The sequence below is a fragment of the Xenopus laevis genome, chromosome 7S (assembly GCF_017654675.1).
Source record: "Xenopus laevis strain J_2021 chromosome 7S, Xenopus_laevis_v10.1, whole genome shotgun sequence".
In the NCBI taxonomy this organism is placed as follows: domain Eukaryota; kingdom Metazoa; phylum Chordata; class Amphibia; order Anura; family Pipidae; genus Xenopus; species Xenopus laevis.
Window position 1 is genome coordinate 16,861,175 of NC_054384.1, and position 60,948 is coordinate 16,922,122.

Consider the following 60,948-nt stretch of genomic DNA (forward strand, 5'->3'; position numbering starts at 1 on the left):
ATTTGCGTAGTTACGTCCGTAGCGAAAATTCGCCAGGCGTAAGGGTGCGAAGTAACACTAGCGAATTTACGCCAGCGTTTGTTAGTGAATTTGCGATGTAACGAAAATGCCCAACGCTAGCGAATTGACGCTAGCGTTAGGCACTTCGGCACTTAGTGAATTTGCTCCTTGCAAGTGTTAAGCGGAGGTGTGTGCAACACCCAACACCAATCACATGTGGAGCCGACTGTTACTTAGGTGCCAGGCTGACAATCCAGACAATAAGGCTACTGTTACAGGTGTAAATGTCACCCTCCTGATCACTATTCTTCCCCATGAAACTCAACTTTGTGACTGATACTTATCAATTCATACACTTAATGCAATTCTAAGGCAACTGGCATTTGACTGTTTATTATATTACCTACTTTTATACCATGGGAGCTTTAGGGACATTTACCTACCTGCAGAGTGATGCCACCGAACCATTATTTATAAAGTGACAATATCTTATATTTGCAATGTATGAATGATTTACCAACTGTGATAAAAGACCAGTTGGTCTGAAACGTTGCTGTAATGCCCTTGGTCCAATAAAGGCCGTTTTATTCATGAAACAGTGGGTGCTGGACTAACTTTCTTCGCTAATATTGCCAGTGGAAGGTGGCCACTGGAGGACGTGCACCCAGCCAAAGAAGTGAGTTGCAGTTGTGCTGACTACTAATCTGCTATGATTTACCAACTGTGACTGCCTGAGTGCCACAAGTACACAAATGCATGTTTATACCCACTGTTACTTTTATTAGAAACCTTTTAGGGCAGAGTCGGAAGCTGTTATTTCGGGAGATTAGTCGCCCAGCGACAAATCGCTTCTTCTTCCGGCGACTAATCTCTCGTACTGCCTTCCCGCCGGCTAGAATGTAAATAGCCAGCATGATGGCTCTCGGATCGCTTAGTTTTCCGAAGTCGACCGAAGTTGCCTCACAAGGAAACTTTGGGCGACTTTGGAAAGAAAAAGTGATCCAAGTGCCACCCCACCGGCGATTTACATTCTAGCCGATGGGAAGGCAGTTCGGGGAGACTAGTCGCCTGAAGAAGAAGAAGCGATTTGTTGCTGGGTGACTCATCTCCCGAAATAACAGCGTGTGTCTCTGCCCTTAAGGTTCTGTTTTAGTTAGCATTGTAGGAGAGAACGCAGATAAACCATTCTGGTTAGGATGAGTAAGAGAGATTACAGACAATCCAATAACAATTGCAATAACAAATGTAGGGGGGCGGGCAGTTGCACATGCCCCAGACATTCATATTAGGGGAGGTTGCAGAAACTGTCCAAAGTTGTACAGTACAGGCTGGCACAAGACTGGATCAATAGAACCAATGTGGTGCAGTTAAAAAGTGTTTATGTAGAGAAAAAGCAGGAAAAGCCTAACTAAGTTTGTGCCAAAAGAGTCACCTAATCATAGGCAATGCCCATACCTAGCCTGTGATTAAGTTCCCCTTTTGGCACAGATTCAATAAGGCTGTTCCTGTTGAGAAGCTTTTTATTTAAATAAAGACTTTTTAACTGTACCACCTTGGTTCTATTGGTCCAGTCTTCTACCAGGCTATAAACTTCTGAATAGGAGAGAACTGGAAGCTCACAAAAGTGGGTTGGAAGACAGTTGGCCACACACAAGGGCCCATAACAATGGTTCCTATTTTACCTTGTTTACATCAAGCAAATGTTATAAGCAATGCAAGGACATCTGTACAGTCGTCCACAACAGGAAGATGTTTGTGTCTGAGTTGGAGATGGTGGCTAACACAGTTTGCTTGTGTTTCTCAATTACCCCTAGACTTTGCCTTCATAACAAACTGGTTTTGTTAGGGTAAGGCCACACTGGGCGTTTTGGGGAGATTTGGTCGCCCGGCGACTAATCGCCTCGTCTTTGCGGCGACCAATGTCCCCAAACGCCATCCCTGACTCTGCGCCGGTTAAAATGAAAAAAAAAAACTCCGGCGTTAATCACATGCGGCAATTCGTTTTCCGAAGTCGCCCAAAGTTGCCTCACGAGGAAACTTCTTCGGGCGACTTCGGAAAACAAATCGCCGCGTGTGATTAGCGCCGACGTTTTTTCATTTTAGCCAGCGCAGAGTCAGGACAGTCGTTTGGGGAGAAACGCCCAGTGTGGCCTAACCCTTAGGGTAAGGCCAGACGAGGAGATTCAGGGAGATTTTGTTGCCTGGCGACTTATCGCCAGGTCTTTTGCGCGACTATCTCGCCGAACTGCCTCAGCGTTTTTTCCCCATAGGCTAGAATGAAAAGTCGCCTGCGCTAATGCACACGCGGCGATGCGTTTTCAATAGTCGCCCAAAGTTGCCTCACTGAGGCAACTTTGGGCGACTATTGAAATTACATCGCCGCGTGTGCATTAGCGCAGGCGATTTTACGCTGTAGCCTATGGGGAAAAGACACTGAGGCAGTTCAGGGAGATAGTAGCGCAAAAGACCTGGCGATAAGTCGCCAGGCAACAAAATCTCCCTGAATCTCCTCGTCTGGCTTTACCCTTAAAGCAGTCTCCACATAGGGCATTAGCATTCAGGGGAGGTTTATTTCACATTTAGAGCACTGATATCCAAAGACAATATGACAGCTTCAGTTTTAGTTTGTGGTCCTTATTAATGAAATGTGTTGACATTCAATAACGTTTGTCAGTTTGGTCTTTATCATGGAGTTGAATAGCTAGTTGCTGTGGTGCCTGCTTATCTAGACTGCCTGTTACCATATTTAATGAAGTGTTTGCTGGGGGAGGAGACGTACAATGCAGATCCTTCCAATGCTGATCTACCTGGCAAGGAAACAGTTAGGGAAGTGCACCTTTCCAATCTCATACAAATGCCCCCCACCTCAGAGACTGTGGACTCTACCTGTTACAATGCATTTCCAATCAGGCTTTTGATCTGCTTCATAAAAACATCAGGGCCTTTGACTTTAAAATGAGGCTCAGCAAGTTTTACACGCATTTGCTATTATACTTCATGACAATTCCCTCATTTCCTAAAGTCCTTCTTCCTTAATAAAACACTTTAACATTTTTCCTCCTTGGCAAAAATACATAGTACGGATCAGATAAAGCCGACTCCACCTTCAACTGAATTGAGGGCTTTCGTCTGCATTGCTTTCCCGGGATCTCATGATGAGTTATTATAATTTAGAACGAATATCCTGTATTTTCATTTGTCCTGTATCCTGTATTCTCATCTCTTTGTATTGTCAGAAAGAGATGAGACTGCCTGTGGAGGCCAGACGTGATATGATCATAGATTCTGTCTCATTGTAGCCTTGAATGAATCTGAAAGCCATTGAATTGATTCCACCAGGTATACCTTCTCCTGAAAGAACTAGGTTGTAACCCAAAAAGACAATAATATATGACTATCTAATCCTAAATGGGTCTGATTCAATTAACAGCAAGGCAGATATATTATTGATGGCCAGTCTTGAAGAGATGAACTTGGTGCCAAGTGAAAGAGTCAAGTGTAGACAAATTAGGGATTAGTCAAATATGACAGCCCTTTGACAATGCAGATTAGTGTAACGCCCAGGCAGGCCCATTGTCACCAGTATCATAACAAGTGTTGACTCATTACACCCCTCCCTAGTTTAAGGGTTTAAATATGTGTGCAACCTCAAAGGGACATTTAGTTTGTGGCAGTTTGTGAAAGAGGAAACACAAAGTTGAAGGACTATGGAGAAGAGACCCTACTCAGTAGAATGGCTTTCAGAGAGCAGTCAGAGGAAAGCTGTTTATTCCAATGCGGATCTATTAGGATATAAAAGTGGAAATCCAGACAAGGAATCCAATATCTCATTGCCATCAAGAGCTACTGGACCAACATTGCCATCGGTGGACTACAGAGAGAAGGAAAATTATTGCGTGCGGAATGTCCAAAATGAAGAAAGAAGCCCACCTGTTAAAGACCAACTGCACTCCCAGCCAGCACCACAAGGTAAATGATATTCTAATTTCATAAACTAAAATATAGAGTACATTTAGTATACAGTATTTATTCTAAATCCATTGCCCAAAGAATCACAGCATGGACAGGGACGTTTGACAGCCACTGTTCTTTACTGGAGGGGCGGTCACAGTCAAAACATTCACATGTAACATTCGCTTTAATGTCTATAACATGGTTATGATAATATGTTTAAAGACGTCTTTAATTTCATACAGATATGTAGTAACCTATATATACAGTATATTCATATATTTAATTACACTTACTCTTTTGCCTCTTTGTGGCATTCAGTGGTTGCCAATGACCCCCTTCCCCCCTTAGCCAAAAACCATGTTCTCCCAGGTTACATTTTTATTGTTAGTGTTTTTTATTACTTATCTTTGCATTCAGACCCTCTCTCCTATTCATATTCTAGTCTCTGATTCATACCGCAGCCTTGTTGCTAATACAATAACCACATTAAGTAAAAGTAAGGGGAAATAAGGGTAAATTCTTCACAAAGATTACAAAGACATATTTAAAACATCTTTAATGAATAGGCTTGTGGAATATTCATTTTGTGAACTAAAGCACCATCATATGTAGACAAGCAGCCCTAAATCTGTTCAGATGGATCATTAGAAATATAACATGTCTATGTTTTTCATGTGCTTAGTCTACCCTGTAGGACAGTGATCCCCAACCAGTAGCTTGTGAGCATCATGTTTCTCTCCAATCCCTTGGATGTTGCTCCCAGTGGCCTCAAAGCAAGTACTTATTTTTGAATTCCAGGCTTGGATGCAAGTTTTGGTTGTATAAAAACCAGGTGTACTGCCAAACAGACCCTCAATGTAGGTTGACAATCCACATAGAGGCTACCAAATGGCCAATCACAATACTTATTTGGCAGCCCAAGAACATTTTTCATGCTAGTGTTGCTCCCCAACTCCTTTTACTTCTGAATGTTGCTCACGGGTTCAAAGGGTTGGGGATCCCTGCTGTAGGGTTGGAGGCTGTAATTTAGAGGATTACCCCCCTCCCCCACCCTTTGTGTTATATCACCTGTACTGGACCCACTTACCAACAAGATCACGTCTCCTGAATACAGTTCTATGGAACCCCAGTACATAGTCTAGAAATTTTATCACATACAAGACTATGGGGTTGCATTGAGCGGCATTGATCTGGTTATGGGACAGAGGTGGCCCAGTGTGGTGGTGGTGGTGCACATTTTTTTCAAAGTAGGGTGGGGGTTTAGTTCACCTTTGATGCAGCCTCTGTAGGTACAGTATAAATGCTCCCAATATGAAGCAGAGCTGTAAATTATTATAAAGATCTATCAAATCAACTTGTCAACCCATTTTATGAATTGGACACTGGATTTGTAGCTTACTTATAATCAACAATAATCACAATGCTTCCTCTGCCTCAATTGTTTTACAGAGCTTGATACATCTAGAAGAGCCTTAATGGTGGTTCCTGCTTGTGAGCGAAGCACTGATCAAGGAAATAAGGTCACTGGCACAACTGACACCAACAAGAAGGCCAAACCTGTGTGTGATGAAGATGCTGCTGCCAGAGCCCGCACCAAATTCTCCCCTGAGCAGCTGGAGGAGCTTGAAAGGAGCTTCAAGGAGAACAGATACATTGGATCCAGTGAGAAAAGACGGCTGTCCAAGGTGCTGAAACTCTCTGAGACTCAGGTAAGCAGCAGCAATGCACCAAAATGCTTATTTGTTATTTGGTTTTACAGAGGACAAGATAAAAATAAATCAACTGTTGTTGAAATTTCATTTTAGCTTAAAAGGCATTCCGCATCCAAAATCAAAAATACAAAAAGCCATTCTACGCAAGGTTATTTGTAAAATGTGTTATCTTATTGTGACCCTTTGAAACAAAGCAACAGAAGTCATATCTTTACCCAGGCCCGGATTTGCGGCAAGGCCGCATAGGCCCGGGCCTAGGGTGGCAAAGAAATAGGGGCAGCCGCCGTTCAACTGCACCAGCTGGGAAGGCGGGCGCTAGGACCGCACGGCCGCCTGGTCGGACCGCGCGGCCTAGGGGCGCGCAAAAGTTAAATCCGGCGCTGTATTTACCAGCACTGTTAATCAGCTTGCTTACAGTAAATTGTTGAGGAGTCAGGACCAGCAGTGCATGTAATATAAACAACCAGAGAGATACTGCTTTCAGTCCAGTGATATTTGTTTTGGGGTGGAAATTCCCTCTAACTGATTTCTTTATATTATATATTTGTGACATTTTATTCTTTAGTCTTTTAGACTACATCCACTATTGTAACTTATAGAGAGTATAGAGGAGTCCCCTGAGGTATGGAACAGCATCATCTATTGAGATGGCCAAGGCCATAAAACTTATATGTGTGTGCTGCAAATTGAACTTCTGTCTCGTGTCCCCAAGTGTCTGGTTCTGGTATGAAAACCAGAAGAAGCCACGGTCATATTGTTTGTCACTCTGTTATATAAGATATGTACAACTTGTGCCTGGGAATTATCCTGATATTAATAAGTATAACTCATTTTCTTTTTCTTTAGATTAAAACCTGGTTTCAGAATCGAAGGATGAAGTTCAAGCGTCAAACGCAGGATGCAAGGGTTGATGCTTTCTTTTCGGGACTTTATGTGCCTTATTATGGTTACCCTGACCTTCCAACTCCTGGATATTCAGTCCAGCCGGAGTTTTCTGTTCTGGCCCCTCATACAATGGCAGCTCCATCTCTTCCATTTGGTCCTCTACAATCTACTGTTATTTCACCTGGACTCCACCCAACAGCTATTCCTTCTGCAAACCTTGGCTCTTATCCCTACTCTTCCATGCTTGTACACCCAATGCTGAACGAGCCTAAACGACAAAGATACAGCCCATACTAAAGTTTCACATTGTATACATTGTTGAAGCACCACTGTTATTATTGTTATGGACATTTGCAATTATTTATTATAAGTTATTACATGAAAGCACAGCAGCACATTCAGACAGAGTTTTATTAGTATTGGGTTTTTTAATAATAAAGAAATCTGTTCTGTTGCATCTGACTGGACTGTACATATTTATTATAAACATTGCCTTCTATTATTGAAAGCTATTGATTCGCATTAATATTCAGATATCTTATCTTTTATCCTTTACTTATAATGTGACAAAGGTTCGCTTATGTGGTCAAGAGTTACTGGGGCACGGAAGGCCCAGCATAGCTATAACAGAGGACCCCAATTTTTCATTGTTACCATAACATAAAAGTATGTTCATATATATATATATATTCCACAGCAGGAAGCTCCAAGCTATTGAAAATTGTATCTTTCTAGTGACCCTCTAATATATAAGCAAACATTTAGAGGCATGGGACATAAACTAACTTGTAGACCTAATATGGGGCAAATGGGTTTTTTTTCAGCTGATTGCCTACTACTAGTATATCCACTGGTCCAATATGACAAAATAACAGAGAAAACGCTATTTATGTATTAGCCTTAACTAGTGATGGGTGAATTTCTCCCATTTCGATTCGCCGTAAATTTAGCGAAACTCAAATTTTTCCATCTGCAAAAAATTTGGTGCCTGCGTCAATTCGCAGCGTTAAAGTCAATGGGCATCTGAATAGTGTTGACACGCAACGGTTTTGATGAAAATGACTTTCCAACGTGTGTCCGATTTTTTTTGACGTCGGCGACTCTTCGTCTACGAATCTTCGCGGGAGTTTTGGGAATTTATTCGCCGCTGGCGAAGCGTGGAAATTCACTGTGAATTTGCGCCAGCCGAATTTATTTGCCCATCACTAACCTTAACCTTAGTTAGATTGCTTATCTTATACAACTTTTCAATTTTAATATTGGTTACTTATATTTTACATTTCAAACTCTGCCTTTTTCCAGTATGAAAATAACCAGGGTCTCTTGTTGCCAGGGTCTCTTTCAGGCCAGCTATTGGTTAGGCAAGCCAGTCAGTGGGCCCCATACATGGGCCAGAGAACTTCCAATTGGTCTGAAGGGCTCAAACTGGTAGCATGGATGGGTGGAGATGCAATTCATCCAGGGGTTTACATTGCCTGGTTGGCAGGGAGGTTCCCACTGAGACAGGGATGTCAGGTGGTATTTCACTAGAGGTATGCAGTGCAAGTAAGGGGGATATGGGACCATGTTAGTCTTTAATGTCAGACCATAAACAAGTATAGATGAGGCCAGAAACCCAAGGCAAGGCAGGCACCATGTGTAAGAGACACATCCCAGTGGAAAGTGGGTAAGAGGTGGTCCTATGACCAAGTATTAGCTAGTGGTAGTGTTGCTTTAGAGGTGAAGTCTAGTTTAGGGTCTACCATGAGCTACACATTTTTCATAAATGGAAATGGAATCTGGCTCAAAGTGGGTAATTTGATCAAAACGTGCCGGGTACCATAGGGCTTAAGCTATTATAGGCCAGAAAGTGCAGTCACTTTGTCACATTCAATGTGGTTCCTAAGAGGCCAACTCTGTTTCTGAAACTACATTAGCAGTTGTTTCTTTTTCTTTCTATTTTTAAGAATATCGGTATATTTTAAGTGACATAGCTATTCTCTACTAAGGGTAGAGGCACACTTGGCAATTCGGAGATTTAGTCGCCTGGCGACTAATCACCTCACCTTTGCGGCAATCTATCTCCCTGAACGCCTTCCCTCTGTCTTGCACTGGCTACAATGAAAAGTCACCTGTGGCATGGCATACACGGCGCTTCTTATTTCGAAGTCGCCCGATGTTTCCTCGTGAGGCAACTTCGGGTGACTTTTGGAATACGAAGCGACCTGTGTGCCAAGCCGCAGACGACTTTTTATTAAAGCAGCACAAGACAGAGGAAGGCGTTCAGTGAGATTGATTGCCACAAAGACAAGACGATTAGTCGCCAGGTGACTAAATCTCCCTGATTCGCCCAGTGTGCCCCTACCCTAAAATTCCCCAGTTAGCCTTTGTGTTTAAAAATCAGATTTACATCAGAGGGCAAGAAATGTTTGGCAGACAGAATGGAGTCGGCTGTACTTCTACTAACTATAATGAAACCTAATTCAGTCACCTCTCATACTCCGTTAGATCTTATTGCCCCACATTATCACTCCCTTTGAAGACCAATTAGATGGCAAACAACGCTAAAGTCAGATACAGTATATTGTTTTGATGACCAATTAGATGACAAATAACAATAAAGACAGATACAATATATTGTTATTGCCCTTTGATCCTTGTCTTCCCCGAGCCATTGAGAGGACAGACAGGAGATGTGTGTTTGGCTGCGATATAACCCAGAACAATAAAATGATCTGTTGTATCCACCCAGTACCTTAACTAGTTCCTATCATTACTGCTACAGAATTTTTTTCATATTCATGTATGGGACCTGTTATCCAGAATTCTCAGGATTTTTTCCGTATAATTGATCTTTCTGTAATTTGGATCTTTATACCTTAACTCTACTAGAAAATCATGTAAACATTGAATAAACCCAATAGGCTGGTTTTGCTTCCAATAAGAATTAATTATATTTTAGCTTGGATCAAGTACAAGCTACTGTTTTATTTTTAGAGAGGAAACAGAAATCATTTATACAAATTTGGATTATTTGTGTAAAATGGATTCTATGGAAGTCTGCCTTTCCATTAATTCAGAGCTTTCTGGATAATGTGTTTCCAGATAACGGGTCCTATACCTGTATTTAAATTACATACAAATTACTATTATAATATGAATACTGCTTAACGGGGTGACAATGGAAAGGTGAAAAAAAGTTGTACACAGAAACAGATCTGCCCCTATGGCTTGATGGTAAATTGTGAAACTGTTAAAAACTTCACAAAACAGGGAAAAAAATTGGTGACAAAATGTTTTTACGCACAACACATCGCATGCAACTTTTTTCTCACTCCAAAAGTATTTTAGAATTTTTTTCTGTGGCGACTTTTTTTTCTCTGTGGCTTTTGTCTCAGCGACTATTTGTCCAAATGTCAATGGTAATTTTTTTCATTTTTATACATGGTACTGATTGGTTGCAACCCCTATACATAAAGTGTACAGTGGTGTGCCCATTAGCCTATGAGTAAGTGCCCCAATAGGCATGAAATGCGTTAGGCTTTCACCTGTTATTTCATAATAAATGTTTTTGTATTTTTAACCATTTTCGTTTCGCAAAAAGACGAAAAATTTGCGAAAAATCGTGTAAATCTGACGTTTTCACGCAAAAATCTTGAAAATTCGACGTTTCACTCAAAAATCTTGAAATTTGAAGGTTTCCACTCAAAAATCATGAAATTTAATGGTTTTCACACAAAAAATCTTGAAAATCGGACGTTTCACTCAAAAATCTTGAAATTTGAAGGTTTTCACTCAAAAATCTAGAAATTTCAAGGTTTTCACAAAAAATCCTTAAATTTGAAGGATTTCACTCAAAAATCCTTAAATTTGAAGGATTTCACTCAAAAATCCTTCAATATGAAGGATTTCACAAAAAAATCCTTCCATTTGAAGGTTTTCACAAAAAAATCGTGAAAAGCCGACATTTTCATAAAAATCGGAAATTCGCTGTGAATTTGTGCCAGGCAAATTTATTCGCCCATCACTATTGTTTCATTTTGTTACTGGTAGGGCTTATATTGACATTTTGCACTATGGTCATTTTTCTCAAGTTTTTTCTCACTCCAAATGCATTAAAGTCAATTGTTATCCATAATTTTTCTCTTGGCGGCAATTTTGTTTTGGTGAATTTTTGGTCTGCTGAAACTTTAACAATTTATTGAGGAGAAGTTCACAAATTTCTTCTTGCCAAATTTTTCCAGCAGTTTTGAAAAAAAATTTGCAGATGACTAAATGCAAAATTTCGCTGCAAATCCATGTCTGGCAAAAAAAAAAAATGTGCTCGTCACTATTGGACTAATGAGCAAATCAATCGACAATGAAGCAAATTTAAAAGGCTCAAATCAGGGTATTTAGAAGTTTCCAAAAGAAATGTTTAGGCAGGATCCCCAGTTGTCTATTCAGCAGAGGATCGCATATTTGCAACTATACTCTCATTGTACAAATGCTTTAACCAATATGGCTGATTTGAATCTTCTTCTGATTCGAAGCAGATTCTAATTTGAAATCCACTCGTTTGGGCCCAAGAACAAATTCAGAACATGGATCAATAATTGGGCAAAATTAGCAGCCTCATCTGCCAACTTGTACTCAGCATTTTCCAATTGCTGTTTCATTGACTATATGGATTAATTGATAGGATTGTGCTAGGTGGTTTGTAAGGACAAGACAGGGTATAGTGGGTTTATCATTAGATGAAGTGCCAATATACGGTCTAAGGGTTGGGGCAGACGGGCAGATTCGGAGAGATTTAGTCGCCTGGCATCTGGCGGTGCTTCAATTTCTAAAGTCGCCCGAAGTTTCCTTGTGAGACTTTAAGACATAAAAGGCTGGGCATACATGGCCCATCATGAGCCCATCAATGCAACAATATGGTCTTCAAATAATTATAAAAGAAGGGTGCCATTTCATATTGTAAAATTGTTCCATCCGGTTTATTCAGATAAAACCAGGTCAACCAGGTCAACTTCAGGCTTGGGGCACACAACAATTTTATACAAGCTAAAATCCTCAGTCTCCCCCTCCATGCAGTCTGTTGTCCAGATAAATGGAAACTGCCTGTCCCCGCCAGTAAATATGAGTTTTGTTGTCAAAGAATCTCTGTAATGAGCGGGGATACGCAGATTCATTCATCTGAAGTGTAGACTTCGTAAATGGGTATTGTCCATTTCTATTTCAGGTGAAATATGCCAGCAGAGATACACTACATGTGCCATATGGTTAACAGGAGTTATCAACACAGGATTTTTCTGTGTTCCTTGGGAATAACACAACGACCTATAATTGCCGCATTCCAAACCCCCACTGCATGGTTTGATGGGTGGGTAATTTGTCAGAAAATTGCCTATTTGATGCAGAACTAAAGTTTGCACAAATAAGAATAAAAAGTAGCAATTTACAATTTAATATACTTCTTTATGCTGTTATTGCATTACAAAATTTTAATTGTGCACTTTTAATAATGTACCTAGGTGGGCACTCCTTAGGCTAGGGCCACGCTGCACGAATCTTGCAGATCAAGAATCCCCTGCCCTGATGCTCTGCTTCTGCTGCGTTGCCTGCCCCCGGAATCATTACCTCTCCTCTGGTGCAAGCAGATGCAGCTGACACCGCAACCTAGAATTTGCATTTTGTATTGAAATTTGATGCCCCTCTCTGCACCTGAGCGGAGATAATGTTTCCAGGTGTGTAGGCAGCAGAGGAGCTGTTTCTGGGCAGACTTAAGGTGGCCACTGGCCATAGACGCACAGATAATATCGTTCAAAACAAATTTTCATATGATATTCGGTGCATGTATGTTGGGAAAACGAGCCGACCGATATCAGCAGAAGACTTGGATATCGGTCGGCTCGTTGATCGGGCTGTCCGGAAAACTTTGATTGAATCGTCAGATACAGGTAGAATTCTATTGTTATATACCTGTATATCTGACTATTAAGATCTACATGTGTGCATTGAAACCAATGATCTTTCTTGGAAACATCTTCTCCAAGAAAGATCGTAATTGTTACGTCTGTGGCCACCTTAAGATCTGCTACATGTGGTCCTAGGCTTAGGACTGTGACTCTAATAAATGCGTGGGAAGGCAATAGCCCAGCCTAAAGGTGGCCATAGACACAAAGATCCTATCGTACGAATTGAGGATTCGTACGATTTTCGGACGTGTGTGGAGAGTCCCGACATTTTTCGTCCTGCGAAGATCGGTCGTTTGGTCGATAGGACAGGTTTGATTTTGTCCCGACTGATCCTGCCGGAGCCCATTGCGCTCTCATCGTAATCTGATCGTTCGGCCATAGGGCTGAACGTTCAGATTACCCCCGATATAGCCATGCCCGTTAGTGGCATATCGGGGAAGATCGTCTCGTTTGGTGATGTCGCCAAACGAGCGGATCTTTTCGTCTATGGCCACCTTTAAACTGTGCGTATATTGTAACTCATGATGAGTGAAACTGGCCTGTTTCACCAAAAAGTTGGCATCTTTCCCACTTTTTTTCTGGTGAAATATAACACTTGACAAAATTCTAGCATGGATTGCACAAATAGGTGCCTCTTTTTTTACGCAAAACTGTGCCAGACAAAAAAAGTTTGCTCAATCCTACTTGTAATGCCTTTCCTTTGTTTTTCTTTCTAACAGAGAATTTCCATGATAAGCAGTGTAATTTCCTACTAATTGCAGGGCAATTTCCTTCAGAGAACAGGGTAACTTCTAAGGGTAGGGGCACACTAGGAGATTCGGGGAGATTTAGTCGCCTGTCTCCCCAAATACCTTCCCTCTTGCGCCGGCTAAAATAAAAAATCGCCTTCGTATTCCGAAGTCGCCTGAAGTTTCCTGTGAAGCCTTATGTGCTTTAGCGCAGGCGATTTTTATTTTTTGCCAGCGTTAAACAGAGGGAAGGCATTCGGGGAGATTGGTCGCCACAAAGAGGAGGCGATTTGTCGCCAGGCGACTAAATCTCCCCGAATCAGCCAGTGTGCCCCTACCCTTACTGTTGGTATCTTCCCACTATAGACCCAATATTTTAAAAGTGCTGTGATGTAACACTAAGGTTGCATTTTAAAATCAAAATCTCTTTGGATCCACAGGGAATGTACAGTAAGTGGAGACAGTATTCCCTGGGAAAAAAAGTAAATCATTTATAAAAATTTGGATTATTTGTGTAAAATGGAGTCTATGGAAGTCTGCCTTTATGTTAATTCAGAGGTTTCTGGATAACAGGTTTCCGGATAACGGGTCCTATACCTGTATATAATTTGCATACCAACTGCTATTATAATATGAAGAAGGAAATCCTCAACGGTGTGACAATGGAAAGGTGAAAAGAGATGTACACATAAACACATCTGCCGCCATGGCTTGATGGCTAGTGATGAGTGAATCTGCCCTGTTTCTCTTTGCCAAAAATTTGCAAAATTGTTAAAAAAATTGTGAACATTTTTTGAAAAACACATCAAAGTGAATAGGTGACAAAATATTTTTACACACAACAATTTTTACACGTTCAACTTTTTTCTCACACCAAAAGCATTTAAGTCAATAGGCATTTTTTCTTGTGGCGACTTTTTTTTCTCTGCGACTTTTTTGTCTCTGCAACTTTTTTGTCTCTGCAAAATTTTGTCTCAGCGACTTTTTCTCCAAATGTTAATGGTCGTTTTCTACAGTTTTTTCTCACTCTAAATACATTTCTCACTTTAAATACAATGTTATCACAGAATTTTTGTCTTGGCAACAATTTTGTCTCGGTGACTTTCTTCTGTCGAACTTTGTCACAATTTTTTTTGTGGCAAATTTTAGTTTCGCAAAAACAATTTGCAGCAAATCCATGTCTGTACTATTGTACATTCCACAGGGAATGTAGAGTCAGTGGAGACAGTATTCCTTGGGTTTCCCACCTCTCTTTCTTTCCCTTGTAGCCGGTGCCCTATTGTGATGCTCACGCTCCCAGGTAGCCTGTCATTTAAGGTGTCAGTAGAAAGTAAATGAGGTGTGAAATCCCCTCTCCTGGATCTTTAATCGGCACCCATCTCATTAGGGTGGCTGGACTCTCTCGGCACCAACCAAAGCCAAGATGAAGCTCTTTCAAGGTGTCCCACAGACGTTGCACTCCAGACTCACACTGATACTCAACTGATGCCTTAATTGTTTTGGAAACATTTTAAAAATACCTTTCCATTAAGACTTATATGTATGTACATTAATCTATTAATCATTTAAAGCAGCAAAGGAGTAGTCAACTGGAGAATCCCATTGGTATCAACCAACATTCATCTCTCTTTTAGGGTAAGAACCATACTTTGGTGAAAAGGGTAATGTATTGGAAAGTTTACACTTTGTGGATTAACAATCGTTCGCTTGAACGAAAATTCGCCTGGCGAAACGGTGCAAAAGTAGTCTAGCACTGAGCTTTTTCACTAAAATATACACAATGAATAGATACAGAAAGATATATAGGATGTATAAGCTGTTGGCCTTTGCCTCAATAGATACGTGGCTAGTTTTTATCCTCATATCTTTTCTGTTGACCCAATACACTTTTATCAGCCGCTGTATGACCAGCTTCATGTATGAATCACATTTATTGTGCCTCTTTTTTATTGGTTCATAATGATGTCGTGCCTAATTCAAAGGGAGATTGAGTAACTTAAAGATGGTTTTCACCAAGGCCAAAATTGTCCTCCAACTGGGCCATTCCTGACTGAGTTGACTTATAGGGATCATTATTTTGGGTTCAAAACATCAAATCATTCAAGCACTAGGGTTTGGGCAGACATCTTCATCACCCAATAAGTCTCAACAAGTCCCTAGAAAATCCCACTGGGGCTAATTGATCAAAAGAGCCATTGTCCAGTGCCATCTTCCAGGCAGGTCTAAGCATGTATGGCCAGTGTAATGTCATTAGGAGCTGAATATATCAATTATTGGATTACTTTCTTTGTCTACATGACTGAAATGTTTGCATTTGCTCTGAGATGATTATTTATTTTTGAACGTCTTATTGGGTAATTGCCTTATCACATGTACACGCATACCAGGGTCAGTTTCACTGGGAGCCTATTAACCGGCATTGAAGTTCTTTGGAGTAAGGAGGAAACAAATGTACATGAAAAACAACCAAACATGGGGTGAACATAACACTAAGGGGGCGTATTTATCAAGGGTCGAATTTCGAAATGAAAAAACGTCGAAATTCGAATTCAAAAAGACCAACCGAAATCAAGTCAAAGTTTTTTTTGGGTCAAATAGGTCAGTTTTCGATCGAATAGGTCCGTATTCGGCCCGAATTCGAATCGTTCAAATCGAAGGAATAGCGTATTCGACCGAATTCGATTCAAAGTTTTTCCGAAAACAAACTTCGATTTTTCAAAGTCCACCAATTGACTCCAAATGGGTTCTAGGAGGTCCCCCAAAGGCTAAAACAACAATTCGGCAGGTTTTAGATGGCGAATTGTCGAAGTTGAACATTTAAAGAGACAGTACATGATAAATTTAGATATACAATTTTTTTTCAAATTCGAATCGAATTTGAACTATTCCCTAGTCGAAGTACACAAAAATAGCTCGAAATTTGATTTTTTTTTCAATTCGAAAATTCACCTCGGCCTTTGATAAATCTGCCCCTAATTGCTCTTTCTCTCTTCTATACATCTTCTTGCCCTGACTTTCTTGTGTATTGTGAATGTATTCACCAGAAATGGATTAGAATGCAGAGCAATATGCTTTCAATGAGTTCATGATTAATTTTCCCCTCATTGAATCACTAGGCAGTATCTCTGTTTTTTATTTATATCCTGATATTCTGTTTATTTCAAAGAATCTTAGATCACAGAACGATTCAGAATTCAATCAGAATTACAATTTTTGGCTAAAACTATGTGACAAAAATAACCTTTTTTTATTAGGAAGTCCTTTTCAAACTGGTTCATATTTATTTTTGTATCAAATTATTTTTATACTTGGCTACATTGGCATTGTCTTTCTATTATCTTATCTTAGTGGATCGTAGTCAAAAAACTGGTCAGTAGGGAGACACTCTTCCCCATGAGGGCAATTTGGATTTTAAAAGGATTAAATAAAAGGATAAAGGAAAAGAGGTTGTTCTTATTGGTGTGCTCAATAACAACATCAAGGAATGAAAACAAACCTACATTATCTCTTTCCATTGTGCATTTCTCTGCTGTCTGTCCATGGGATTCTGTGCCGGCCAATGCTAATGCCTCCAACTGAAACCTCCAATATCACAAGGTGAAATCACTAACCTGACAGACTCACTGGAGCCAGGACCAGGGGCATTTGTTACAAGTGAGAACATAAAATGCTTACGTTAATTAGCCCATTCTGATAGCTATTATCCATTTCTGGTTCTCCCTTTGATGTGGATCACACTTGAATATCCATCAAGCTATAAAAACAGAGGCTCAGCAGGCCATAGGCTTTCTGTACACACAACTCCAGCGGCTCCATCCAGAGCAGGCTTCCCTTCAGCATGGTTCAACAGGGATTCTCTATTGACCTCATTCTAGCAAGGAGTAAAGAGGAGGCAACAGATGGAAAGGACTCCATGAGCTCCAGGCCCCACATACCTTGTGCCCCACAACCACTGCCCCCAACCAAATATGCCAAGGAGATGCCAAGGAAGAAGGATGGACAAGATGTACAAGAACATACCACAAGCTTCCAGTGCTCCTTAGGGGAACAAGTGATCAATAGACCTTCTGCAAATCCTTCCTTAGCAGGTACATTGCATAAATAGATTCTTTCTTTCTTTCTTTCTTTCTTTCTTTCTTTCTTTCTTTCTTTCTTTCTTTCTTTCTTTCTTTCTTTCTTTCTTTCTTTCTTTCTTTCTTTCTTTCTTTCTTTCTTTCTTCATTGTTTAGAACTCTGTTTTATAGTGGCTTATAAAAACATAAATTTAGGGTTCTTTTAATATGAAGTTCTCTAAGTAACCATTGGGCTGCTGGCCATTGAAGGCAATGGAAATCACCTGTTTTCCACACCAGATTTTAGCATTTTGGGTTGGGGCAAAATTAATGTCATTTAAGGAAAGCTGTAATCCATAGCAACGATTAAGATGTTGGTAACAAGTAAATGCTAACTGCTGACTGGTTAATGTTACTGCTCCTGGGTAAACTTACTGCTTTTTTACATAACCCCCTAAGGCAGTAAATATTATGGAAGACGTTATTATTTGTAGAGAACACTCCTAATACTGCATATTTGCATTAAGGCACATATCCAGGAGATGCCATAGTCATAGTGCTTGCAATCCCCATAGTGGTATGTGGAGTTCAGGACCCCCTAGTTATAGAAGTGAATAACCGCAGGTTCAAACATTTTATCCCTGGCCACCCACAAAGTTACAAAATGCCTGGGTAAAAAAATTCTTCCTTGTGTCCCATTTTCTGTATGTTGTATTGCCGAAGCTTGAAAGGGAAAACATATCCTGGTTAGAAGTAGTGTTTCTCTTCCATTTATTTTCCAGCAAATGAATGGGTGCATCACTTCCACTGTAATCAGGACTTTCCCTCTAGGTGTAATTGTATTTCTAAATAACAATGGTTGTTGTCATGCATCCAATCGCTATACAAATGTATGGGGACACTTTTTGGCTTTCTGTCGGTTGCCTGTGGAGCCCAAAACAATCAGAATAATTCCTTGTGTCATTGCCCTAAGGGCAGAGACACACGTGGAGATTCGGGGAGAATAGTCACCTGGCGACAAATCGCCTCTTCTTCTGGCGAATGATCTCCCCGAACTGCCTTACTAGAATAGCTAGAATCTAAATCACCAGTGGGGTTGCACTTGGAGCGCTTCATTTTCCGAAGTCGCCCAAAGTTTCCTTGTGAGGCGACTTCAGAAAACGAAGCGCTCTGAGTGCCATCCTGCCGGCGATTTAGATTCTAGCCACCGGTAAGGCCGTTCGGGGAGATAAGTTGCCCGGAAGAAGAGGTGATTTGTGGCCGGGCTACGAATCTCCACCTGTGTCTCTGCCCTAAATATCCACAAATTTTCATGTGTGTCTCTGCCCTAAATCTCCCCAAATTTCCATGTGGGTCTCAGTCCTAAAACAGTTTCTCTAATCTTTATTAAGAGACTTCCAATTAAATGAATTGCTAAAGAATTGTCTCCTGTTTTTGCAGCTATGCACAGAAGCTCGGGGAGCTCGGATGAATTTTCTCCACCAGGCTCAGAAGACGACAGTACTGAGAGCTCAGGCAGGAGTTCACAGGAAAATGACACTGAACAAAGGGAGAAGAGCCCCAAATCTGATCTCCAGCGCCGGCTGAGAACGGCATTCACTCCCCAACAAATAAGCAAACTGGAACAGGCATTCAACAAGCAGAGATATCTGGGGGCACCTGAACGGAAGAAATTGGCAACATCTCTCCAGTTGTCTGAAATACAGGTTGGTATAACCAGGCTGAAGAAAATAAGGTTACAGAAAAGATTTTCTCATTCAGGGTGAGGGCAGACCTGGCGATTCGGGGAGATTTAGTCGCCTGGTGACTAATCGCCTCTTCTTTGGGGTTGACTAATCTCCCCGAACGGCTTCCCCCTGTCTTCCGCATGGTGGAATGCGAAATTGCCTGCGACATGGCACACGCGGCGCTTCGTTTTCCAAAGTTGCCTCACAAGGAGACTTCGGGCGACTTCGGTATACGAAGCGCCGTGTGTACCATGCTGCAGGCGTTTTTTCATTATAACAGGGGGAAGCCATTCGTGGAGATTAGTCGCCCCAAAGAAGAGGCGATTAGTTGCCAGGAATCGCCAGGAGTGCCCTTACCCTTAAGGTGTCCTAGTAATATATAATATATATATATATATATATATATATATATATATATATATATATATATATATATATATATATATATATATATATATATATATGATTATGGAGAAAGGGGTAAAGTTCAAAAACTAGGCACAAAGCCTGTTGCAGCCATAAGTACATTGCTATCTTACACCTTCACCCAACAGCATTGCGTTCAGCACCTTAAGATTTTTAATCCTGTAAAGAATGCAGAACACAATAATTGTCCCTGGATACAAGTGCTCTTTTTATTTCCACCAACTCACTTCGTAGCTGGTTATTTTTTTTTATAGAGCCTCTGCCCTACTTTAAAACAAACCTACTTGAGGCCCAGGAGTCGGAAGAAATCATATTACTTTTCATCTATTCCCTTGTACTAGGAACTTCAGCTCATTTATTTGTTTGACTGCTCCAACGTATTATACTGCTCCTTAGGGCAGTGGCTGATGGGAAGATTTATTGACCATGATAAAAATGCACAACTGCGGTTGACATATCTTTTGAAAATACGTCTCCATCGGAAATAACGGAAATAGCTGGCGCTTTTACCAACTCATCCCATTGTTTTTCCAAAGTTGCCCAAATTTGCCTCAGCTTTGCGATATGTTGGTTTTTTCCACAGGCATAAAAAAAGCATCTTCCAATGGAGATGCATTTTCGGGAGATATTTCAACATCAGCTGTCACTGTGCATACATAATCACGGCCGACAGGGGAGTACCAGTAAAGGAACCATTATGTTATGCTTTGCTAGATTTATTTCTTCATTTGAAATAGAGCTGCCCTAACACATTTCAACAACAACCCTTGAACATAATTACCTATTGTCACTTGATGAGAGGAATTCTAGATCCCCTGTAAGATGAACAGCCAACAGGTCAATCCACAACCCCAACATTCATTTCATAATTTGTATTTGTACATCAGCGTTTATCATCAATTTCTATGCCTTTCTAAATATATTTTTCTTTTGGTTTTTCATTAAGGTCAAAACCTGGTTCCAAAATCGACGGATGAAACTGAAGAGGCAGATACAAGACCAGCAGCACAGCTTGGTTCCTCCTCCCGTCTGTTACCCCCAGACCTTCCCTTATTACCCTGGTGGCTTTCCTGTCCCATTAAACAGTGGAAGCTTTTATCAGCCCCGGGCACTTCCATTCCAGGCCCCACAGCATTCATATATTCCCCAGCCACTCCACCACCATGTTAGAATGAGCTCCCACCAAGAACAATATCCCCCACTCTTTGGGGCTCAGTATATGTAACTCTAGGATATGGATCAGAATTGAGTTTTTACTATGATAATTATATTTTATAAATGTGTAAATAGTTGATAAATATTTATTATATTATTCCTCTTGTAAATATTTCAGCTGTACAGTAAATTAAAATTGTTTTCTGGTAACTATAGTTGTGACTGTCTAATGCCTGTAAGTATATATTTTTTGATAGCAAGCACAACCACAATTGTTTTGATGAAAGTTCAGAATGTAAAAATGTCTTCCTATAGTTTCAAATCCATTTTATTTGAAGGGTGAGCTCTTCTTGCAGTGGCTTCACATTTAATCTATCTATCGATCTATCTATCTATCTATCTATCTATCTATCTATCTATCTATCTATCTATCTATCTATCTATCTATCTATCTATCTATCTATCTAATCTATCTAGGTATCTATCATCTCTCTCTCTCTCTCTCTCTCTCTCTCTCGCTCTCTCTATATGCAGGACCTTTCTGGGCACCATAATACAGCGCCCTCCTAAGGTTGTAACTCATGGTATCACACTGCAGGGTGCTTGTCTCTCAAAACATTTATTATGAGCACAATGTCCACTAGACTATATATTTCTCTGGTCCATATCAGCTGCTCCACTATGCAAATTCCTTCTCTGGGGCAGTTTCACTAAATGGCGAAATGTCGCCAGTGACCGCTTCGCACACATCGCACCATTTCGCCAGGTGAAAATTCATTATCACTACGCTAATTCACTAAAATGCAAAGTTGCGTCCTGGGTGCCGAATGCTGGTGACTTTCAATACTTATCAGTGCGAGGCTTGCAAGGCAGATACGTGGGTGTATGGGAGAATACCCCAAAATTTCAGACACTTAAGTCCTTTATCAAGGGGATTGTAGTGCCTATAGCCCAAAGCACTTTTTATAGCAACATATTAATTATCAATTAAAAACAGGTGAGCAGGGAGTCAGTGCATAACAAGAAGTGACGTCACTTACACCTACGTCACTCTCCAAAAGACCCACCTGATTAGACAAGTATGTTTAATGCACCTTGATTGATCAGAAGTCAATGGACCATGAAGAATCACCAGGTGTTCCCCCATCATTGTGAGCAGTTGTGAGCTGTGACCTTCGGTTCTGTATTTATTCTGTAATCCTTGTTTTTAACTTGTTGCTAGACCTGTTTGGTATTCATTTGTAAGGACCCATAGGTTTACTAATGTCGCTATGGCTTTAAATCCCTACACCTTCTTAAATCCCTAGTTGCTGGGCAGATGCCCATGTATCTATTTTATCATTTACATATCCCAATTATTGGCCAAGAGACTTTATGACTACTTCTTGACACACTTTAATATAGTGCCTGGTTAGGGTGGATCTTCCTCTTTGGCTTCTGGTTGCTGACCCATCTGAGCCTAGGTACACCAAGGTCCAGTAAAGCCTTTTTGCCCTAGAGGGACCAGTACCTCTAGTGCTGAGTAGGGGAGCAGGGACCTCGTGAACGAGGCCAGCTAGAGACAGGATTAGATCTGTTATAGACTCTTTAGGAGAGTGAGACAGTGAGGGAAGATATAAAGAGGAGCTTTGTGCTCCATCAAGGAGGTGTAACAGGGAGTAGCTTCCATAGGCTATAAGATTGCCAACAGTGAAGGGATACAGCGGATAGGGTGTCAGGTTCAAAATGTTCTCCCTGATTACTCCACTGGGTGAGATCCGGATGACTTTTAAAGGTATTTCTGCCTGGAGGTGCTGTGCTAGTTGGACTACATCCACAGGGATCCACATTCAGCTGTCTCATCAACCTGTCCTAGCCTTGTGAATATCTATTCTGCCTATGCCTCTTTGGACTGTAAATAATCCTGTGGATCATTTGTCTTTGACAAATAAACTATTCCTGTTGTTTCACTGCAAGAACCTCCTAGAGTCCTTTTTTTTATCCTTTTTATGCACAGTGGCCTGTGGGAGTTGTAGTTGTATTACAACACAACTTCATTTCGTTCCACTTTGTGAAGGCCCTGCCTTAAGTGTTAGAGTCAAATGTAACCCATGCTCTAATGCCCTAGCTGAACATTAACCCCGTTGGTCTTAATAGCCCAAAATAGTATTACACATTATTGAAAAATGCTGCATAACCTGCTGGTACTATATGAATAAATAATGATGATTGTGATGATGATGATGATGATCACCATCATCTCAATGTAAACATGATAGTTCTGAAATAGAACAGATACTATTATTTTGTATTTAATTGCAAAGAAATGTACATAATTGACAACAAGGCATTAATCAAGTTCCAAAAAAAACTAACATGCTTTGTTTCATATGAAAGTGCCAGGGTGTGATGCCTTGCTTCGTCATAGGCTATTTCTGTTGGCTTTAAGGAATGCGGTGTAATATTTCCACCTAAAATTTCTAGTCTGTACTGTAAATAAGTTGTGGCCTTCAAACAATTCTGTGCTGCACTTTGAAGAATAACTAACAATGCTTTCAAAAATAGCAAATGGTACTCCAAGAACGTGTTAACGTGCGTATGGGTTGTGTCTCTGTCGAGTTGGAGCTCTCAGCATAGAATAAACAGGCATGGAAGAGCACAGATATAAATTGTAGAAGGCATGATTGGCTGGCGGACTCCAGGTGTAAGAGCAGGGTAAATACAACTGAAAGGTGGGACTGAGGTTGCCACTGGGGGAGGCACCAAAGCAGGGAGTTCCGGCTGTACGGAATATGCAGGTGCTGAAAGCTCTGGATAATTGTAGGAAGGCGTATAAAGGCTTGAAAAGAAAGCTTCAACCCTTGTATCTTGGCTTTGTCGCTTGAACTTCATCCTTCGGTTCTGAAACCAGGTTTTAATCTGGAAGTACAACATAAATAGGATTAATGCATACAATTTCATTTTTCAGCAGTAACCAATGAAGCAATACCCTCTTAAAACTTAAATTTCTGTTCCTCTTGCTCTCCACAATAAACACCCCAAGCTTAAATACAGAGACAATCAGGGCCGGCCTTAGGCCTATTGGACCAATTGGGCCCAATAGGGCCCCGCACCTCTGGGGGCCCTGCACAACAGGGCAGCAAAGATAATATTTCCCTCAGCACATGATGCTGCCTTTGAGTGTCCAGCCCATCCCCAACTCTGATAATCCAGCCTATCCCCCAACTCCATAGGTCTAGCCTGCCCGCAACTCTCATAGGCCCAGCTTTCCTCCAACCTTGATAGGCCCTGCCTGCCCCCAATCCATCCAAGCCTGCTCCCAAGCTGAATCGGCCCAGCCTGCCCCAAACTAATTGGCCCAATCCACTCTCCTATTTCTTCCCTCTCTCTCTTACCCTGTGTGCCCCTATTATGTGCCCCTATTTCATCCCTCTCACTCTCTTACCTTGTCTGCCCCTTTCCTTTCTATTTTGTGCCTGTATGCCCTTATTTACCTAAATACTTGGTGTGTCAGTAGCCAGCAACACTTTGTCTAGGGGCCCCGCCAACATGGTCCCAATTGGGCCCCACATTTGATAGGATCAGCCCTGGAGACAATCGAATTATCCAGCGAGAATCACCCCTACTGGCGCTGTATCCATCATCTTGAAATGCTTGTCAATATTACACTGTGATTGAACTTCAGAGGGTGAAAAATATTTAATACCATTGATAATATGAAACCAAGAAAAGGGAGTCATAAAAACTCTGTGAGCTTATTGCTTAAAGGAATACTATACCCCCAAAATGAATACTTAAGCAACAGTTTATATCAAATTGAATGACATATTAAAGAATCTTACCAAACTGGAATATATATTTACATAAATATTGCCCTTTTACAGCTCTTGCCTTGAACCACCATTTCGTGACTCTATCTGTGCTGCCTCAGAGATCACCTGACCAGAAATACTGCAACACTAACTGTAACAGGAAGAAGTGAGGAAGCAAAAGGCAGAACTCTGTCTGTTAATTGGCTCATGTGACCTTACATGTGGTTTGTATGTGTACACAGTGAATCTTATGATCTCAGGGGGCGGCCCTTATTTTTTAAAATGGCAATTTTCTATTTATGATTACCCAATGGCACATACTACTAAAAAAGTATATTATTATGATAATGGTTCATTTACATGAAGCAGGGTTTTACACATGAGCTGTTTTACTCAGTATCTTTTTATAGAGACCTACATTGTTTGGGGGGGTATAGTTTTCCTTTAAATATCTATGAACACGAGACAGCACGAGGGAAGGTTTTGTAAAGCAATGACAATATCCTTGTTGTGTCAGCTATTGTGTTTACACAAAATTTGAGACAATTCTGGCCAAACATCAAATCTTTTTGATTCACATGCGCGTGTAAATCACTAGGTTATAAACCCATGCATCATGAGGATGCCATTACAGGTATGGGATCCGTTATCCAGAATGCTTTGGACCTGGGGTTTTCCACAGATCTTTCCGTAATTTGGATCTATATACTAAGGTTACCATTCGTCCCCGTTTGCCGGGGATCTGCCCCGTTTCAGAGCTGCTGTCCCCGTGCAAATTGTCCCCGTTGGCCGTCCCCGTGTGGTAAAAAAGACCCCGTGAAATCCCTGGATCGCCAGGCATTCAGGCAGCCAGCTTTGCAGGTCCTTCTAGCAGAAGACTGCACTATGCAAATTGGCCAATCCGGAAGCACCACCACCGAGAAAGCTGTGACGAAGGACTGAGGCATGATTATTTTCACTTGCGTGTCTCCTGTGGTGTAATTCAATTCCTCTCTGCCCCCTCCTGCTGCACAGAACTGCTTTCAGCTACGGACGGAGGAAAGGAATGTGGCAAGACACAGCAGCAGCACTGCTCACAAAGCTGGCTGGCATTAGAGAATTCCACGTGAAGTGCAGGGATCAAAGTTATAATCTCTGTGTGAGTTTACTATGAATTCTGGTGGTAGTTATACATGAAATAATCTCTGTGCCAATTTACTATGAGTTCTGGGGTAGTTATACATGAAATAATCTCTGTGCCAATTTACTATGAGTTCTGGGGTAGTTATACATGAAATAATCTCTGTGCCAATTTACTATGAGTTCTGGGGTAGTTATACATGAAATAATCTCTGTGCCAATTTACTATGAGTTCTGGGGTAGTTATACATGAAATAATCTCTGTGCCAATTTACTATGAGTTCTGGGGTAGTTATACATGAAATAATCTCTGTGCCAAACTACTATGAGTTCTGGGGTAGTATACATGAAATAATCTCTGTGCCAATTACTATGAGTTCTGGGTAGTTATACATGAAATAATCTCTGTGCCAATTTACTATGAGTTCTGGGTAGTTATACATGAAATAATCTCTGTGCCAATTTACTATGAGTTCTGGGGTAGTTATACATGAAATAATCTCTGTGCCAATTTACTATGAGTTCTGGGGTAGTTATACATGAAATAATCTCTGTGCCAATTTACTATGAGTTCTGGGGTAGTTATACATGAAATAAATCTCTGTGCCAATTTACTATGAGTTCTGGGGTAGTTATACATGAAATAATCTCTGTGCCAATTTACTATGAGTTCTGGGGTAGTTATACATGAAATAATCTCTGTGCCAATTTACTATGAGTTCTGGGGTAGTTATACATGAAATAATCTCTGTGCCAATTTACTATGAGTTCTGGGGTAGTTATACATGAAATAATCTCTGTGCCAATTACTATGAGTTCTGGGGTAGTTATACATGAAATAATCTCTGTGCCAATTTACTATGAGTTCTGGGGGTAGTTATACATGAAATAATCTCTGTGCCAATTTACTATGAGTTCTGGGGTAGTTATACATGAAATAATCTCTGTGCCAATTTACTATGAGTTCTGGGGTAGTTATACATGAAATAATCTCTGTGCCAATTTACTATGAGTTCTGGGGTAGTTTATACATGAAATAATCTCTGTGCCAATTTACTATGAGTTCTGGGGTAGTTATACATGAAATAATCTCTGTGCCAAACTACTATGAGTTCTGGGGTAGTTATACATGAAATAATCTCTGTGCCAATTTACTATGAGTTCTGGGGTAGTTATACATGAATAATCTCTGTGCCAATTTACTATGAGTTCTGCGGTAGTTATACATGAAATAATCTCTGTGCCAATTTACTATGAGTTCTGGGTAGTTATACATGAAATAATCTCTGTGCCAATTTACTATGAGTTCTGGGGTAGTTATACATGAAATAATCTCTGTGCCAATTTACTATGAGTTCTGGGGGTAGTTATACATGAAATAATCTCTGTGCCAATTTACTACGAGTTCTGGGGTAGTTATACATGAAATAATCTCTGTGCCAATTTACTATGAGTTCTGGGGTAGTTATACATGAAATAATCTCTGTGCCAATTTACTATGAGTTCTGGGGTAGTTATACATGAAATAATCTCTGTGCCAATTTACTATGAGTTCTGGGGTAGTTATACATGAAATAATCTCTGTGCCAAACTACTATGAGTTCTGGGGTAGTTATACATGAAATAATCTCTGTGCCAATTTACTATGAGTTCTGGGGTAGTTATACATGAAATAATCTCTGTGCCAATTTACTATGAGTTCTGGGGTAGTTATACATGAAATAATCTCTGTGCCAATTTACTATGAGTTCTGGGGTAGTTATACATGAAATAATCTCTGTGCCAAACTACTATGAGTTCTGGGGTAGTTATACACAGAATTGCCACTGCGTTCATTTATATATTGACATACGGTGTATTTGTAAGATGGGCGTGGTTAGCGGGGGCGTGTCTTGCACAGTGGGCATGGTCTAAAAAAATTGCCGCCGTGCACTACGTGCGCCGCCATTTTCCGCTATGTCCCCAGATTTCACTCTGAAAATCTGGTCACCTTACTATATACCTTAAGTCTACTAGAAAATCATGCAAACATTAAATAAATCCTGGTTTTGCCACTAAAAAGGATGTTTTTATCTTCGTTTGGATCAAGTACAAGCTACTGTTTTATTATTACAAAAAAAAAACATTTTTAATATTTGGATTATTTGGATAAAATGGAGTCTATGTGGGAGACGGTCTTCCCGTAATTCTGAGCTTTCTGGATAACGGGTTTCCGGATAACGGATCCCATACCTGCCCTAAGGTTATGAATAAAGCTGGAGAACCATTCAGTACTGGGCTTTTTTGATAAAATAACAAAGCAGAACAACATTTGGTCTCACCTGGCGCTCTGAGAGTTTCAGCACCTTGGACAGCTGCCTTCTCTCATTGGATCCAATGTATCGGTTCTCTCTGAAGCTTCTTTCAAGTTCCTCCAGCTGCTCAGGGGCGAATTTGGTGCGGCCTTTGGAAACATGTTCTTCATCAGATAAAGATGACGATTCCTTTCTGCTGTCAGTGATGTTTGTGGCCCGGTCAACCTGGTCAGTGGGCTGCACTTCCTTGAAGACCTTTTGGGGTATCTCAGACTCTGTACAACAAAAACAAACACATTAAATAAATACATAAATGGCTTGCAGTATATTTCAATGTGAATCCAGTTTCCAAGACATTGATCCAGGTTCTGGAGGTCTTTAGTGCCTTCAGTTTCAAAAGAGCTTTTTGTATTTCATTTACATTAAATATGATGTCAGTCTTAACCAAGTGGTATAATCGTTCCACTGCATCATATACATATGGGTATTTATTGAACATCAGTGGTATAGGGTTATAAAAGTATAACATATAAAAAATGTAATGTTATATAGTGAATAAAGTACCCCCAATTGTAAAATATAAGGATAAGTTCCATGACCATATAAAAGCACAAGGCCGAAGGCGCAAGTTTTAGTGCGTCATGTGACAAAAATGACATCACTAAGTTCCGTGTATAACTGATGACATCACTAAGAACCGTTTATAATTTACATACAGGATAAGTATAAAGGTATAAGTACCTTGCAATGATGTCTGTGATTTTATTTGAACAGCAACAGATATTCTTCCATGTTCATTAAGAACATTCCTTAAGCCACAATTTTCCTTTTTATTTGAGTTTGCTGAAGACGTTGTGGACCTTAAGTTCCCAGGCCTTGATGATAATGTGGTCCTGCATTACTTGTTAAAATCTGGATCTCCAAGGTTATATCCTGACAGGTCCATGTTGATATTAAGTGGTTTCCGCTGACTGCTCTTTGAAAGCCATTCTACTAAATAGGGTGTCTTTTCCATAGTAAGTCAACGTTGGGCTTTCCTCTTTCCCAGATTACTGAAACTGAAATTCTCTGTATTGTCCACACATATTTAAACCCCCCTCCCCAGAATCAGGGATTGGTGTAATTAGTCAACAAAAAATGCCTGAAACAATGGAACTAACTGGGCGTTACACTAATCTGCATTGTCAAAGGGCTGTCATATCTGACTAATCCCTCAATGCAGTAACTGCACCAAGTAACTAGCAGGAATATTTCAGCCTAAAGGTGGCCATAGACTCACAGATAATATTGTACGAAACTAATTTCCGTACGATATTGGGAGCGTGTATGGTGGGAAATGAGCCGACTGATATCGGTCGAAGACTTGGATATCGGTTGGCTCGTCGGTCGGGCTGGAAGAAAAATTTTGATTGGGTGCCTTCAAAGGCACCCGATCAAAATTTTTCTTTCAGCCCGACCGACGACCATTGTCCATTCTGCTGAATCGTCACATACAGGTAGAATTCTATTGTTTCTCTCTGTATAGCTGACGATTCAGCTCTACACGAGTGTATTGAAATGAACAATCTTTCTTAGATCATTTCCAAGAAAGATCGTAATTGTTATGTCTATGGCCACCTTAAAGGGGTTGTTCACCTTTGTAACACATTGACAAATCTAACAGTTCACATAAATAGAACAAACTTTTCCATAGAAATAGTTAACAGAAAAAGTACAGTTCAAGAGATATTCACCTCAAAAGTGTCCCTGTACTAATCCTTCAGTTCTTCACAGACCCTGTGCTGGGAGGGGGTCACTGACCCCCAAAAACACTACAGTGTTCACTTCCTCTTCCTTATATGACATCACACATTGTACTGGCAGCGAACTTAACTCCTATTGGCTATGTCTGCTGTCAATCTGCCACTGCTTCCTGTGCTGGGGATTTTGAGCAGCATTCAGGTACTGAAGAGAAACTGTTACAAGTTTGTGAGAGGGAGGGGAAGTGTGGGCTGTTTGCTGTGTGCTGCAGAGACTTCAACTGTGCAGATGGGGGGGGGGGGGTCGAGGTGCTTGGGACCTGGAGTTTTATGGATAATGGATCTTTCCATAATTTGGATCTTCATACCTTAAGTCTACTAGAAAATCATGTAAACATGAAATAAAGCCAATAGGCTGCTTTTGCTTCCAATAACGATTCATTATATCTTAGTTGGGATCAAGTACAAGCGACTGTTTTATTATTACACAGAAAAAAGAAATAATTTTTATAAATTTGAATTATTGAGTCTTTGGGAGACGACACTTGTTCTTTCCAGAAATATATTATTTTGGGGGGGGGTCCATGTATTATTTTGTGTATTTACCTAATAAAAAATCATTATTCGGCAGCTGACGTGACTTCCGGGACTATTTGTATGAGCTTGAGGCTTTCCAAATGAGTTGAATTTTTTGTGCATAAAGTAAAATATTTTTCTGGTATGGATCCCCATATCATGAAAAATATAACTTTTTAATTTTTTTCTATTTAGAGCTCTAAATCTTGTTCCAGAAGTGGAACACTTAAACACTTAAAAAAGGTATCGTTTTCCTCCCCCCCCCCCGGGAGAGCGCACAAAATGTTCAAAAAACCTACCTGCCCTCATCACTGCTCTGCCTGTCACTTAGGGCTGCCACCGTACCCTTTTAAAACCAAACACATATGAAATCCACAGCCTGCATGGCTAATTAGCAATTCATTTAGATGCATGATACATGGCTGCACAGAAATCAGTTCAGTCTGCAGCATCTAAATGAGTTGATAATTAGCCATGCAGCCTGTGGATTTCATATGTGTTTGGTATTAAAAGGGTGAGGTGGCAGCCCTACTGTCCCTGCTAGATGTGTAAGTGACACATACGTTTCTAAGCAAGTCAGTGCTGGTTTTGTTGCAATTTTGTAAATAACTGACATTATGCTTAATGCCAAAGGTATTAAAAGATAAAAATATGAAAAGCCAGTATTTATTCCCAGAAAAGGTTGCACCCCTTTAGCACTCCATTCAGTTTTAGTCTAGGTAGAAGGAGAGTGCCAGAATTGGGAGAACAATGTTGCTCCTTCCTTTTCTGTAGTATTTGTCTGCATGGCTGTGTGATTGTTTGTTACAAGGCAGGTTTGTTTATATGCTGCGTCTGTTAACCTCTGCCATTACAATTGAGTAATCAACCAATGACCATTCAAATTATGTGACCGGTTACAGTTCACAAGCACCCAATAAATTACTAGGAGGAGGGCAGTATCAACATCCAATAGGAAACAAGTAAGGGCAAAGCCTGGACATGATGATGTCATCATATAGGAAGTTCTTGGTGTGTCAGGTTCAAAATAGGCCACTCCCATCACTTCAGAAAACTGGTCAGAGAGACAGGAGAAGGACTGAGTTAATGGGTATAAAAATTAGCTTTTACAATGGCATTTTTTCTTTTCGTTATGGAAAATGGTTTTTCTAACACATTGAGAACATTGTTACTGGTTTCATAAGATTTGTACATTGAAGGTGAACAACCCCTTTAAGGGCAGTGACACACGGGCAGTTTCAGGGAGATTAGTCGGCGATAAATCTCCTCTTCTTCGGGGTGACTAATCTCCCAGAACTGCCTTCCCCTGCCTCCCCGCTGGCTAGAATGAACATCGGCATCCTTTTTCCGAAGTCTCTCAAAGTTGCCTCACGAGGAAACTTCGAACGACTTCGGAAAACAAAGCGATCTGAGTGCAATTAAATTCATGTTTAGGGTAGAAACACATGGGCAGATTCAGGAAGATTAGTCTCTTCTTCTTCATGGCAACTCCCCGAACTGCCCAGAATGAAAATCGCTGGCGGGAAGCAGGGGAAGTCAGTTCGAGGAGATTAGTCGCCGTATAGAAGAGGAGATTTGTCGCCGGGGAACTTATCTTCCCGAATCTGCCCATGTGTTCCTGCCCTAAACATGAATTTAATTAGACCCAAGGTAGATTGGTTTGTTCTATGACTGGTTTTGGCTCATTCTTAGAATTAAAGACATTGTTTATGGACTTTAATTCATAGATCATGAGGCCGCCAAGCAATGAAAGAGAAACAGACTATTATCATATCAGTTTTAGAAAGTTATAAAGCAGATACTGATATGCAACTTATTATCCAGAACCTGGCGTTTTCTGGATAACAGAATTTTTTAATTTGGATCTCCATACATTATGGGGGTTATTTACTAAACTCCAAATGTAAAACTCCCGAAAAATTATGATTTTTTTTAGTATAAAATCTGACTTTTAAAAAATCACGAATTTTTCGAAATTTATTTTACCCCGAGGATGGAAAAGTCTGAATCAGAAAATCTGGCATCTCAGAGGTTGCATATAAGTCAATTGGAGAAATCCCAATTATTTTTTGATGTGCGCTGGTTTTCGCGCAATACTCCAAAGATTTCAGAGTTTTCAGGAAAATAAGCATAAGAAATCTGAGTTTTCGGGGATAAAATCCGAAAAAATAGTGAAAATCTGATTTTTTCCCGCAAAGCAAATTCTCGGGAAAATGTAATAAAAAACCCGAGCAGGTTTGTAGCAGAAAATGTTGAGATAAAATCGGACTTTGATAAATAACCCCCTTAGTTTAGTTAAATTTAATCTAAACATTATAGGGCCGATTCACTAAGGGTCGAATATCAAGGGTTAATTAACCCTCGATATTCGACTAGGAATTAAAATCCTTCGACTTCGAATATCGAAGTCGAAGGATTTAGTACAGATAGTTCGAATCGAACGATAAAATCCTTTGAATCGAACGATTCCAAGGATTTTAATCCAACGATCGAGGGAATATCCTTCGATCAAAAAAAGTTAGGCAAGCCTATAGGGGCCTTCCACCATAGGCTAACATTGACTTCGGTAGCTTTTAGATGGCGAACTAGGGGGTCGAAGTATTTTTTAAAGAGACAGTACTTCGATTATCAAATGGTCGAATAGTCGAACGATTTTTACTACGAATCCTTCGATTCGAAGTCGTAGTCGTAGTCGAAGGTCGAAGTAGCCCATTCGATGGTCGAAGTAGCCCAAAAAAACCTTCGAAATTCAAAGTTTTTTTACTTCGAATCCTTCACTCGAAGTTAGTGAATCGGCCCTTAAATAATAGGACAGGATTGTTTTGCCCCCAATAAGGATTAACTGTATCTTAGTTGGGATCAAGTACAAGGCACTTTTTGTTATTACAGAGAAAAAGAACAGCAATTTTAAAAAAAACTCAATTATTTGATTAAAATTGAGTCTATGGAAGGGATGCGACAATTGCTTCCGTAATGCAATATCGCGTGAAACACAAAGTCACGGGAAACATGTTATGAATGGAACGGCTTTATCTTTTGCCTTTATTTCTTCTATGGGACGGAATGCTAAGCTGTTTTATTAAGGAAGTGAAAAATGTAGGAAATGGGAGAATTGTGTGTAAAGCATGTTTTATTCATTTCAAAGTCGAAGGCCCTGATGTTTTTATGAAGTATGTGAAAAGCTGGTTGCAAATGTAGGAGCAGGAGGAGACGGCGATGTCTGAGGTTGGATCATTTGTATTAGATGAATAGGTCCTTAATGGTTTCCTTGACAAGTTCATCAGCATTGGAAGGATCTGCATTGTACGTCTCCTCCCATAACCAGCACATCGTATAATATAGTAAGAGGCAGTCTACTACATCACAATTGTAAAGGATTTGCACCTCTTCATTTTCTTCTGATCGCTTCCATTTGCCTTTCCAACATGATTGTGAAGATTCTTCTCATTCATCCAGGTCATGGGATATCTATAGAAATAAGTCAAATCAACTGGACTTGCTGGGTTTTCCTTGAAGACGTTTCACCAGTCATCCGATTGGCTTCCTCAATTCAGAATGGTCATTCATCAAGGGACATATTTATCAAGGGTCGAATTTCGAATTTGAAAATCTTCGAAATTCGAACTCAAAAAGACCAACCGAAATTGAGTCAAAGTTTTTTTTGGCCGTATAGGTCCGTTTTCGATCGAATAGGTCCGTATTTGGCTGAAATCGAATCGCACACATCGAATTAATAGCGCATTCGATCGAATTCAATTCATGATTCATTTCGATATTCAAATTTTTTTAATTTTTTGCAAAATCTTTTTTAACCTTTTTTTAATTTTTTTGTCAAATTTTTTTTTAAAGAGACAGTACTTCGACAATCGAATGGTCGAATAGTCAAACAATTTTTAGTTCGAATTGTTCGATTCGAAGCCATAGTCGAAGGTCGAAGTAGCCCATTCGATGGTCCAAGTAGCCCAAAAAAAACTTCGAAATTCAAAGTTTTTTACCTTCGAATCCTTCACTCGAAGTTAGTGAATCGGCCCCTAAATAAACCCAATATGCTGGTTTTGCCTCCAATAAGGAATAATTATATTTTAGTTGGGATCAAGTACAAGCTACTGTTTTATTATTACACAGAAAAAGGAAATTGTTTTTAAAAATTTGGATTATTTGGATACAATTATTTATATATAACATCAGGAAATTCAGGGCAATGATTATAGGTATTGAATCTGTTAATCTGTGAAACCCATTATCCAGAAAACTCCAAATTACAGGAATGCCATCTCCTATAGACTCAATTTAATCCAAAAAAATCTAATTTCTTAAAAAATTATTTTGTTCTCTGTAATAATAAAACAGAATTTTGGACAGGTAAGGGACCTGTTATCCAGATGCGCAGGACCTGGAGTCTTCTGGATAATGGATCTTTCTGTAATTTAGAACCTTCATAGCTTAAGTCTACTAGAAAACCATATAAACATTAAATAAACCCAATAGGCTGGTTTTGCTTCCAATAAGGATTAATTATATCTTAGTTGGGATCAAGTACAAGCTACTGTTTTATTATTACACAGAAAAAGGAAATAATTTGTAAAAATTTGGATAATTTGGATAAAGTTTATGGAAGTTTATGGAGTTTATGGAAGATGGACTTTCTGTAATTCAGAGCTTTTTGGATAATGGATCTCTGGATAAGGGATTCCATGCCTGTACAGTTGAATGGATACACTGACTATAAATAATACACATCTCAGTATGACAGTAACATGTAGTGATACTTTTAGGTGACTGTAAGGGGCCCATTTACTTAGTTCGAGTGAAGGAATAGAATAAAAAAAACGTCGAATTTCGAATGTTTTTTTTGGCTACTTTGACCATCGAATTGGCTACTTCGACCTTCGACTCGAACGATTCGAACTAAAAATCATAGGCTTTCTAAATATTTTTTGGATTAAAATCCTTTGAATCGATTCGAAGGATTTAATTATTCGATCAAAGATTTTTCGTTCAATCGAACTATTCGCGGTAAATCCTTAGACTTCGATATTCGAATTTGAAGGATTTCCATTCGGCAGTCGAATATCGAGGGTTAACTAACCCTCGATATTCGACCATAAGTGAATTTGCCCCTAGGTGTCATTGGAACCAGAGGGGCGTGGCTGAGGGATTTAAAGGGCAGTTAATAAAATAATGGGAGAGGAGCCCCTATTCAATAAGGAGGTGTCATTTGTGGGAAAGACAAACAAATGGAGAAAGGCTGGAACAGGAGTGAGTCGACATATATAATGCAGCCCATTCATACAGAAACACCCCATTCTATTCACACTTTACCCCAGTTACTGGTACAATGCAGCAGCAGTTATACATAACAATAGGAACATGTTACTAACACATACAATGGTTTACAGAAAACAAGATAATCCCTCCAATGGAGTCATGCAGATATTATGGAAACATATATACATATAGCATCAGGCTATTCAGGGCAATGATGTGTATTACAGGTATTGAATCTGTTATCCAGAAACCCATTATCCAGAAAACTCCAATTTACAGGAAGGCCATCTCATATAGACTCAACTTAATCCAAAAAAAATAAATCAATTTTTTTTAAATAAAAAAAAAAATTTGTTTTTCTCTGTAATATTAAAACAGAACTTTGTACAGGTATGGGACCTTTTATCCAGAATGTTCGGAACCTGCAGTCTTCCGGATAACGGATTTTTTTTCGTAACTTGGATCTTCATACCTTGGGGTATATTTATCAAAGAGTGAAGTTAGAGATCCCCACAGTCCTCTAGAGTGAAATTCTGCCACTCTCCATTCATTTCTATGAGATTTCAAAAGGACTTTCACTTTCATCCATTGATAAACTCTTTTAAAAATCCCATATAAATGAATGGAGAGTGATGGAATTTCACTTGAATGGACTGCAGTCATCTTTAACTCTTTGATAAATATACCCATAGGGGCAGATTTATCAAGGGCCGAAGTGAAAATTTCAATTTTTAAATTTGAATTTTGAGGTAATTTTAGGCGCAGATTTACTAAACTCGAGTGAAGAATTCGACTGAAAAAAAAATTTGAATTTCGAAGTATTGTTTTGGGTACTATTGGTCAAATTTGATCGAATTAGATCGAATTGAATGATACAAACAATTTGAAGTAAACATCGTTCGACCATTCGATAGTCGAAGTACTGTTTCTTTAAAAAATACTTCGACTTCATATTTCGCCACTTTAAACCTACCGAGCTGCAATGTTAGCCTATGGGGACCTTCCCCAGCACTTTTCTAACCTTTTTTTGATCTAATAAAAATCCTTCGATCGATCGCTTAAAATCGTTTGAATCGTTCAATTCGAAGGATTTTATTGTTCGAACGAATGATTTTTATTCGATTGTTCGATCAAAGCATTTGCGCTAAATCCTTCGAATTCGAATATCGAACGATTTTAAGCAATCGATCGAAGGATTTTACTTCAAGGGTCAAATTCGAGGGTTTATTAACCCTCGAAATTCAACCCTTGATAAATCTGCCCACCCATTGACTTTAATGGGCGCCAGCATCAACTTTGACGCCGGTGCCCATTCTGACTCCAAATTGTCGCTGCCATCAAAATCAGCTTTTCCCTCATTTTTTGCAAGAATTTTGCGGGAGACGGGACAAATTCGCCCATCACTATTACAGAGAAAAAGGAAATATCTTTTTGAACTTTTGAATTTTTTGATTAAAATTGAGTCTATGGTTGATGGTCTTCCTGTAATTCGAAACTTTCTGGATAATGAGTTTCTGGATAATGGATATATAATATGAGATCTGTTATAGGGAAACCCATTATCCAGAAATCTACCAGAAGGTCATCTTCCATAGATTCCATTGTAATCCTTTAATTAAAATGTTGTTATTCTGTAATAATAATTCTGTAATAATACAGTACCTTGTACTTGATCCAAACTAAAATATCATTAATCCTTATTGGAGGAAAAACAATCTTATTGGGTTCATAAAATGTTTAAATTATCTTTTAGTAGACTTAAGGCTTGGAGATCTAAATTATGGAAAGATCCTTTATCCAGAAAGCCACAGGTCCGGACTATTCTGGATAACAGGTCCCATACCTATACAGTGAACTATAAAAAAAAAATATTTTTGAAATCCATACAATTTCATGAGACATACTTGATTTTAATTATCAAGAACTAAAATGCACCTTAATGATGGTATTTTTGAGGCTGTTGGAAATGAATTGTAACTCTTTTAGGATGATCATATTAACCAAGAGCTACAGCCTCTGCCCAATACCAGTAAATCAATGTTTGGGTTCTGGGAAGTTCCCTTCCCCCGTTTTTTGTAGATTACAGTGTAATGTATAGAATTGTGTTTATTTGCCCCAAGGTAAAGGTAGTTTAAAAACAAAAGTCTAAGGGTGGCCATAGATGCCACTGATATTATTGTACAAAAGATCTTTTGTACAATAATCGTTGGGTACGTGGTGGGAGACAAGGCGACCGATAGCGGTTAAAAAGCTTTGGATATCGGTTGTCTCATCATAGCCCCAGGTCCCAAGCATTCTGTATAATAGGTCCCATACCTGTATTGTAGTTTATCTGGAGTGGAATGACTGCAACAAAGCTCTTCTGCTGTTCGTTTTCACAGCCAGGTCCACCTTGTGGCAGAATGTAATTCTTTTTCATACGTTTATGAGTAGGGTCGATATATACAGGTGTAGGGTCTGTTATCCAGAAACCCATAATTATCCGGAAAGTTCTGAATTATGGAAAGGCCGTCACCCATAGAAGCCATTTTAATAAAATAATTCTATTTTTTTAAATGATTTCCTTTCTCTCTGTATTTAAGGAACATTAGCTTATACTTTATCCCAACTAAGATATAATTAATCCTTATTTGTATAATAAACAATCCTATTGAGTTTAAATGATTATTTGTAAACAGAATAAAGAAACATTTCAGTTAAAAAACAAAACATGAAAATGATTGTGTCCCTTTAAGGCTGACGATAGGGTTCAGCAGAACAACAAAAATTGTTTCCAATAACTTTAATATAGTCGTGCACCAAATAAAATAAATAAAAAAGGCTTTGAAGGGGTGCTTCACCTGTAAGTTACTGTAACTTTAAGGGGGTTTTATCAAGGTCTAAATGTTGAAAGCTCGAAAAAATTGATGGCTACCAAACTCTCAATAAGAGCAATGGTGGTAAAAAAAAAACCCTGTCCTACTTGTTCCTACCTAAAAGTGAATGAGCTAGGCTCTTACTGTGGTTGGTGGGCACCATTCAGGAACCTCTCACTGAAATATCACAGTGGTCAAAATTCTAGGTGTGCCATCATTTTTAAAATGACCAGTCATCATTGTTTGCCTTACAGCTCTGGGTCCCCAACTGATTTCACCCATGAGCCACATTTAAATATAAAGAGTTGGGGAGCAACACAATTATGAAAAAAGTTCCTGGGGTGCCATATAAGGACTTTGATTGGCTATTTGTAGCCCCTATGTGGGCTGGCAACCTACAAGAGCCTCTGCTTGGCAGTACACATGTTATTAATGCAACTAAAACCTCTAAGACAGGAATTTGATAATAAGAACCTGCTTTGAGGACATTTGGAGCTACAAGGGGTTGGGGAGAAACATGTTGCTCATGAGCCACTGGTTGGGGATCGCTGCCTTACATCATGGATATTATGAAAATACAGCTCTGTTGGGAGGTAATTGGGAGGACGGGAGGCCTGGCAGGACAGAAAGTCTGCAAATTCCCTTCCACTTGTGCCTGAACAGTTCATTAGCAGACCATGAAACTGACAAGAACCACACCTCTCTGTCACTTTCATTCTGATGCACCCATGTGCCATGTGAGCAATTGGTAAAACAAGCAGATCTGTGCTATTTGGCCATTTGTGGAGAGTCAGATAATTTTGGACCTTTTGCCATATGGGCTAACTGAGTGGATAACATAAAGGCCAGCCCATGATGTCCGTTGGTCTGTCAAAGGCTCCTTTCAACAACATTAAAGCATGCAGTGAATATGTAGGAATTTCAAATTCCAGGAAAGGGTCATTGGGATGACAATGAGAAGTTCTCTTGTAGAGTAAACATCAAGAGGCTTCTCCGAACAGGCCCCGTCTCCTTCAAAGCTTTTTCCTAATTGAATACTAAATAGAGATCAGAAGGACAGATTCACATCTCATCAGGATCCCATTGAGATGTTAAATAATTCATTAACCTTGTCAGATAATCTTAGAATTGGAACCGATGGCTGTCTTTCAGGGAAAGACGTCTGGAGACTGAAGGGCCAATTAGAAAGTTCTTTTGTTTCTCAAAGTAGCCAATTGTCAGATAATTAGTGGAGGAGCCCATGCTAAATGATCCAGGCACAACAGACATCTAATGACAGAAAGATGTGGTGAGTCAGAGGCTTAATTCTTAATATACCAGGTCTTTGTACTGATTGATCTTCTGGATTAAGTTCTCTGTTCTAGTGGCAATTAACAAAAGATATAAAGCACTTTAGTAGAAACATCACATCACTCAGTGTTTACAGAATGATATAGATCCACTCCTAATGTTTAAGGGCAGTAGCACCCTTGGAGATTAGTCGCCCAGCGACAAATCATCTCTACTGTGGGCGACTAATCTCCCCAAATGCCTTCCCGCCGGCAAGAATATTTAGGGGCCCATTTACTTCGTTCGAGTGAAGGAATAGAGGAAAAATAGTTTGAATTTCAAATTTTTTTTGGCTACTTCGACCATCGAATGGTCTACTTCGACTTCGAATCGAACGATTCAAACTAAAAATCGTTCGACTATTCGACCATTCGATAGTCGAAGTACTGTCTCTTTAAAAAAACTTCGACCCCCTAGTTCGCCACCTAAAACCTTCCGAGGCCAATGTTAGCCTATGGGGAAGGTCCCCATAGGCTTCCTAACAATTTTCTGATAGAAGGATAATCCTTCGATCGATGGATTAAAATCCTTCGAATCTTTTGATTCGAAGGATTTAATCATTCGATCGAACGATTATTCCTTTGATCGTTCGATCAAACGAATTGCGCTAAATCCTTCGGCCGATATTCGAAGTCGAAGGATTTCAATTCGGCAGTCGAATATCGAGGGTTAATTAACCCTTGATATTCGACCCTAGGTAAATTTGCCCCTAATTGTCAGCGGGATGGCGTTCCGAATTTGCCTTACGAGGAACGCGGTTGCGTCTAAAAAAGACCTAAGGCCAATGGCATGCACAGTCTTTTCTCCAATAGGGGAGATATGACAGTAGAGAAAAGTCTGATCTGGTCCAGTCCACTCCGTATCTTGTGTGCGTTGACAGACACATGATTAGTGTGCACATGGGGTAAATGTAGGGTTGCCATCTGGCTGGTAAAAACTATGTCTGATCCCAATGTTATTAATAGGGAAAAAAGATAAATGTATAGGAAAGCCGGTATTTTTTTCTGGAAAAGGTGGTAACCCTAGGTACATGTCTGCTCAAAATGAATAGTTTAGGGCAGTGGCCCCAAACCAGTGGCCCCCCCAGTGACCTCAAAGTATGTGCCTATTTTTAGATTTCCGGGCCTGGTTTTGGTAACAAGAAAACAGATGGAGACCCCTGTTTTTAGGTTTTCCATGCTAGTGCATTCAAGGCAAAACTGCAGTGTTTCCAATTTATGTTGAATAGAGAAGCAGCATTCCCCCTACCCCACTGGGGTGCCATAACCCTTACCAAAAGGAAAAAAATATTTAGGCACAACGACAGTGGTGTAAAAGCATTTCAGAAATGAATATTCAAGATATCAGTGTGCCCCATAGCTGCCTTAAAACTGGATGACCTGCCTATGCCTAGGGATTCTGTTGCAGAATAAACCCCTCTGTCTGTAGCGCTGAGCCACTAACAAAGGGCAGCTTTCCTCCCCTTTACATTTTGGATTATGGGTGCTAAACTCTTTGACGTTCCTAATCTAATGACTTTGATGTAAATGTTTAGGAAAGGAAGTTGTTTGCCCCTTTCCCTTGCAGCGATAAAATCTCTGGCTCCGATACCCTGCTGGGAAAGGTTGGTCTATTAAAGGGATATTTGCATAGGACCCTGTGTGACACCTAGACTCCGATTGCTAAAGAGTAAACACCTGTCACCAATTATATGTCTGATCAGTAAATATAATACAGTGTCAATATTTTAGATTCATTCTGTACTAAGTCATTGTCCTCTAAATTGTTGACGTGGGTAAATACTGGATTGTAGACCAGCATAAATGTTCTAGTTCATTATGGACACAAGAATTATCCAGGAGTTGGGAGGGATTTAGATGACTCTCAAGATAAACTTCAAAAAGACTCCTTGCAAGTGTCTCTAATGCTATGAATGACTTCTAACAGCTTTTTTTTTATCTGCTATTGTGTTTCTAAGAACACCTTCATGTAGTCTGAAATGATTTATTGATGGAAAAGTAACAAGGGAAATGTTGGCAACACAGAAAAGATGTTAATTTGTCTGCTTGGATCCAGTAAGCCGGTTTGGGGCAGGGGCAGTCACTTACATAGTTGTGTTTATAGCTACCCATCGGAAATAAATCTTATCATGCATTCCTCATACTTCCTTTTCTGTAAGGTAATTTTCTCTCCTATAGGATTTATAGGTACTCATCTTCCTACAAGAATGATGTATCTAGACTGAGCATCACAGATGGCATTTTATTACAATGTACACCACATCCTTTAATTATAAATATAATATGTTATGCCGGTGTTATCGAGAGAGAATGAGAGGCTTCCCAATAGCTAATTTAGCATAACACAGTAAAGGATATGCATTTAATGTAAATTGGGCTACTACTGGGTGAGCCAACTAATGGCAGACATGGTGGAGCCAGCTCTTAGTGAGAGGCAGAATGTGTAAATGCAGGGACACAATCTCTTTTCTTTATGGTAATTGATGACAATTAGGTGCTACTGATCTCTGCCTTTGATGTGTGTTTACACAACTAGTGGCTGCATTTGCATACGGGGTATAAATAGATGGGCTCTTCCTCCCTGTCTTCATTCCAACATCTCTTCACCTCATGAACACAAGGACTAATACAGACAAGATGACCAAAGCTTTCTCCTCAGTAGAATGGCTTGCTCAAAGCAGCCGCAGATCTTACAGAGAAAAGCCAAGCAAAGTGGATCAGCGATATTCACCGTACCCAAGCCCATCCCTGCCTTCCTGGAACAGTGAAGTATCCCCTTCTTCATGGAACAACCAACTATCTCCAGATCCAGACAGTACCCAAGTCTCACCATGTCCTGGGAATGCACAAGTATCTCCATATTCCTCAGACAGTGAAATATCACTGTATTCCCATGAAGAAGAAGCCACATTCCATGGAAGGGACCTTAATACCTCAACCCCTGGAGACAATGGATTGCACAAGGACACAGCCAAATATGAGTATCATGGAATGGTTTCAGTGCCAGCTAAAACTCCTACAACCAGCTCCAATCAAGTTGCTTCTAAGTCTGGTAAGTTTCACTTGGCAAACCTGTTGTTTTGCTTTTTAGTACCCCAAAAAATCTTGCTGTGAAATAATTTAAGAGGAAATATTCTCTCTTCTCATCCTAAAAACCAATGCACCCTTTTTTCTGTTGTATAATAATACCATAGACAAACCCATATGTACCTGTGTGATAGGGCCCTTTCGGGTAGTTTACATTAATACACCCTTTATTTGTGTGTTTGTAGATATTAGATCAAGGGAGATTTATTTTTTTTTCATTAGAAATGGGGCGATTGTGTTTTACCTATAGTTTATATTTGATTATGCACAGTATTGTATTATTTTATGGTTTCAGTTGTTCAGAGCGTGGTTTGTTTTCCTTTGATTGTCTATGTTAGCACCATCTGTCTCACTCCCAAGACTAATCACTCGTCCCCTCTCTTGTCCCTCTAGGCTACAGCACTAGCACTGACTCCGACTATGAAAGTGAAGCAAGTCGCTCCAGCTCTGCAGCCCCTGAAGGAGATGCCACCATGTCTCTGAGCCCCAGTGATACCTCAGATGAAGAGGGCAAGATGGGCCGAAGGCTGAGAACAGCTTTCACCAGTGATCAGATCTCCACTCTGGAGAAGACTTTCCAGAAACACAGATACCTTGGGGCATCTGAAAGACGTAAACTCGCAGCCAAACTCCAGCTTTCTGAAGTCCAGGTAATTTGCTTTCCTCCTCCCTCTCTGATTACAGACTTCAGTTGTTTTTAGTTGCTGTGTTAGTTAGTTAGTTTGCTGTGTTAGCACATCCTAAAAGCATGTATTCTGGCTATCTTTGCAGAATACGATTTATATTGTATAGAATGTAGTTTAATAATGTTTTATCTTTAATTTACTGCGTACTCCTGGCCATACATAACTGTATATTGATAATATCTTCATGGAGGTTGGAGCAAAAAGATTTGTTTTAATACAGACGTTGCCAGAAAACTTACCTTAACTTGTTCTTTCTCTGTAGATTAAAACCTGGTTCCAGAACCGCAGGATGAAACACAAACGTGAAATCCAAGATGGCAGACCAGACTCATACCACCCAGCCCAGTTCTTTGGTGTGTACAGCTATGCACCGCAGCCCACTCCTGTATTCCAGCATGCTGTACAACAACCTTACCCAGGTTACAACCCACTAATGGAATCCATGCCTTGCACCATGCCCTATGCCATGCATCCTTCTGCCAAGGACTCCCTGACTCCCTTCAACTCCCAGCCTTTCCAGATGCTCTACTTGCCCCAACAGCACCTTGGGCAGTCTCTGGCCTATTAAGAAGAGAGGCCTTTTGTTAGATATTAGTTTGAGGCCAATTCAAAGGACTATACCAAAGGCTGGACTATTTCAAGAGCCTCTGTATTTGAATATTAGCACTAAATAATGTGGCAAGATGTCCACAAAATGACCTCATTTTATTGGGTCATATTTTGTTGTAATTTCATTATTTTATTCACATTGAATAATTACTTTTATAGATGTTAAATTAAATGTAATGTTTTACTTCTGTTAAATTAATAATAAATGTGATTTATATTTTAATATCAACATGACTCATTGTTATTTATATATGAGTCATGTTATATATAAAAAACAGACCGCACTCCAAGGGCTTTTAAGTGAAAAAAGTTGTATTTTATTCTTGACGTTTCGGCGCCATAACTCGGGCCGTCCTCAGGAAATATGTTTTACATATTTACAGATACATTGTACAAACATTTACAGATGTTTGTAGTTTAAGCCTACAAGCCTATAAAGTCAACTGAAGATATGTGCTTTTTGAAAGCCTTGTTAAAGGGATACTGTCATGGGATTTTTTGATTCTACAATCCATATCTTATTTACCAATATAAGATATGTAGGTACTCATCAAACGGGTTTGCCCTCTTGGTAAAAGCCATGGAATATGGCTCGATTGATGTCGGCCCATTCCTGTCTATCTAGGATCTCATTAAAATAATAGTTTGCCTTCTATTAATTTCTTAAATAAAGTCTTATTCTTAACAGTATTTTAATTTTTGTTAATTTTTTTAATTCTTAGATTTTTTTAAATTATTTGTCTTCATCTTTTGCCCCTTTCCAGCTTTCAGACTGGGGTCACTGAAAATTATTGCTACTTTTTATTACTTATCTTTCTAGGCCCTCTCCTATTTGTCTTCCAGTATCTCATTCAAACCACTTAGGGTAAGGGCACACGCTAAGATTCCGGGAGATTTAGTCGTCCAGCGACAAATTGCCTCTTCTTTGAGCGACTAATTTCCCCGAAAAGTCTTCCCGCTGTATAGAATCTAGATCGCCGACGGGATGGCACTCGGAGCCCTTCATTTTCTGTGGAAACATCAGGCGACTTAGGAAAACGAATCGCTCAAGTCTAGCCGACGGGAAGTCTTTTCAGGGAGATTAGTCGCCCTAAGAAGAGTTGTTTGTCGATAGATGACTAAATCTCCCCAAATCTTTGCGTTTGTCTCTGCCCTTAGGGTAGACTAAACCTTAGCAACCAGTTACTTTTTGAAATTTCAAACTGGAGAGTGGTTAGAAATTGTTAAAAAAAAAAAATATATATATAAAACAATGAAGTCAATGTAAATTGTCTCAATATCACTTATCACATCATTATAATTATTTATCCATATAGTGCCAGCAAGTTTCATCATCATTCATTTATAACAATCAGGAATCTTAAAATAATTTAACAACAAGGGTTATGTATAGAATAAAACTGGGCTTGGGGGCCCTGCTCACAATTGCTTACAATCTATCATACTGATATATCATTTCAATGGTTCCCTGAATCTCCTTGTGTGGACTAACCCTTAACAAAATCTCCACCAAAAACAGTATCTGTCGGGTTTTTCTATTGTCTTCATTCCTGGATCTACTGAACTACTGAAACAATGTAGCAGAAGCCAGCTAATTAACATACCTGGAGTAGAACGGACTTTGTTATTGGTTCATGAATCACAACAGAGGAGAGAACAAAAAAAAAATAACTAAAAATGTTTATTTAATGTATATTGGAAAGCTGTGAATATGTATAGTATCATTGGGCATGCAAAAACTGTTGTTAGGTGGAGATCCCATTTGAAGATCAGTTGTAGTGATTGGGGCAGGGCACTATTACCCAATTGATCAGCATGGCAATTGACTACTCAGTGACTCATTCTGAGTAAGTTATACAGGTATCAGATTTGCTAAATATGTCAATTTGTTGAAAACTTTCTGGACAATTCAGTGGTATAAAAATGGAACTGCAGGGGAAACATAAAGGGCACCTGTTGCCAAAAAATATTATCCTAAACCAAAGGTGCGGACTAATAGAGCCCTCACTCCTTTTGGGGTTTAACAGTAGTTTTTCTGTTAAAAATCCCCCCGCCAGCGCTAGGACAGCCATGTCAGTCAGATCGCATGTGCATTCACAGCAAGTTGAAGCATTTGCTCATTAAGCACATGCGTGTGCACCAACATGGCCACTTGAGCTCTCTCCCGGTGCAGTGTCCTAGCGCTGGTGGGGGGCACAACTACTGTCATCCCCAACCAAAGTGAGGGCTCCATTAGCCTTCACCTTTGGTTGGGGATAATATTTTTTGCCAACGGGTGCCTTTAAGAACCACTCAATCAGGATCCGAGAAATTAGTTTAGATTTACTCATGTACCGTACATTCTATCTTTCGGTAGGGGAACTAGATACTGTCGTGCATTATTTTCTTCAGGTCTGGAAAAATATGGGACAGAAGGTGTAGGTAGGTTCACCCATCATTGACCTGAAGGTGTATTATTCTGATTTTGGGGGTTGTATGCACCCATTCTCTCCTATTTTTCAGCTCCCGAGTTCTTTCCTACAATGAAATGTAACCTGTTCTGTATTCCCTGTCTTTAATTATTCCTTTAAGTTATTAGTTCGGACCAGTTTCTTGTTGGTTCTGATTACAGCTGGACATACAATTAACATACAACTGACATAGTTTATAATTAAAGGCAATTAAAGGTAAAGGATTTTTGTAAAAAAGCATATGTTCATTAGGTGTGTGCCTCCCTCATTTCCCCAGAGACTAGATGTATTAGGTCACTTGCAAAGTTTTGTAATTTAAATCTTTACCATTCAGGTTTGGCATGGCTGCGGTAACAGTTCAAGGCCAGCCCATAGTTGCTAATAGGTGCATGTAGAAATCTGCATATTCACTGGTTACTGCCTGTTTGGTAATGTGGACTCATTATAACAAACAAGGGAAATTTGTGCTCACCACTAATTTTTAAAAACATTAAGCTGGGGTGCAATGAGGTTGTGACCACAAAATTCACATAGACAAATACAAGAGTCCTCTGCACTCAACCCATTACCAATATATTAAGGACATTGAAAAATGTTGTTCCGTAAGCTACTAAAAATGCCCTCAAGCTGGTGTGATGAGGAGTAATTTACATTAAAGGATCAGTAACATCAGTATAGAACGAAAAAAAACCACAAACTCGTATTAAATAAACTTTTAAATTGCTAAGTCTTTATTAAGAAATAACTTACCAAAACTCTGCTTGTGCTCCTCTTCAGAAAAGGCGACAGGGTGACAATCCATTATGCGTCGCTCGATTTCTCCTCCCTGGCTATCTCCTAAGAGGAAGGCATAGAGGAGAAATTGAGCACCGCACAATGGATCGCTGGATCGCTGGATCGCAGGATCGCTGGATTGCCTTTTCTGAAGAGGAGCGCAACTCAAGTTTAGGTAAGTTATTTCTTAATAAAGACTTAGTGATTTAAAAATTTAATATGTCTTTGTTTTTTTTTTTCATTCTATACTAACGAATTAGCAAGCATTTGCAGAGCACAGTGTCCAGAGGCACAACCAAGCTTGCCCTTACCACATGCCTAGGGTAGACAGAAAGACAGGGCTCCATTGTGGACAGCCTATGGCCATTTCAAAAAGTGGAGAGGGTTCAATGCCAACACAGTACAGGTATGGGACCAATGCTCAGAACCTGGGGTTTTCCAGATCTTTCCATAATTTGGGTCTTCTTATAGTCTACTAGAAAGTCATGTAAACAATGAATAAACCCAATAGGCTGATTTTGCTTCCAATAAGGATTCATTATATCTTAGTCGATATTGAGTACAAGGTATTGTTTTATTATTACAGAGAAAAGGGAAATAAGTTTTAAAAATATACATTTTTTGGATAAAATCTATGTGAGTCTTTGGGAGACTGCCTTTCCCTAAGTGGAAGCTTTCTGGATAACAGATCCCATATCTTTACTCAACTTTTTGCACTACAAATATTTTCTCGACCAACTTTTTTTCTGCCGTGTTACAATATTATTTAAACTGTCTAATAATTATATCTAATTTAAATAAGTGAAGCATTAGTGGGACCATAAAGGCAACCGAGAAAGATATCAAATGTGGACTGTCTAAGGGGGTTATTTACTAAACTCTGAATGCAAAAATCCCGATAAATTTGTGATTTTTTTTTTTAAACAGCCTTTTAAAAAATCACGTTTTTTTCGGAATTAATTAAACCCAGAAGATAAAAAAGTCTGAATCAGAAAATCCGGGATCTCAGACCTGTCAAGGTTCCATATTAGTCAATGGGAGAAGTCCCAATGATATTTTGATGTGTTCTGAGTTTTGTGCCATACCCTAAAGTTTTTGGGCAAAAAAGCATAAGAAATCGGATTATTCGGGTGAATCCGAAAATATTGTAAAACTCAGTTTTTTTCCCCGAAAGCAAAGAAGCAGGAATCAAAATGCTCCTTTTATTAAAGCCTTAAAGGAGAATAACAGTGAAAACACAGAAGTATGTATTTTTCGTGCCAACATTGGCTCTGGGTGACTTGCACACGGGGGGGGGGGGCACTGTTCTTGTCAGTACAGAAGCATGGAGGAACGAATGGGAGAACATCAGCTTCTCTCCGTCTGAAGCAAAAACACACCCAGACGACAAAGTAAAACCCTGTGTGCCATTTGCTTAAAACCAGTGGCACACGGGGCAATGGCAAGCTTTTTCTGCCCACACCATTTCCATTTGAGCAGATTGGTGGGCAATTATTATTATGCTTTATTAATATAGCACTAACATATTCCATACGATTATGCATCATTCACTGCCCCAGTGAAGCATACAATCTAAAGTCCTTATCATGTTCACTAGGATCAGGTTTAGCAGGAGCCAATTAACATGCATGTAGGTTTTTGGGGTGTGGAATGAAACCCTTCCAAGCACAGGGAGAACATACAAACCTCCTGGAGATAGTGCCCAGACTACAATCAAACCCAGGACCCAGCGCTGGATTTAGTGGGCGGCGCCCCGAGGCTGTGAGGTCCTGGCACCTGGCCACGCAGTCCGCATACCCCCCCAGTGCTCACTGGGAAGCGGCTGGGCAGCTTGCCACCCCTAATATTCTAGTGCCCTAGGCCCGGCCCTTTGTGGCCTTGCCACAAATCCAGACCTGCCAGGACCCCGGGACGGTAAGGCAGCACTGCCATTGTAAAAGTGGCTTTGCATGTTGTGCGGCACATTTACATTATGTATTCAAGCACCACAGTTTCTAAATTGTGAACTCTTGTGAGCGGGCCCTCTGCCATTCTGCATACAAACCCTTATTTTGTTAAAAGTCCAAGTTTCTATGATGTGTCTTTGTACAAAGTATAGAATAGTGAAAGACAATAATAATGTGTTACCTTTGGTGTAGGAACTAGTGTACCGAGTGTGTGTCTCCCGGGGATCCATTGTGTGGTGTTTGTAGTGAGATTCTCATCAGAGTGAGGGGAAATCTCTAGCAGACAGAACGGAGCCGGCAGGCAATAAATTACAACCCAAGGTGATAGCTCCTAATCTAGTCACATCTCACACTTCTTACACATTAGATCTTATTGCCCCACATTATCACTCCCTTTGATGGCCAATTAGATGGCAAACAAAACTAAAGGCCCCATACAATTTATTGTTATTGCCGTTTGCTCCTTGTCTCTGGCTGGCAGTTGGAGACAACAAGACTATCTGGTTGCATCTGCCTAATTCTTTTTATCTTCATGGTCTCACAGTTTGCAATAATACATCAAATAACAACAGAGCTATAGATTTTAGATGACTGTGATAGGCTAATTCAGGGGTCCCCAACCTTTTTATACCCGTGAACCACGTTACATGTAAAAAAAAGTTGGGGAGCAACACAAGCATGCAAAAAGTTCCCGGGGTGCCAAATATGGACTGTGATTGTCTATTGGTAGTCCCTATGAGGACTTGCAGCCTACAGTAGGCTCTGTTTGGCAATACACAAGGGTTTTATGTCACTAAAACTTGCCTTCAAGCCTGGAATTAAAAAATAAGCACCTGTATTGAGGCCAATGGGAGCAACATCCAAGGGGTCGGAGAGCAACATGTTGCTCACAAGCCACTGATTGGGGATCACAGGGCTAATTGATAGCCCCATGTGGACTGCTAGCCTGTATGAGGCTCTCTTGGAGTAAATCTGTGTCTTCATGGCTCCAAAACGTGAATTTAAGCCAAGAATTGCATACTGGGCACTTACTAGGAGCAACATCAATGGGAGTGGAGAGTTGATTACAAGCCATTGGTTGGGGATCACTGCCCTAGATGGTACAACAAAGTCTTACAGGCTCCTGGTCTCCCCCTTTACAGAATCGGGAGTGGCTGCTAGTGGGAGTTTGTCTGAGATATGGAAAAAATATTTAGAGACCTCTGACAACTACATTTATCATTACCAGCACTGGGTCCACTGCATCATACGATTACATTGACATACTGTATTCATGCATCCCAACAGTTTGGGGAAGGCTGTTTACATTAGCTAAATGCACAAACTAAGGTCCATATGGATTTGTGTAGTGGAAGAACTTGACTGGCACAGTGGACAATGGTGGAATGAACTTCAATATGAGCCAATCCAACTACTGTGCCCAACCTCTTATCATATGAATGGAAGCAAATCCCACCAAAAATGTTCCAATGTTTAGTGAAAGCTTCCCTAGAAGGAGATGGTAGAGGCTGTTTTCGCAAAGAAAGGAGCAACTTCACATTAATACCCATAGTTTTGAAATGAGACATTGGGCAGGCAGTTGGCCACCTTTGTGGACCTCTTTGTTCAGAATGCCCTCTGTGCCCTTACCTTACATAATTTTTATGTGAATATGATTACAGACATTTTATCTGCCATGTTTATCCACTCTCACAATTTGTTTTGCACAGGTATAATAACTTTAGATATCATAATGAATAAGCCTTAATTAGGATTGTCAGCAGGCAAATATAATCAGTTAATGCAATGCTTCACATACAATGAAAAGGTGTGACCATCATTCATTACTTATCTTTTCTGAGGACACTTATTTGCACTGTTTAGTCAAATCTCATCATTGGAATCAGACATGCTCCACCTTGCCCTGAAACCTTTCCCACTTGTATCAATGAAATGCTGGTTCAGTATATTTTTTTTAGGAAAAGCCAGTTGTGTAATAATATTGCATTTTATTAATGATGACTTGAATAAGAAATTAAAGGGGTTGTTCAACTTTAAAGTAACTTTTAGTATGGTGTAGACTAGACAGCGATATTCTGAGACAGTTTGAAATCGGGTTTCACTTTTCGTTTTTTGTGGTTATTGAGGTATTTAGCTTTTTATTCAGCAGCTTTTTAGCTTGTAATTTCAGCAATCATGTTGCTAGGGTCCAAATTACCCTAGCAACCATGCACTCATATGAATAAGAGACCGGAATATGAATAGAAGAGGACCTAAATAGAAAGGTGAATAATAAAAAGTAGCAACAACTAGAAATGTGTAGCCTCACAGAGCATTTGTTTTTAGATGGGGTCAGTGACCCCTCATTTGAAAGCTGGAAAGAGTCACACAAAAGAAGGCAAATAATTAAAAAAAAAAAAACTATTAAAAAGAAAAAATGAAGGTCGGTTGAAAAGTTGCTTAGAAGTAGTCATTCTTTAACATACTAAAAGTTAACTTAAAGGTGAACCACCCCTTTAAATTAAACAATGAGGGTCATTGACTCAGGAAGTGCCAACCCAGGAAGTGCCAAAGTCCTAAGGGGTGCAAGAGCATTCCAATTAGTGTTCATGTAAGAATTAGGTGCACTCCAGGGCTGCCAAATCTGCAGCGAGGAGCAGAGCACAGCATTAGGAGGTGCAGATGAGCCCCACCATTACCACCTGCCCTAGGATAATAAGGACAGGGCCCCATTGTGGCCAGCACCTCCCTAACTTGAACGTCTAAAATGATACACAAGTTAGGGGACAGGAAGTGGATGAGAAGGGGATACGCCTACATGTGTCCCCTGCCCACCCCCAATACAGTGCAGACTAGCAAAGGCAGAAAATAAAGAGTAGGTAATATCTTTTATTGGCTAATTAAGTAGATTAAAAAATGCGATCTTTAAGGACTACTTAGGTCCCTGCTTCAGGCATGGCAGGATAGTCATTTCATTATTTAGTTAAAGGACAGCTTTGTGGTTTAAATGCAAACTTAACTAACAGATAATGTATAGCCTAATAAGTGACCTGTTAAAGAATCGTATTGAAATGACATAAACATCAGGAAATATTTCCTTTTTCCATCTTTTCAACTGAGCCGCCATTTTGTGATGACTGTGTGTCACTCATTGATCACCTGACAGGAAATAATACAGAGTGTAACACAGGAAAAAGTGTGGGAGTAAAAGACACAATTCTGTCCATTCATTGGTTGATGTAAGCTAGCATGTATGGGTGCCCTTGGTTTGTGTGTGAGCCAGAGGACAATAGCAATGTTTCCTTATGGGATTATCTAATGGCACATATTAATAAATATATTGTTGGCCACACCTATCTCCTTGTGAGCTGCAGGTGATTTTGACAAGGGAAATGAAGTACAAAACAACCGTGACTGTCTCTGTATACAGAGTTGTTTACCCTAACAGCACTATATGCAATAGGGATTGCCTGTAGGAGGGATGTGAGTATCATCTGGCATCACCCTTTCCATTTATGGTGAGCAAAGGAAGGAACACTGTGGGATGTAAGGTGCTCTAGTGGGGGTCCCCAACCTTTTTTCCCTGTGGGCCACAAACCTGGAGAGCAAAACAAGCATTCAAAAAGTTCCTGGGGGTGCCAAATATTGATTCTGATTATCTATTGGTAGCTCTTATGTGGACTGGCAGCCTACAGAAGGCTTTATTTGGCAATACACATGGGTTTTTCATGCCACATAAACCATGATTCATGGTTGTTGAAGCCACTGAGGCCACTGGGAGCAACATCCAAGGGAAAGGTGTGCAACATGTTGCTCATGAGCCACTGGTTGGGGAACACTGTTCTAGAGCCTTGTACTTAAAGGTGAATTCAACCCCTACCCCCCACCCCACATAGACCCCCCTCCCCCCCAGCCTAGCTACTAGAAAAGGAGCAAACTTTTTACATGACCGTAAAATAGTCATTATAGATGTTCTCAATTAAGTCATCCTAGAGCAATGTCACATGGGGTTGTGTTGGTTGCTTAAAGCTCTGAGATTTTAAGTAGCCCAAAACAGCCTGAGACAAGGTGTAAAAGAGGACCCCCAACCTTTTTTTTACCCATGAGCCACATTCAAATGTAAAAAGAGTTGGGGAGCAACACAAGAATGAAAAAGTCCCTGGGGATGTCAAAAAAGCACGGTGATTGGCTATTTGGTAGCCCCTAAGTGGACTGGCAGCCTACAGGAGACTCAGTTTGGTAGTAACGCTGGTTTTTATTAATATCAAAACTTGCCCCCAAGCCAGGAATTCAAAACTAAGCACCTGCTTTGAGGCCACTGGGAGCAACATCCAAGGGGTTGGAGAGCAATGCGTTTCTCTCAGGCCACTGGTTGGGGATCACAAGCTAGCCCTGTCCTTACTGTCTACCATAGGGAAGGTGGGAAGTAGAGGGCTCCATTGTGCCTGTGCCTTACACTGCTTCCTAACTTGCACGTCTGAGTGATGTGCAAATTAGGGAACAATTAAAGGGTGGAAGGGACTCTGCTACGTGCCTCCCGCATCTCACAGTTTTGCAGTGATGACTTCATTGGGCACATGCTGGTCTCTGTGTTCCAAAATGGAGAACAGAGACTCGTGACAATTCTTCTATGTGAAGGACAGGGAGCGAAGTACATAATACATGGTGAATTGCATTGGTTGTTGCTCCCTGTCCTGCACATAATATATTAGTCCCCATACAGTATATATCATGCAGCAAGAGTATTTATAAGACAACCAATTACATGGAGTCTTGTGCATGGATAGATCTGTGGCCTCGGTGACCTGCACCTGGACCAACTCAAAGTACAGCACCTACAATGTTCCCTTTAGTTTTTAATAGACTGAGTACCTAAAGAGAAAGGGATATGTTCAGTGTAGTCTGAGCATCTGCTGATTTATGACCAAGTTTTTTATTTTGACCAAGTTTTCTAAAAAGATTTTAATTTACTGTACAGGTAAAACTATATACATTACTTTAAATTCTGTATCAGCTATTTACAAATAAATACAATATAGTTCTAGTTCATAACTTAAACAACAAAGCCCACTAAAACAATGTTCCTTAGTTCCAGAGCTGTAGTTTATATGTACTGAGCCCGAAAGAGTGGTGGGTATTGTTCCTGGAGAGCGCCGCTCATCCTAACATGGTGGGGGAGCGGCTGGGGAATAAAGCGCTGATCTGGAATATATGAATGCTGTGGGGCCTGGAATGGAAGTGCCCGGGGCTGATAAAAGCTTCCACTGTTTAATGGGACAGGAAAGCCACCAGGGTAATAAGGGAAGGTCTGGGGGTAACAGACGGGAGGAGGAACCAAGCTGTGCTGCTGGTCTTGTATCTGCCTCTTCAGTTTCATCCGTCGATTCTGGAACCAGGTTTTGACCTTTAAAAAAGAAAATGACATTCTTTAATACATTTATTGGACATGAGTTATACCTTGCTAAAACAGTTTTATACAGACAACGATCCTTAGGGCAGTGCCTGACTGGGAGATTTGTTGCCCATGATAAAAAAATGCATGACTGTGGGCAACAAATCTCCCTATAATGCCTCTCCATTGGAAATAACTGAAATCACCGGCGGTAAAACTGATGCATCACTACGTTCTTCCAAAGTCAACTGAAGTTTCCTCAAGAGGAGACTTTGGCCAACTTCGCCATATGTCGGTTTAAGCACCGGCAATTTCAGTTATATCCAATGGAGAGGCATTTTCAGGAGATTTGTTGGCCTCACGGGCGACAAATCTCTCTTATTAATTGCTACATCAGGTCTAGCAACCCATAGATTGTTTTCAGACAGATGACCAGAATGCTACATGCTGATTATTATGGGCAGTAAAGTTGGTGGAAATTTTACAGCTTTCGTTACATTGCACATTGGGATTATCAATGCTCCCTCTGGCGCTATACTGTTCAGATATGGGACCTGATATCCAGAATGCTCGAGCCCAGGGGTTTTCAGCATAAGGGGTATTTCCGTAATTGGGAACTTCATAAGGCTACAAGAAAAAGATTTACTTTAAATGAACCCAATAGCATTGCTTTTCCACTAATAAGCATTAATTATATCTTAGTTGGGATCAAGTGCAAGTTTTTGTTTTATTATTACAGAAAAAAAGTCTATGGGAGGTTACCTTCCCATAATTCTGAGTTTTCTGGATAACAGGTTTCCGCATAATGTATCCTATAAACTTTTTTAACACACACAAACATGATTGAAGTAAGCGATCAATTCAAGAATCTGAAAGTTTCCCAGTTTTTGAGCTAAATATGTAAAATCACATAATTTATGTACCAACCTGTATTTCAGAGAGCATGAGGGATGTTGCCAGCTTTTTCCTTTCAGATGCCCCAAGGTATCTCTGCTTGTTGAATGCCTGTTCCAGTTTGCTGATCTGCTGGGGGCTGAATGCTGTTCTCAGCCGGCGATCCGATTTGGTACTTTTCCCATTGTGGTCAGTGTCCTGGAAATTTCTCACTGGCCTGGGAGAACACTCATTAGTGTCATCTTCTGAACCCGCCGAGGAGAATTCATCCGAGCTCCCCCAAGTCCTGTGCAGAGCTGCAGAAAGAGCAAACATACTCTGAGCAAATCATCAGCATAAAATGCACAGAAATTGGGGCTATCCAGTGGGGAAAATGTTCTAACTAAATATAAACAGACAGTCTTTATGTATTTCAGTTGGTTGTCAACAATGGCTGAGAATGAGTGGGAACAGCAGGATATACTACAAAACAGTTAGATTAAAAAAAGGTACTCGTGTAATTCTTCTAAAGCCAAAAGTGACTGGGTAATTATGGGAAAAGTAGTTCAGTTTATAACTGGAATTGTAGGATGTCAGCAGGATAAAAGACAGTAAGATGCTCGCTTTCCTCAGCCTTGTATAAAATGCACATGTCTATACTGAGTTCTGTAATTGTGCCTAATTTTACTTATTTTCTCATTATATTAGAGGGAAAGGAAGGAAAAGGAGTAGGAAACATGGATTTTGTATGCATTGGTCTTCTCCCATGGGAATAAAGGCACCTTATTGGGTACAGTATGGCCAATGGTATATAGGGTGTGTCATCCAGCAGAAACCATTGACAGTCATTGGAGGTCAAAATTATGTAGACAAGAGATATGAACAGAGCTGATAGATAGATAGATAGATAGATAGATAGATAGATAGATAGACAGATAGATAGATGATAGATAGATAGATAGATAGATAGATAGATGATAGATAGATAGATAGATAGATAGATAGATAGATAGATAGATAGATAGATAGATAGATAGATAGATAGATATGGGGATGGATAGATAGATGATAGATAGATAGATAGATAGATGACAAATAGATAGATGACAAATAGATAGACACAGGGATAGATAGATGATAGCTAGATCGATAGATAGATAGATAGATAGATAGATAGATAGATAGATAGATAGATAGATAGATATTGGGATGGATGGATAGATAGAAGTGCACTATCAATTAGCATTCAAGTACTTAACTATTCCTCCTAAGTTTTTTTTATAAAGAAGTTATTGGAAATGAAACCTACCAGCTGGGGAAGGACTGAAATACTGCAGCTTGTTCCCTTGTTCCCCTAAGGAGCACTGGAAGCTTGTGGTATGTTCTTGTACATCTTGTCCATCCTTTCTCCTTGGCATCTCCTTGGCATATTTGGTTGGGGGCAGTGGTTGTGGGGCACAAGGTATGTGGGGCCTAGAGCTCATGGAGTCCTTTCCATCTGCTGCCTTCTCTTTACTCCTTGCTAGAATGAGGTCAATAGAGAATCCCTGTTGAACCATGCTGAAGGGAAGCCTGCTCTGGATGGAGCCGCTGGAGTTGTGTGTACAGAAAGCCTATGGCCTGCTGAGCCTCTGTTTTTATAGCTTGATGGATATTCAAGTGTGATCCACATCAAAGGGAGAACCAGAAATGGATAATAGCTATCAGAATGGGCTAATTAACGTAAGCATTTTATGTTCTCACTTGTAACAAATGCCCCTGGTCCTGGCTCCAGTGAGTCTGTCAGGTTAGTGATTTCACCTTGTGATATTGGAGGTTTCAGTTGGAGGCATTAGCATTGGCCGGCACAGAATCCCATGGACAGACAGCAGAGAAATGCACAATGGAAAGAGATAATGTAGGTTTGTTTTCATTCCTTGATGTTGTTATTGAGCACACCAATAAGAACAACCTCTTTTCCTTTATCCTTTTATGTTGGAGTAAAGTCACACCAGGAGACTGGCATTTTGCCTCCGCAACTTTTCCCCAAATTCAGGCACCAGTCTCATGGGTTGGTTAAATTTAGGATAAGTCACATTACTGACAATGGGGAGCAGCCACAACACTTCTTTGGGAAATGTCATACAGGGCTGATGTTGTGTGTGCTTTAAGGGTAAGGGCAGATTAGTTGCCCCAGCGACAAATCTCCTCTTCTTTGGGGCAACAATTTCCCCGAACTGCCTTCCCCTACCTTCCAGCCAGCTAGAATGAAAAATCGCCAGCAGGATGGCACTCGTGGCGCTTCGTTTTCCGAAGTTGCCTGCAGTTTCCTCGTGAGGCAACTAATCTCCACGAATCTGCCCATGTGACCTTACCCTAAGCTAAAGCCAAGGGGCTCATTCTCACTCACGAAAAAACGCTGGCTGAGAATAGGTCCCTATGCTGGGATCAGCCTTTTTCCTTGCCTGTGCCTGGAACCATTGCATTGGCAGGAACCTCCTTCTACTCATCTTTTTAACACCTAGAAGCTAATCTTTTCTGTAACTGTGCTTTATTATTGTATTGTTTGTTCTATTAAATTATTGTTTTGTTGTACAGATACAGGTATGGTCCGGAAACCTGTTATCCACACGTTCTGAATTATGGAAAGACCATCTCCCATAGACCCCATAATAATCAAATCATTTTTTCTCTGCAATAATAAAACAGTAGCCTGTACTTGATCTCAACTAAGATATAATTAATCCTTATTGGAGGCAAAAAGACTAATCCTGTGCCTGTCAGTGTATACACAAGAGAGGCTGGACAGGATTGGTCGATTTTATTTAGGTATGGACTGAGACTCAAAATAGGCCCTGGCATTTCAGGTACACAGAGGCCCAATCAGCCCACACAGAGGGCCAAACAGCCAGCCTACCAGCCCACTAAATACTGACTTTCTATGGCACCTTATAGCAGCCCCTCTGGCACAGATTGCCAGTCAGGGCCTGCTTTTATCCCCTGGTGCATATGTGGCAGTGCAGGAAACACTTAGGGGGTTATTTATTAGTCAGAATGCCAAAAACTTCTATTTTTTTTTTACTATAAAATCCGAATTTTTAGTGGAAAAAAAACCTCGAATTTTTCAGGATTTATTATACCCCAAGAATGGAAAAAGTCAGAATCCGAAAATCCCTCATCTCAGACCTGCCGAGGTTGCATATAAGTCAATGAGAGAAGTCCTGAGGATATCCTGACCTGCGTTGGATTTCGTGCTATAATCAGAAAATGTTGTGGTTTTTGTGTAAAAATTTGAAAAAAATCAGAAAATTGGAAATTCCAAAAAATTTGTATGATTTGATTTATGTATGATTTTCACAATTTTTTTCAAGTTTTTTCCAAATGTTGAATTTTTTGGGAATCAGAAGATTTTGTGGTTTTTGGGTAAAAATTTGAAAAAAAACAGAAATTCAGAAAATCCAAAAAATTAGTATGATTTGATTTATATACGATTTTCACAATTTTTTTCAAGTTTTTATTGATAAATAAGGGGAAATAACCCATGCGGATTTGGTCGGAGTATATTTTTAGAAATAATGAGATGAATTTGGATTTTGATAATTAACCCCCTAAATGTGGCACTGGCCTTTAAGGAGATCTAAACCCATACTTTAAAAAATACCCTACCCCCCCTAGACCCTCCCCCAGACTACTTGCTACCCCGGGCAAATGCCCCGATTTTTTTACTTACTCCTCGCGGCAGATTTCTAGCGCTATCCCACAATGCTGCATTTTTATTCATCATTTCAGTGTCATTGCAGTTGCAATAGGACAATGCTCTTGATCCTCTGCACTCAACCCATTATTAATATATTTAAGACATTGAGACATTTTGTACATACAGCTACTAAAAAATGCCTTACCCTTTAAACAAAACAGGGATTATTTGTCCATATATTGCAATATATTTAAGATGGCCAACTACAGCTTCCAGCTATAGTCAGGTGATCCCACTGGTGTCTAATAAAAGGGCAGCCAAGTTTGGGAGTTTTACTGTGAAAGCAGCGAGTAAGTTGCAGGTAAAACTTAGTCCCTTTGTAAAATGTATAATGAAGCAATTGAATTCTTAATGAATCAGATAAAATTGAGTGTAGGACTGGCCAGATATGGGATGACTTACATGTCCTCTAAAGCTGGCCATAGACGCAAAGATCCGATCGTACGAATCAACGTACGATCGGACTTTCCCATCTCCCGACCCTCCACTAACCATTCAGATCAAAGTCTTTACCATTCCGATCAAATAAGAACAGATCACCCAATGTTCTGCCCATGACGGCAATCGTACGATACTTATGTCTGACAACACTAGTGACAGTCTCCCTCTGAAAATCGTACGATCGGCAATACACGCAGAGATATTATCGGCAGCCGACAGAAATTTTCTAACCTGTCCGATCGACCAAACGACCGATCTCCGATGGACGAAAAATGTCGGGACTCTCCACAGATGGTCCGGATCTTTGCGTCTATGGCCAGCTTAAGGTAGGGTGGTGGCAGAAGGGGAGATTAGTCGCCCACTGACAAATCTTCTCTACTTCGGGCGACTAATCTCCCCGAAATCAGAAGCAATTTGTATTCTTGCCGGCGGAAACGCAAGATTAGTCGCCCGAAGTAGAGAAGATTTGTCACTGAGTGACTAATCTCCCCGTCTGCCACCACCCTTACAGTATATCTAATACCTATGGGGATATAATATCATCATATAACTATCTACTTGTTCTATTTACAAATACAGTTTGTCCCGACTGACTCATAATGACTGTAAGCAGCAAAGGCAATGCACTCGCGGCTCTTCGATTTCCGAAGTCGCCCGAAGTTTCCTCGCGAGGCAACTTTGGAAATTGAAGCTCTGTGAGTGCCATTGCGCTGGCGTTTTCTCATTATAGCAGGCAGAAGGCAGTTCGGGGAGATTGTCGCCCCGAAGAAAAAGGTGATTAGTCGCCAGGCGACAAAATCTCCCCGAATCTGCCCGTATGCCCCTGCCCTTAGGGTTCTGCTGTTTTCAACAGAAGTGAGTCTGGAGTGCAAGTGTCTGTGCGACACCTTGAAAAAGCTTGGTGCCGAGAGAGACCAGCCACCCTAATGAGATGGGAGCAGATCAAAGATCCAAGAGAGGAGATTTCACACCTCATTAACTTTCTACTGACACCTTTATAAATAACAGGCTACCTGGGAGCCTTTGCACTTGCAATGAATTAAGGCATGAGCATCACAATAGGGCACCGGCTACTGTAAACAAGGGAAAGAAAGAGAGGTGGGAAACCCAGGGAATACTGTCTCCACTTACTGTACATTCTCTGTGGATCCAAAGAGACATTGTTCTTGCAAGAGACAAGGTTAATTAACTCCAACACTAAAGCTAATTCGCTTAGGGTCAGTCCACGCGAGCAGATTCGGGGATATTTAGTCGCCTGGCGACAATCTCCCTGAACTGCCTTTGCGTGTCTTCCCGTCCACTATAATGAAAAGTCACCTGCGCTAAAGCACACGCGAAGGCAGTTCAGGGAGATTGTCGCCCAGAAGAAGAGGCAATTAGTCGACTAAATCTCCTCGAATCGGCTTGTGTGGACTGACCCTTAAGGTGGC

General features: G+C 40.2%; 5 protein-coding genes across 5 annotated transcripts; 3 read left to right on the forward strand and 2 right to left on the reverse strand.

The window, feature by feature from the left end:
- Positions 1-3,662: 3,662 nt before the first annotated feature.
- On the forward strand, positions 3,663-7,006 carry ventx3.2.S (VENT homeobox 3, gene 2 S homeolog). The gene is made up of 3 exons (NM_001088485.1): positions 3,663-3,969; positions 5,404-5,663; positions 6,513-7,006. The coding sequence occupies exons 1-3, from the start codon at positions 3,708-3,710 to the stop codon at positions 6,846-6,848; spliced, it is 858 nt and encodes a 285-aa protein (NP_001081954.1). The 5' UTR covers positions 3,663-3,707; the 3' UTR covers positions 6,849-7,006.
- Positions 7,007-17,034: 10,028 nt separating this feature from the next.
- Positions 17,035-20,785, forward strand: ventx1.2.S (VENT homeobox 1, gene 2 S homeolog). The gene is given in 3 exon segments (NM_001097921.1): positions 17,035-17,303; positions 18,708-18,973; positions 20,367-20,785. Coding segments are annotated over 3 exon segments (795 nt in total). The 5' UTR covers positions 17,035-17,053; the 3' UTR covers positions 20,646-20,785.
- A 1,617-nt stretch (positions 20,786-22,402) lies between these two features.
- LOC108697184 (homeobox protein vex1-like) lies at positions 22,403-29,072 on the reverse strand. The gene is given in 4 exon segments (XM_018227106.2): positions 22,403-23,224; positions 23,227-23,473; positions 27,807-28,054; positions 28,521-29,072. Coding segments are annotated over 4 exon segments (852 nt in total). The 5' UTR covers positions 28,795-29,072; the 3' UTR covers positions 22,403-23,141.
- Positions 29,073-42,134: 13,062 nt separating this feature from the next.
- ventx2.2.S (VENT homeobox 2, gene 2 S homeolog) lies at positions 42,135-44,149 on the forward strand. The gene is given in 3 exon segments (NM_001190405.1): positions 42,135-42,597; positions 43,026-43,282; positions 43,581-44,149. Coding segments are annotated over 3 exon segments (1,005 nt in total). The 5' UTR covers positions 42,135-42,155; the 3' UTR covers positions 43,887-44,149.
- A 9,846-nt stretch (positions 44,150-53,995) lies between these two features.
- ventx1.1.S (VENT homeobox 1, gene 1 S homeolog) lies at positions 53,996-56,900 on the reverse strand. Its single transcript, NM_001172212.1, is given in 3 exon segments — positions 53,996-54,480; positions 55,396-55,658; positions 56,651-56,900. Coding segments are annotated over 3 exon segments (813 nt in total). The 3' UTR covers positions 53,996-54,180.
- Between the last annotated feature and the right edge of the window lie 4,048 nt (positions 56,901-60,948).

Coding starts and splice junctions, on each gene's coding strand:
- ventx3.2.S (NM_001088485.1), top strand. CDS start 3,708: ATGGAGAAGAGACCCTACTCAGTAGAATGGCTTTCAGAGAGCAGTCAG. Junction 3,970..5,403: donor CTCCCAGCCAGCACCACAAG/GTAAATGATATT, acceptor ATTGTTTTACAG/AGCTTGATACATCTAGAAGA. Junction 5,664..6,512: donor TGAAACTCTCTGAGACTCAG/GTAAGCAGCAGC, acceptor CTTTTTCTTTAG/ATTAAAACCTGGTTTCAGAA.